General features: G+C 38.3%; 6 protein-coding genes across 10 annotated transcripts; 2 read left to right on the top strand and 4 right to left on the bottom strand.

Moving 5' to 3' along the window:
* Positions 1–1,345: 1,345 nt before the first annotated feature.
* On the top strand, positions 1,346–10,956 carry LOC116252860 (altered inheritance rate of mitochondria protein 25). The gene is made up of 14 exons (XM_031627457.2): positions 1,346–1,868; positions 2,157–2,375; positions 2,452–2,798; positions 3,922–4,008; positions 4,693–4,734; positions 4,857–4,901; positions 6,147–6,212; positions 6,303–6,359; positions 6,455–6,516; positions 7,065–7,185; positions 9,111–9,188; positions 9,297–9,403; positions 10,273–10,320; positions 10,574–10,956. Exons 2-13 carry the CDS (start codon positions 2,189–2,191, stop codon positions 10,307–10,309), a joined length of 1,236 nt encoding a protein of 411 aa, XP_031483317.1. The 5' UTR covers positions 1,346–1,868; positions 2,157–2,188; the 3' UTR covers positions 10,310–10,320; positions 10,574–10,956.
* Positions 10,957–14,857: 3,901 nt separating this feature from the next.
* LOC116252809 (uncharacterized membrane protein At1g75140-like) lies at positions 14,858–18,025 on the bottom strand. The gene has a single exon (XM_031627357.2). The coding sequence runs from the start codon at positions 16,974–16,976 to the stop codon at positions 14,994–14,996; it is 1,983 nt and encodes a 660-aa protein (XP_031483217.1). The 5' UTR covers positions 16,977–18,025; the 3' UTR covers positions 14,858–14,993.
* A 20,769-nt stretch (positions 18,026–38,794) lies between these two features.
* On the top strand, positions 38,795–41,282 carry LOC116252595 (uncharacterized). Of its 2 annotated transcripts, none has more exons than XM_031626963.2 (6): positions 38,795–39,147; positions 39,461–39,700; positions 39,926–40,092; positions 40,388–40,469; positions 40,743–40,811; positions 40,947–41,282. In XM_031626963.2, the coding sequence occupies exons 1-6, from the start codon at positions 39,028–39,030 to the stop codon at positions 41,115–41,117; spliced, it is 849 nt and encodes a 282-aa protein (XP_031482823.1). In that variant the 5' UTR covers positions 38,795–39,027; the 3' UTR covers positions 41,118–41,282. The 2 variants fall into 2 exon arrangements, with proteins under 2 accessions (XP_031482823.1, XP_031482822.1); XM_031626962.2 differs by having other exon boundaries at positions 38,797–39,147; positions 39,455–39,700.
* A 547-nt stretch (positions 41,283–41,829) lies between these two features.
* LOC116252593 (nuclear transcription factor Y subunit A-4-like) lies at positions 41,830–48,457 on the bottom strand. Of its 4 annotated transcripts, XM_031626959.2 has the most exons (7): positions 47,417–47,910; positions 47,186–47,296; positions 46,190–46,450; positions 44,816–44,925; positions 44,652–44,723; positions 43,773–43,937; positions 41,830–42,455 (listed from the first exon to the last, which is right to left on the bottom strand). In XM_031626959.2, exons 2-7 carry the CDS (start codon positions 47,187–47,189, stop codon positions 42,171–42,173), a joined length of 897 nt encoding a protein of 298 aa, XP_031482819.1. In that variant the 5' UTR covers positions 47,190–47,296; positions 47,417–47,910; the 3' UTR covers positions 41,830–42,170. The 4 variants fall into 4 exon arrangements, with proteins under 4 accessions (XP_031482819.1, XP_031482821.1, XP_031482818.1 ...); XM_031626961.2 differs by lacking the exons at positions 47,186–47,296; positions 47,417–47,910 and adding an exon at positions 48,436–48,457; XM_031626958.2 differs by lacking the exons at positions 47,186–47,296; positions 47,417–47,910 and adding an exon at positions 48,202–48,361.
* A 10,516-nt stretch (positions 48,458–58,973) lies between these two features.
* On the bottom strand, positions 58,974–61,038 carry LOC116252962 (ubiquinol oxidase 2, mitochondrial-like). The gene is made up of 3 exons (XM_031627622.2): positions 60,694–61,038; positions 59,554–60,171; positions 58,974–59,398 (listed from the first exon to the last, which is right to left on the bottom strand). Exons 1-3 carry the CDS (start codon positions 61,024–61,026, stop codon positions 59,339–59,341), a joined length of 1,011 nt encoding a protein of 336 aa, XP_031483482.1. The 5' UTR covers positions 61,027–61,038; the 3' UTR covers positions 58,974–59,338.
* A 6,223-nt stretch (positions 61,039–67,261) lies between these two features.
* On the bottom strand, positions 67,262–70,591 carry LOC116252166 (acyl-CoA-binding protein). Its single transcript, XM_031626270.2, has 4 exons — positions 70,430–70,591; positions 69,053–69,170; positions 67,769–67,831; positions 67,262–67,451 (listed from the first exon to the last, which is right to left on the bottom strand). Exons 1-4 carry the CDS (start codon positions 70,439–70,441, stop codon positions 67,372–67,374), a joined length of 273 nt encoding a protein of 90 aa, XP_031482130.1. The 5' UTR covers positions 70,442–70,591; the 3' UTR covers positions 67,262–67,371.
* Between the last annotated feature and the right edge of the window lie 209 nt (positions 70,592–70,800).

Genomic DNA, 70,800 nt, shown 5'->3' with positions numbered 1-70,800 from the left:
TGAATAATCCAAACCAAAATTAAATGAGCTCTGGCTATGTTTGGCTGAATTCAGATCTAAAAATATATCCAATGAGTAATTAGAAGCCACAGGGTGCTTATAAAAATTGAACCAGGAACTTATAAAAATTGTACCAGGTCGTTAGCCCGATCAGTTATGCTAAACCCATTATTAAAAGTGAATCCTAGAAATATGCCAATCACTCAATAAATTACAAAAATTTCGTTCACTCTCTAAAATGAAAACATAGCATTAAAAGGTAGTTCTGTGAACAAATTTGAGCCGCATTTGTGCGCGGCGTTTATATAGGGGTGAGAGTAGCTCGACTCATTAAAGCTTGCTTGTGAACAAGTTCGAGCCGCATCATTTGCTTAACGAGTCGAGCTTGAGCCATATTCGAGTTTGTCTAGCCTTCATCAAATCGATATATTTAAACAAGTTTACGAGTTTGTTGAGTCTTAATTGAGTCAAGCTCGAGTTCAACACGTAATGATAAATATCAATTCTATTCAAACAAGTTTGTCGAGCTTAATCGAGTCGAGCTCAACACGTAACTGCTGAGGGTTGAGCTTGAGCTGCTTCTGTCGAGCTATTCTCGAACTCGAGCTGAGTCGAGTTCGATGTTTCTGTCGAGTCAAGCTGACTGAACTTGGGCTCGTGTTCACTCCTAGTTTATAATGTCTAAAATTTTAAAAAAATATCAATTTTTTGAACATAAAACGGTTTTTTTTATCACATTCTTTCCTTTTTCTTTTATAGAAAAGTGAATATCTCAAGCACTAAACTTTACAGGGGGTGACGTGCAAGAGTTTAAATAACAGAATGACATAGTTGAAAGTTGAAACTTAATTCAGAATAGTCATCTCGATAAAATTTAACAATTGACTTTTTCGTATTAGAATTCGTCAATTTTTTTGAGCGTTATTTATTGTGTAGATAAATAAAACCTATATCTATATATATGTACACATCAAATTATCCAAAAGAAACACAGAAATGCTGGATGAAATTGGTGACACTTAACACAGATAAAGTAGATTGTTGAATGAAAAGGGTGTTGATACAATGCAAAGGAAACCGAGCAATTTTTTTTTTCAAAATTTTCACATTATTTGAATGGTAAAGAAACATGGAAGTGTTTTTAACGATGATCGGCCATACAACTTTATAAGGATGCTACCATGAAAAAAGCTCAGCCAAGAACAAGATTTGATATAGGATTTTCAATTTAATATGTTTCACAAACTTTCCTCCCATGGGCACTGGGCAGCCATGTTGCTTCGCATTTCTCTGAGCTCTTCATCTAGAAATTTTCATCTGGACACGCCAGATGTATGGTCAATTGCTGGGCAAGACGCATGAAATGACTTGATATCGATTTTATCAATTCCCATCCCTGTTAAGAGAGAAAATGTTGGTCATGGTGTCCATACTCGAACATTTGCTATTCCTGTCGAAATGTTTCAGATTTGATTTTTTTTTTTGTTTGCTTTGTTGTTAAAAAAGAAGAATGTCGAGTGGCAAAACTTATTCGAGAGAAGCCGAGATGAAGAACGTGTTCAGAGAGTCCTTCACAGGAGACGGGGCGCGTAGGTTCCGTTCAGCGGTCTCTGAGTATGCCAAACCAAGTGTTGGCATCCGATCTGAGCTAAGCATGTAAAAGGCCTTCCAGAAGTCGCCCACATTGTGATCTCCCTTTTTCCTTATTTTACGACCGGAACTCGTGGAGCGACTCGGACTCCCTTCTCTTTCTTACCACTGTTTGGCTGAACCTGCAATTAGTGACACACCGAAACTTCTTTGCGGCGATTTGGGCGGCTACCAATGTGATGGAACCCTAAATTCGCGCGCTTTCGCCTTTGAAACAGGTTTACGCCCTCTCCGCTTTAGATTCTTGTTTACTTCTCGGTCTGCTTTTCTTTCCCGACTTCCAGTTCACGACTTTAATTTATAATTTCACCCAAAATCTTGATTTGTCTTGGGTATGTTTGTGGACTGTTGCATTAAATCTTTGATTCTCGATTGGGGTCACTGTCTACGGTTTGGAGGTTGATTAGGCAATTTGGATGATCGGTAGAAATGTGAAATGTCCACTTCCGCTGTAGCTTGAGCGATACTAAAATCTAACTCGTCGTTATTCGAAATTTCGCTGCAAGGTATCTGTCACGTTTGATCGTTATCGGCTGATATGAAGCCCACTAGGACGCTTATTTGTTTCAACCAGTGGCGCATGCACAGAGTTGCGAGGTCTACATTTGGTTCGCTGTTGCGTCCTACAGCAAGTCTCCACGTAGACGCTGCTCAGAACCTTGGAGAATTTAAGGGAACAACTAGTACTAGTTTGTTTAAATCATGGTTTCATACTTTCTTGAAAGGTGAGGTGTTGCGTTATGTGGTGGGTTTTCACTGATTATGGGCATTTGAATTGTATTGTTAATATTGTATTGGCAGAAAAATTTGGTAGTTTGGAGCAGAAATCTCAAGTTGGTATCCGTGAATTTTCAAAGTTTGCTAAATGGGAGAGCCCTCTGACTAGAGACCGACTCGTGCAACTTTGGCTCATGGACGAGAGAGAGGAACGCGATAGGAAGAAAAGAAAGCAGAGGGTGCTTGGTTCTGGCCCGGTCGAAGGAAACGTGTTCAGAAGCCCTTCTACCTTTGGATTTCCTTTTAAAAGGCTCTTTCCTGGTATACGAGGTGTAGTGGATGATTCTCTGTCAAAAGAGAGCACTCCCCCTGTGCAGCCACCTCTCAGCCAAACTGGGACATATTTTCTGGAGCCAACTTCCGCAGAGGAGGTAATAGGAGATTGTGTCGTCCAAAATGTTTTTGTCATTTAAATTGCTAACGGCGGTTGAGTTGTAGAAAATGCTGTCAACGCTACGTTTTTACTTTATTCCGTTTTTATCTGTGATGGGCTTCTCAAAGTGCTATTTGTTGGAAGGGCGAGAATGAAACTGTTTGAAGTGGTCAGGGCTCAGATTCTTGACATTGAATTCATCCAATATGCCGTTTGAAGCATAATAAGATGTTATGGTTGAATAATGACAATCTTGAATTTTTCTGTTAAACATGTTTCCTTCAGTTTGTTCTTTGTTCGTTTTGTAGTTGCCTTTGTTGCTATTTTAGGTCCAGCAACGGGTTTCTTTCAGCAATTTGACTAAGCTTTGAGATAGCGTGAATTTTTCTAATTTCATGTTTTCTTATGGGGATCCTGTGTAGAAAAGGTGCTTTAAATCATGGTTCCCCCCCAAAAAAAGTAGAAGGGAATCCTGTGCTTATATTGCGTGAATAACATCATATGCTGTAGAAGTCATATAAAAGTCACAAAGTTTTGAAAAAATAAGAGAAGCGGTTAAATTCATTATTAAAGGAACAGTAAACCTTTTCTACGAACACATTACATATCAAAGAAAGGGGAACTAAAAATAAAACATCAAACATTGAAATCCAATAATTGCAATAGTATCTACACATAGCTTACAAAAAATTTAAAAAACAAATTCTTCTAAAATTAAATCCAATCCATATATCAAGATTCTCATTTAACAATATAAACTACATAGAACGTCAAAAATCAATAGTCATGCTAATATGCTATGCTCAGAATGCATATATTAATTTTATATTCATCTTAGGTATCTATCCAAGTCTGCCATCACTTTCCTGTATTGGAATTCTTTTTTCTTTATTGTTTCTGACTAATTTTAGTAGTATATATTTATCATGTCATTACTTATAATGCTCTGTTTTCTACTTCTTATCCCAACAATAACCATTGGTATCAACGAGGAAAATTTGTTGGGTTTCAAGATAGGAATTTTCATATGCCTCCATAATGTACATTAAGAATCCTATCTTGAAACTGTTTTGCTGATTAAACTTGTACTCTGAATGGATTTTTTTTTCTCTCTTTTCTAGGTCAAGGTAGAGCGTCTCCTTGCAAGGGCAAACTTGCTTATTACAAGAGATATAGAATGGGCAAATCTTATGCTTGGTTTTGAGCAGGTAATTTGCAAATTGCAAGTAGTTTTCTATGTGCATTAAAAGAAAGCTAGTACACGAGGTGAAATATAGGGTACTAAGAATAGTTATTTTTTATATGTGGCGTTTCATAATTTTGAATGCAGGTAATTTTCAAGTAGCTTTTTATGATAAAAGGAAAAGTAGTACACGAAATGAAATTTTAATACAGGCCGTTATTTGTGGACTTATCTATTTTTTGTGGTCATGTTGCAAATATGTGTTTTACAAAATCTTGAATGCAATATATGTATGTCTTCAAGAATTTCAATAAATGAAAATATTAATGGTTGATTTCTCAAATAAAAATTATGACATTGACACATAAATATTGAAATTATTCCTACCGCCAAAGAACTGAGGTCTGGCATTTGTAGATTGCATGTTGGTGAAACTATTGTTTGAAGAACCATGTTGGGCATTAGAAGGTGAAACTCTTGTTGTTTTTAAGTTCTCTGGCAAGACAATACTTTTAGCATTAGAAGATTCCCACCTTTTAGCTATTTTAGCATTGGAAGGCGGCCATCTTTTTTGTTTCGTTTTTCCCACAATATGAAAAGTTCTAACAATTTGGTTCCGTAAAAGGGTTTTGCTCACTTCTCGTGTAGCCAGGGTTTTTAATTTTTCCACGAGCTTCATTCTTACCTGTTCCATTTTTTTGATCTACAGGAGAACCGATATGCTGTTGTTGATCCTGCTTATCCTCAATCTGTATGTAACTTCTGTACTTAAAATTCCTTCCCATTAAGTATTTCAAGTTAAGATCTAAAAGCATATGTTCACTGTCTTCTTTATGAAACTTCCGGTTGGACACAATCTACTATGCACTGCAGCCTGCAGGTTATATACGTGAGCAGAGCAATATTATCTTTAGGCAGGTGAGTTCCTCACACTTTTTTCCCTTTGATATTTTTCTTCTCCTTCTTTATCTGATTTAGTGTGTAAATTGTAGTAATATCACCTTTTTTCACCTTTAGCTTTCATTAAGGTAAAAAATTTATGAGATTTATATTAGTATTAGTTTGCTTAGGTAAGCTATAAGTTTGTCCCAGTCAGTCCTAGATGGGCTTCCAAAACAAATTTTAATTACATTTTTTTCCTCACTTCTTTTAACTATTTGTAGGGGGATCAATGCCTTTCAATTTTTGTTGGAGTTGAGAACATATATTTATGCGTCTAATTTTGTGCACCATTTTTTTCTTTATATTCCTCCTGGCGAACAGATAAGTTGCTCGAATTTTTTGTTTGAATGTGTTATTTGTCTTCCAAACTTTTTTGGACTCAAAGGAATTGATTGATTTCTATATTTTTCAGTTCATCACAGGAATTGAGTCTCTAAAATCTTCTGTTCATTATGTTGTACACTATCTATGTGCCATCTTTGTATTAAAAAACCTGACTAGCCTGATGACTTGTTCATTGAGTTGGCTGTCAAACAACCTATGTTGTCAAACTAGTGACTAGTTGGTCAGCCTAGGCAATATGTTTGGCTTAGTTGTTGGTCAGCTGAGTTATCCTTGACCTATATGCATATGTGGATTCTTTGAATAGATGTATATGTTTTTGTATGTATTTCTGTATATATTTATTTCTTTTGGTAATCCAACTTGGATCAACTTGAACTGACTAGCCTAATCATACTAGTCCTGACAAGTCCTTTTAGGGTCTTGACCAACTTCTGTGTCCGTCTTCCAATTTTAAAAACTTAGTGAACCTCCCCATGATCATGGAGAACTCGTGAAGGATGCTTGTGTATGAACATATATGTTTTATGCTGCCTATTTTTGGTAAACTCTTTGATGGACATGGACGCAGACATGGGCTTGGCCATGGGATGTTTGTGTATAAGTACATATATCTGGGATCAATAGAAATGAGAGCAAGTATAGAATGTTTGATGAACATCAATTTTGAGAGTTTGTTGCTCCAATGTGGTTGCTCTGTTTTGGAGTTATATGTTCCACTTCCAGCCATGTCACAATTGGTTTCTTGTTTTATAGCTTACTTGTCTGACAGAGGCGGTTGTGTTCTTTTAAAATGTTGTATAGGCCATGGTACACCAAATTTTCTTTTATCCTCATGTCTTTGGGGCATATAATTGAATTGTTGTGTACATTTTTTAGTTGTTGCGTACAAGGCGACCTTTTATTGCTTACATAATGGATGCCCAAGGGAATGAGTTATTCCGAGTAAGACATTTCACATGTTCTAGTTTCTGGTTACAGTTGATTTTTGTCTTAAACAACTTGCATAAATGTTATACATTTTACCTAGTTTAGGTGCGCAGGCCTCCTTGGTTGATAAATAGCACCATCTATGCAGAGATAAATGGAAAGGTATAATAGTCTTTATTAATGTTTTGGTATTTAATTTGTTTTGTTATAAATATTATTACCTAGTAGGTTTATGGAACTCATGTACGTTTCAACAGGAAATTGGTGTTGTTCACAGGCGATGGCATCTTTGGAGGAGGATATATGATCTATACCTGGGGTAATGTTTTTATAAAGACTTTAAACATTTTCATGAACTGTACAATTGTTTCTTCCCTTATTAAGCTCCACAGTGTTGATTTTTGTATTCAATTGTCTCTGTAGAAAATCCATAATATATTGTTTTAGTTTTATTTGACGAGATGGTTGGAAGTAACCTTTGCCAAATATCACATGGTTTTAGTTTGAGAGAATTTGTGGGTTCTTTCTGGTAATGCAAAAGCATCCTCATTGTGGGGAATATAAGGTGCTTGTGTGGAGTCAACCTCTCTTTAATCAAAGTTGGAAATATATTTGACTTATCACTGTCCTGTATAAAAACCTTGAAAACTAGACATCCGCTCCTACTCTTTCTCTCTCTCTCCCTCACATGTGCATGCACACAACCTTCCCTTCAAGTGATTATTTTTTTTTCCTTCTTATTCTTTAGTCTTCCTTTAGTTTTTTTTTCTTCTTATTCTTCTGTCATTTTTTTCCCTTGGATTTTTGATGCAAATCGCTTCTATGAGTCAACACTCTGTTATATATACATTTTTCATTTGTATATAGGAAGGAGCAGTTTGCAGTTGTAGAAAATCCTGGCTTTTGGAATTGGACATTTACCTTAAAGGACAATGAAGGGAATGTACTTGCTGAAATTGATCGTGACTGGAGGGGTATTGGTCTTGAGGTATTAAATTCAGCATTATCCTGACATGTTAGGAGTTTCATATTTTAGATTAATGTTTGTTTGTGCGATATGCCGTGATTTTTCCCCCTTTATTCAATTTTAGATTAGTGTTTGTTTGTGCGATATGCCGTGATTTTTTCCCCCTTTATTTCCATGCAAAAATTGTTCCTTTCGTTGCTCTTTAAGTAATTCAAGCTCAACGGGTTTTGAAAATATGCCCAGTTCCAAGATTGGGCCATGCATGACGTACATATACAAAAGTCATGGCATTGAGTAGTAAGTGAAAGTCATGATTTTGAGTGGTAACTTTATAAGTTATATTTCTGATGGCTTTTATTTTTGTAGGTTCATGTCAATTGGTTTTAATTTGTGCTAAATCAGTGTTAAGGTTTTTAAAATAAGACAAAACCCTGTGTGAAAATGTTATTCAGTGTTAACTGTTATCACAATCTATTCAATTCTGCACATATTTTCCAGTCTTGTTTTCTATGTCTGACTCGATGAAGCCATTGATCCTCAGAAACGTAAGTGGCACATATCATCAACAGAAGCTCCTTTTGCAAAGTGAATTGAAGGAAAAACCCAGATGCAAACCCCATTGGAAGCACCGACAAAGCTCTTTTGTGTACTTTCCCAACCGCAGCATGTACAACTACAACTTAGGCTTCCATAAGAAGTGATCATTACGGAAATGAAAAAGTGACTGTCTACCCCTTTTGATCTATCCACACATGCTCTTTGAGATCCAATAATGATGACAATGTTTCCAGAAAATTTAGTGTAAACTGTAGGTGTTGGTGTGGTGTATCTAACCAAACCAACTATAGGATACGATAAACAAAGAAAAGATATGTATGTCAGTAACCAAAAAGAATTATACAGCAATATGTAAAGATTTTAGTATAATTTTTTATATTTGAAATTCAAAACAATGGCATATAAAGACATAGGAAAAAAATGACACATAATCATCATGCTAGTAACTTGTACCTAATTCTCCACTTTATAGACTTCATGGTTCATCTTATTGTTCCCAAGTTAAATATGTTCCTAAGGCATTTTTTTTCCATGGAAGGTTCATTCATATATGATGCCCTTACCCTGCAATGACAAAATTAGTGCATATGGTTATACAATATCTCCACATCCTTGGTAGAATCAGTGTGCATATTGTCTTGGCACCTATGAATAAAGATTAGCACGAGTTTGTTTACAGCAGTCTCCTTGGGTGGATTCATCAGGTGTCCTTGCAATATTCCACTACACTGTCCAACTCAATACCTTTCTCATTGGTGACAAACTTAGGGTTGTATAATCCTGTGTCACAAATATCGTGAGATTTTGGAAATATCGCAATATTTACGAGAAAATCAAATAAAACAAAAAACAGGGAAAAAGCCACGAGATTTTGAAAATCTTGCCAAAAATGAAAATCTCGTGAATTTATCTCAATTTTTTGCGATTGTCCCCAAGATTTAATATTTTAACATTTTTGAATTCTTAAAGGTTTTTTTATGATTTTTATTTTTTTTAAATTTAAAAATTGTCAGGATTTTCCTGAGATTTGCCCGAGAAGAACTTCGCTGAAAAATACCTGAGAAAAACGTCACTGAGATTTTCCCGAGAACGATGTTTGTGACAATGGTATAATCTAACCAAGTCTGATTGATCCTAAGCTGATTTGTTAATTTTGTTTTCATTCTCGAGAGTTCTCATTAAGAATTTTCGTGGTACTTCAATCAAATATGTATTTATTTTCTGAGTGAAACTTATGTCTTAAAGTTGACGCTTTCATATCTACCAAAAAGCCTGTGAGTAAACTTTCTTCATGTATGGCTTTAACTGAACACATATCCCCAATAGTAACTGGGTGATATATTCTGTTGTATATATGGGCTTGAGATCATAAAATATGTGCTTTGCAGCTGTTTACTGATGCAGGGCAATATGTAATAAGATTTGGACATTCCAATGAAAATGTCAAGGCCGGTCCAGTTTCTCAGGTATCTCAGTTCCCCTATTGTGGAGTTTTTGACAAAAAACAGCTAATAAATGAAAGAAAAGGACTGTGATGTTTCGGCTTGTATTTGATATGGCTTTATATGATTCAGATCCATGAGCTGGAAATTTCTCGTCCATTAACTCTATCAGAGAGAGCTGTGGCAGTTGCATTGGCTGTGTCATTGGACAATGATTACTTCTCTAGGCACAGTGGCTGGTAATCTTGTTATGTTGTGAACTTTTCTACTTGATTAGTTCTACACATCAAACTGATTAAATGAATCATAATTACGAAATGAAGATGCTAATGTTAAAAGTCACTCCTTATTTAATTCGAAATGGCAATAAAAGAGGTTAAACACCACCTAGTTGAGTTTGTGAGGACTTGGATGCTTGCTTAAGCAATAATGGAAAAGATATAGCATCTGAAGTTGCAATCATGCTGTGAGTTTTGGAAAAATCATTCAGATCTGCATTATACCACGAGTTCCAAGTGTTTAAAGAAAATCTACCAACAACATTAGTTTACAAACCTGATCTTCAGGATGATGTAACTTTGCAGTTTGTACAAGTAATTATGTACTCATCTTTGTGTAGTTTGAAACTTCAAGATACAGATATGCCTTACGTGGTTCCATAACTCAAAGGAACACACTCGGTACTGTTCTAACAAGAGTTTGCAGGGCTTATGGAAGGTTGGGCTCGCCTAACTAACCTTAGAGGCATGCTCAAGTTCTGAGCAATTTATTTTCTTTTCTTTTTAATAATATGCCATGGCGAATGGGTGGCATCTAACCCACGGCTCCTTTAACATATAATTTGTATTGATCACATATGCTGGTATTACACTTAAATGAGCTTATGCTGGTGTTGACCCAAGTATCATTCACCTAAAGCATGATCTTGACTCGTTTTACAGATAAAAACTTTAGTTGAACCTAGGCCCCTAACCCAACCGGGCTTGAGTTTTCTCAGCTCATTATGCGCCTAATTGGTTATGTTAAAATTGTGTCATTTCCTATCTGACTGCACATATTTGATTGAAAAAAAAAAATTAATAAGTTTTACCACGTTATCCTTTTTCAGGGGAATCCCTTTTATTCCAATTGCCGGAGGTGAATAGGAAACTTCCAGGTACTATATGATTTTCTCTTCATGTTTCAGTAATGCTTTTTGTGCTATTTGGTTTGATGACAGAGATAGAAGCTTGTTATCTGCTTTATTTGTGTATATCTTCTACTCCAAATGTTGGGGACTTGCGAGTAATACTTTAGGGGCCACTTAGCAATGGGAAGAGTAACAAACTGTTCGATGAATCAAAATGATGCCATTTGCATGTCTTAAGGGCTAACTTTCTCCTCTGATTCTGTGGCTTCATTTATTACAGTGATTGAACCAGTTGGCAAACATGATTTTGATTTACAAAGGCTCCAGAGTTGATGTATGTCTCTGAAAACATTATGAATGGAATAATGATCTCGAGAAGCTGTATTGGAGCAACACATCAGTAACCAAGGAATGAGCTAATGCTCATGAACATTTTAAGGAGAGTTTTACCCCATCTGATAGTTCTTGGTGGAAACACCTTAGAAGGTCACTTCATTTTCATTTCTTGTAGTGCCAATCTAGCACAAGGCCTTATCTTATTTATATTTAGTTTATTTTATATTTAGTTTATTTATTGTATTTTGTTTGATTTGATTTCCCAATATTTCGTTTGTATTGACAATGGTCTCTCAAACGAATAGAATACAATAGAATTCGATCGTCGATCTATTCTTGCGGTTTCATAGGTTTGGTTTTTTACTTCATTCATAGGATTGGTTTAAGGGATCGGCTGTGACACAGGAAGTATTTTTTTTATTTACTAAAGCTATACTTATCTGTGAATCTGCTCTTCTTTATTGTATAGATTTTTTAGAATAATAATTTCTTTATTCTTATGCTTATGTTAGTTCAATGTTTTGACTTGACTGGTTCCGGTAATCAAATCTCTTGATTTTTATTTCGATCGTAATTAGATCCTTACTGGATTGCTAACTCAACGGTAGAGTACTCGGCTTTTAAGTGTGGCTATGATCTTTATGTAATTGTTGTTCTTTGGGCCTTTGGCCATCTTAATCCATCTGATGATTGTCTTTGAGATAAAAGATTCATGATCCCAATACTCTCTCTCTCTCTCTCTCTCTCTCTCTCTCTTTTATACACACACACACATACACACAAAGCAACATGGTGAGTTCTGGAAGATCGAACCCTGGCCATCATCCAAGAGGACATAGTTTCTTTGGTGTCTTCTTGGCTACTTGGGGAGATTAATGAAGGGGCTCGCTTTGACCGTAAGGGTACACTTTCCATGATTTGTTTCAATTTGCGTCCACCGAAGATGAATTGATTCTGTTGCATAGCTTTCGTTCGGTCTAAACTGCAGGTGGGCATAAAACGATTGATGCAGACAAAAAAAGAAAAAAAGAAAAAAGCCACAATATAGACGAACTCGCGATGTGTAAAATACAACCGAGGGCCTTATACTCTTCATGTCTTGGGAATTCAAAATTCTCTTAGAACATTGGTTCTGCAGGTGTAACGATTCGGCTCGAAACCATGACCTTGGCACCTAAAGTCGGTAAGAAGATATTGGGGTTATTATCAGTAAACTTGAAGACGAATCTGGAATTAAATTTGTGGATTCTAACGACAGTATTGAACGAGCAGAAATAACTAAAAGCTTGGCGCCCTGGAGAAACCCTCACATAAGGCAAGAATCCTTTTAAAGAAGAGCCGGAACTGGTTCGAAAATGCTCAAATGTAAATATTAGCTTGCTACCGCTAGCTGAAACTTTGGTCGAGTACGACCGAAGATCATTAAAGCATTCAGACCAAGGCGGTCGTTCATAAATGAAATTGTCATCCACGGACCACCCACAATCAGCAGCATCTTCTGATCGACGAACAAGGATCGACATGCCACAACCGATTCTGGATCAATATGGTACTTTGTTGCAGCACATTGATGAAGCCTTCGAAACGTCAACCCACCTTGAAGAGACAATGCTGTTTCTTGAGGCTGCTGTTGACAGCTTGAGCTGTACACTTTCCAAATAATGCTGACAATAAAACCAACTCAAACCATTTTTTTTTTGCTATTTTGCATTTATTTTTAATTTTTTGTTTTCAATTTTTTCAACTTTTGTTTGATTGGCTTGTTTATTACTTGTATCATTCTTCTTCTTAGTTTCTCATTGATTTTAATGTTATCTAGTATATTGAACTTTTTTATTGAAATTTTCGAAAAAAAAAACTTCGTCGAAAAAGCCCTCATTGATAAAAAACCCGAAAGTCATAAATGGCACATTTCACTTTGGAAATAAGAGAAGTGAGAAAACACACCATTTGCTTCAGAGGAAAGGTTGTTTCCTAGCCGGTAAAGGTTTTTCAAATGTTGGTTTCAAAACACTAAAATTTCCAGGAGGGAAAAATTGTATCAGTATCAGCTATGAGAAACACATAAAACACAACAAAAGGTAAGAATAAATTGAAACTTACCGCCCCGCACATCAGCAAGATGAGTTGGTGGTTTACAAAAGATAATTCATACCTGTCATCTTATACTATTGATATTTGCAAATGGTCCCTGTGGTTTGCTTCAGGATTCCCAAATACATTCTAAAATCTTAAAGTTTCATCACCCGCTCCGGAATCAGATGCTACTGTACACCCATCGGGACACTGAAATTTTTTTGAAAGTTTTCATCATTCACTTTTTTTTGGCGCTTCTTCTTTGTTTTTCCTTCGTTTATTTGTTTGTTGTTAATATGTTGCTGTAATATGTCTAAGCATGTTGCATCTCTGTAACTGATTGTGACTAATATATGTTGAATTTCTGGGTGCTGGTTGAATTGAGGTTAGTGATTGATTACTTTCATGTGCTGGTAGTTGTTTATCTGTTGTTTTTTCCAATTAAGGTGCTGGATCTCCCTATGCAAAATTCATTATATTTTGGAAACAACAGAAATGAAATATTTTGGGTTCTTATTGAATGACAAGATAATTGGCTCAACAGCTCATTCACTCTGCAAAATAGTCCTCAAGAGTGGTTAGGTTGAGTGTTATTTTTTGGGCTGTGGCTCTGATAGGTTGAGTATTTTTTTTTTTCTTTTAGAGTTTGCAATCAGAAGCGTAGACAAACAACAATTACCAAATTGATTGAAACAGTTCTATCGAGTCGTTCCATCATTGTAATTCAGCATGCCATAAGTCTTTATATTTAGTTAACAATTTAGAGAGATTTTCTTGAATTTTGTACTTTCTCTTTCCGCTACAGATGGTATTATCTATCCTCGAATCTACTTCACTGTTTAAGTTTTGACACGTTTAACTAAGGAATCTGGTTATTGAATGCTCACCCATTTGTCGTTATTTCTGGTCTGTTTTCTCGTAGTCCAGAATGTTGATTCATCCATCGGAAGTCTGCTTTCTCATACTTGCTATGGTGATCTACTAATCTGCCCCAGATTCATGGGACAGTAAGAGAAACATCTCGTATGTTTAGGACAGTCTCTCTAGCTTTATTTTGAGTGTCTCACCCGTATACAAAAAACCAGGTTTTAAAAACTGATTAAAAAACTGAGCTTTAAGACGATTTAATTTTTATGCAAAACTATTTTTTCTTGGAGGTTCCTTACACACGCTGCTTTCCATTTTTTTGCATGAAACATAAAAAGTATAGCCTGTTCCACGAAAAGTAAAATGTTAGCTTTTCAATTTTTTTCATTTGACCACCCAAATTGGATAAAGAGCAATTGGTTGAAAGAAAAAGACTAAAGTTTGTTCTTCGTTTTGTCGCAAAAAGAAGAGTTTGTTTTATAAAAGGTTCTTTTCTCGATCCTTTTTGTGCTTCTACCTGGACAAGCTAGTTTTGACATCTTTCATCTGTGTGCGTACAAGCTCCTAAGCTCCTAGAGACCCAGAAAGTGTGCGCTTACCATGTCATTTCATCTCCGTGCTTTGGCGTAAAGCCCCTCCGAGTTCAAACTTCAAACCCTTTATAAAGTAAACCAAGCCAATTGAAGGTGAAGAACGGCTGATTAGTCAAATATAACCATGTTAGCTAGCAATTCATTACATGTCAGGCATACCATTAACACATGTCAGGCATACCATTAACTGTTTTAGAACAAACACTACAGGGATCTGAATTTGTGAACTTTTAACCACAAAAAATGGTTCATGCCGTCTGCCGAACTGCTGAAATTCGAACGCCGGCAGCTTTTTTTTCTCCCTGTCGACCTTCGAAGAAAAAAGGGTCGTGAAGTTCAAACGACTTTTCCTGAGAATTCAGCAATCCCACGACTGAAAAGGCTCAGCACGAAATTCATTTCAGGCTATCAAACGCCTTAAGATAAGAAAAATGTTCGGCAGGGAATGGTCATAAGCTTTGATCACGGTGCCGCGGTTGCCAATTATAGGCATTTCAAATCTATCCATCGGTTTAGCGCAGTCATTGCTCTGAAACAAATGTTGCCAATGTCTGGGAACTATCTAAGGATTGATCTTCATGAAAAGTTTATATGCAGCTCTAGTTAGCGTCGCCACTGCTGAGTTGTTCACTTTCAGCAGAACTTCGGGGGGGGCAAACGAAAGCAGAAAATTTTTATAGAGAAATTCAAACTACCGCAAACCTTAAAGCACATAGACCAAATTAGTTTTTACACAAACAAGGAAAAGAAACACTCTGTCAGATCCTGCTGCTGTAAGCGCGATCTGCTTCAAGCAAAACCCCAAAGGCCAGGGGCCAAAACCGCGGATCAGCGAATGGTATCCTCCACAACTTGAGTGTGAGCAAATAAAGGCTCCCTTCTTTGGTGGAAACCTGCTGCTTCGACTTTCGGAGCTCTGTAATTCAAGTCTGCAGTTGCTCTGAATGCAGAAACTGTAGAACTTGACCTGAATGCCATGGCACTGCCACTAGTGAAGCTCGTGTTTTCCGGAGGGTATCGGGACGGAGAACCATATCTTCTTGCTCTGCCCCTAAAGGGATCTCGCAGATCTCTACCATCAGTTCTGGAGGCATCCTCGAAAGTTCTGTCTGCATGGCCAGGACCTAATAAAGTGCTAGAAGAACCTGCAACTCCCATGTTAAATGTATCATCAGGGCCCCAAAGTGCAAGAGCATCTCTTCTCTTCCCCAAGAATTGCCAAACCACAACTAGGAACAGAATAAATAGAAGAACCGGTCCACTCCACAGTATACTATTGAACTCTGCCTTAAGAACAGGAAGATTAGAACGGTAGATCCCGACATACCCATTTCCTAGGCCAAGAACCACAAGCCTTTCGCGGTTGCCTGTGATGGACGGCTTTCTAATATCTTCAAGACGAGCTGGCGAATCTGAAAATGAAGACACAATCTCATCGACGGTTGCTGAGAAAAGTGGCCTCAGACTTCCACCCCTAACGTAAATCTGAGAAGAAATATTATACACGAAGACCTTATCAGAATTCACAGCCAGAAGGTATCCTTTGATGGAGTGAGCTCCCAAAGGCCCGTCCAATTCAGATTTCTTCTTGGCCCTCACTCTGCACTTGAAATTGATAACGTCACCCAGAAGAACTACGTGCACAATATCACCATCCGAAGTAAATCCATATGCTTTTGAGCGCTCAGATACATCAAATGCGTAATTCTTTACCAGCGACCCATTAAGCCCATCACACTCACCCTCCCTGATGACCATGTTTCTCAAGTCCAAAGATCCTGCTCCACTCTCAGTAAGAAACAGTAACCGCTGCCTGAAAAAGGCAAGAGGCCGACTGGACGAAACCGCAGTTCCATACAGAGTACCATTCTCCTTAAAAACCTGAATTCTGCCCCTTGCATTGCATCCTAATACGTATCTCATCCTACCAATCTGATGAACTTCCAAAAGAACCACAGCAGAATCCTCATCTGAGACAGGGCCATCTGCCACCCTTTCGCCTTTAGGCGGCAGAACAAGAGTCCGCAAATGTTCGATCGACAAATATGACCCGTCCTCTCCATTGCTTCCTCCTCCGTTACTTCCTTCCCATATCCTGTGCACCAGGATGGATCCATCGCTGTGTCCTGTCACCAGGACACCCTCATTCCTTTCGAAGTACATGTACGAGAGCATTGAAGTCACCCCCGCACTCGACAATGTAGGGAACTCCGCTATGACGTCGCCATTAGACAGTAAAAGATACACTCTTCCCCTCCGATCCCCTACTGCGATGTACTTGCTAGTCCCCTCGACATCTTCAAAGGGCAAGACATTTATGCAAGTCACCTCGAAATCGAGCTTAACAGCCGAAAGAAATTGAAATCGCTCTTGCCAAGTTGGTCTATACTTGGTCACTGAAATTCCACCCTTCAACCTGTCACCATCTTTTTTGCGTGACACCCGATTCTCCGATGGTGCCGTTGCTTTTTCTTGTACTTCAACACTGGCCACCACCTCCCGCTCTTTGCTAATCCTCTGATCTTCCACGCTCTCCTCCTGAATTTTGGGAGGAGAACTCGCCTTACTATTGGAATCTGAACGCTGTAATTCCATCCTACTTATGGATTCTCTCAGGTTTTCAACCAGCGATTCCAGTTTCTTTAATTGGGCTTCTTGTCTAATCAAGAGGTTTTGGTAACACTGGAGGCATTTCAATTCCAAGGGCTCAACAGGGCATGTTTCCTCAGAAAGGAGGAAACCGCCTCTTACGTGAACATTACAAATCAAAGCGATAAGAAGCACCAACAATCTCGTCAAGCATTCCCCCATTTATGCAGACCGGAAGAAACAGAACCAACCAAAGCTCAAAACAACTAAAAGCAGAGGATAACAGGAAAATAAGGAGGATAAGTTTCCGAGATTCACCAATCACACCAAGGGCCCGCAACAGAGAAAATTCACGCTATGGGCCTCTACACGATACCTCTCGGCTTTGAAACTGGGAGCTCCAGAAATCACCAGGGCATCCTTTGCATGACCCAGAATGAATCCTAAGGCAGAGTCAGACCATAAACACAAAGGGACACACAAATCCCACATAATATATCTCAAACCCCCTTTTGGATCCTTCTCCAACACCAGAGGCTCCTGCAAATATCTACTCGGATTCGCCCGAGTTCAATAAAGGGACAAAGCATAAACTTCCCGGACTCTCTGCCGTCCCCAATCACAGAACGCTCGGTTCCCCGAAACAAGGACCCTCCCACCACCAACACTTAACCCACAAAATCTCCTCCTCCTCCTCCTGGTGGAATAAACAATATCGGCTATACCTACTATAACCTCCTAGAACACAAACCAACGTCAAAAGCTCACGACTTAAGAGTCAACGGACGTCGCCGGAGCTCGAAGAAATGGGTGGGGGACGCTCCCAAGAGTTTGCTTCGCTCCACAGGTCAACTCCATGGCCTCCGGTGGTTGACAACCATGGAAAGACACATATCGCAGCGACGGAGGAGGACCACAGAGGCCTCCGATTGGACCACTGAGAGATCGACCGAAAGGGACGTCGAAAGGGAGAGAGAGGAAGGATTCCGGTGCCGCCTTGGTAGAGAAAAAGGACAGAGGGGCGGGGGTTAAAGAGGCGAGAGTAGAGAGGGAGTGCCGTACTTGGGTAGAATCGAGAGGAAGGGGAGAGATCGGGAGACATGGAGAAGGAGAAGAGAAAGAGAGAGAGAAAGCATGGAAGGATCGAGAAAGAGAAAGAGATAGAGAAAGCACGGAAGGATCGAGAAAGAGAAAGAGAAAGGAAGGAAAGATCGAGAGAGATCCAGAGGGGGAAAAGCACGTGCCCTCTCCCCTGCACGCCGTCTCTCCCTTACTGTGGATTCGTAATCGTAAGGACGTCCACAATTTCTCTTGTCTTTTCTAGACTGCCGCGTCATCCCGTGCGGCATCTTCCACCGATGCTTCTCCCGAGAGAGTGTCTTCCGTTCATCCCAGAGATGGACAGCTCTCATCACTCCGCCACTAGAATCTCCCTCTTACTACGGAGACTCAGCACATGGAATTCCATGTACGGTGGACCGTGGGTCTTGGGTTATGATCCGCCACCTCGTTCCGAGCCCCGATCCGCTCGCCAATGAGCATCAAAATTGACCTGCCACGATCAAGCTGGAATCTCTAGACCAACGGATTCATTTCCGGCCAGACGGGTCTCTTCTTTTTCCGGCAAATTTCAGTTCCCGATGAGCTATTTAGGAAGAGCGTCTGATTTTACAATCAGCCATGAGAGAGACGTCTGATATCGAGTAAATTCTTACAGTACACTGGTGGTAAACATCCATGTCTACGGGTTCTTTGAATCTTCCGGTCTTTATTTTAAAATACGTAGAATCCAGGATGTGGTGCAATTGCAGTTGACGTAAGGAGAGGGAGGGGTCCATCAGCAGCTTTCAAATTGCGATGAACTGTCCTTTGAGGAAGGGACAGGAGCGCGTGGAAGAGCGGGGGGAAGACGAAAAGCAGTGGTGAGAAGGGCTCCAACGTAGCGGCCCTGTGAATCGATCGTTGCAGCGTCGAACTCCTCCCCAGGCCAGCCAACAACAAGCCAAAGGCAACTAACTGCTAATAAAGCGGAGATCCTAACGCCACCACCACCATTGCTCCGCCACCCACCAGGTCCACCACTACTGAACACAACAAAAAACACAAAAAAATCCCGACGGTAAAATACCGTTGGGCCTCTAAAGCGTCGGGAATGGCTTCAACGCTCCATAACATGGGCATACGCGAGATTTTTCACGACGGCCGACTAGCCGCCGGCAAATTGCCGAGGGCTAAGGCGGTCAATGTGGCCACCACCAATCACGAGTTTTGAAAGACGTGAAAGCAGAGGACAAAGCCATCACATCACGAATACTATAAAATTTGCGCCTGTGGTTTAGTTTGCTCTCCGCCCACAGTTGCCGTACATGATTGTCTGCTCTCGCTGGATATTTCCAGGCTCACACCGTACGCAGTAAATGAAGAAAAATATTTTGATAATTTATTTAGAAGAAATGCTTTTCGTAAAATTTTCAATTTTAAATTTTGTCTTTACAACAACAAAAAGTTTTTTTTAATGAACTACAATTATTTTAATTATTGGTGCAAAAAAATCGTACACCAGATGTATCTGGTTGGTTCCAGATATTCTTCTTCCTCCATTCTTTCCGCAACTAAAAGTTGAGCCCACTGTTTTCCTTTTTCTCGTTTCTAGATCGTCAAAAGCGTACTTGAGCGGTTAAAGGGAGCATGCATTTAATTTTTAACATAAAGTCAGCGTTAATTATATAAAAGTTTTGCATCAAAAATTGAGTTACCGTTAGATTACATAAAAGTTTTACACCTCCCTCTTACAACACTCAGTTAAAGTTTTGATTTTCAATACTCTAATGGGTAGGTATCCTACTTTCCACATAAAATCTCAAAACAGAGCAAAGGAACTTCAGCCGCTTTTTCCTAAAAAGAGATTCTAACATTATTAAAAGGGCGTCTCATGACTTAATTCAAGAGTAGCTAAAAAAAAAGTACATACATATGTAGATAAGTATGCTGTCGTAGTCTCGAGCATAATAGAAAAGCTGATGGACAATCATGAAAGTGAAGACAACTTATCTTGATGGCATTTTGCTTAATCTAATGTTTTACCTCAAATCGGTCAATAATGGCTATATTAAACGGGAAGAAGTTACAGATCTTCTAATTCAAGCAAAACAAGGTTAGTGCATTTTCAACAATAATAAAAGCTTAATCGTGTCATTTGCTATTAAAAACATCTCACGAAATCATTCCAAAACACGTAACCGGAAAATAGAAAAACGAGTACATATGTATATCAAATGCATCAAGAAAGACTAGAATTGGCCCAGTTCAATCAGAAATTTTCAATTCATGAACTTAGATCGCCTCCGAAAACCATTTGGGGAGGATCCAATTTTGAAGAGACCCATTCGGATTGATTCTTACGCATGTTGATTATGTAAAAACCGAAAACAAAAAAGTAAAAAGGTTACACCCATTTCGAATGAATTGGGCATTAATCAGCACAAGCGTTTGGTTGTTTGTCTCAATCATATAAGGATTAAAAAAGTTGAAAAGTATTTCAAGTTTAATCAAACAGTTTAAGGAATAGATCATCCCAAACTTGTATCCAAGCATTGTCCAATAGACTAAAAATAATTTATATGTTGCCTTGAGATCAAATTACTCTTTTGAGTTCTAGAAGTTTGATACGGTGAAGGACCAATTCCATGCATTTGTCTCCCCATATTCTTGATGATCATTGTCTTCTGAAAACATAACCCTCAGCCGAATACCTTGTATCCCTCGAGTTCATCGTCTTCCTGAAAGGAAAAAATAGAAGGAAGTTGATGAAACAATGACAAATGAATAAAAAACATATACCAAAATAATTTGTGGATATCAAACCTATGGAACACATATATATACAAGTGCCTCACTAAGGGAGTAGGCACAATAATAATTTAATCAACCATAAGTTTTATCAAAAAAAGAAAGAAAAAGAAAAGCCTATTAATTGAGAAAATTAGTGCATAAATCGGTAGGAAGGATCCTAGAAACAGGTTCGAATATCATATAAGTTCCTTCATCTGAATTAGAGAGATCTTTGCTTCCTTTTAGGTTATATTGGTTTTTCAAAAGGACAAACTTATGGTATCCAACACACGTTGAAAAGACATTATTGGTTTAAATATGATAAAGTTGATTAACAAATTCATTTAGGGGAATATCTGTGTACTATTGTCATGCACATTTTGCAAAACATGTTTTCAATTGACATAGAACATAATTGTAGGCACACTATATCGAACAATTTTTCAACATAAAAGTTTATCTTTTCATCAGCAGCAATAAAATTAATTTACAACATCTATGGATTTCAAGTTACATGCAAAAAAAATTATACTATTTCTATGGAAATATGCAGTCAAATACTTCATTTTGCAAATTCAGTATATCTTGTTCTTGAACATGAAACGAAGAAGTGCATCTTTTTTTAATTATTTTAGTTCAGCTGGTTGTAGAACATACCACGGGTCTCTTCGTCCCTCCCTCCCTCTCCAATAAGTTTTTTTCTACGTACCTCAAAGAAAAATGACTGGATGCTGACTGCATGGCCATTCCCGTATGGGCAGTCTTGAATCATCAACTTTACAGCTTGATTTGAACTGCAATTTTGGACAAAGGATATTTGATGATAATATAACATAAGATCATTACATGTTTCAGTTGAACATAAGCTCTTTTATGATTGAAAACTGGAAAAAAGAACAACTGCACTCAATTTTTAGAGGATAGCTAGTAATTTATTTAGTGACAAAATGGTTATGAACAAACTCTAGTTAGCTAGCTAGATGTCATCGATTTACAGGTTAAAGGTAGGATTTTCTCGTGGCATATTTTATATTAGGTCTGATACCTAACCTTGGTGGTAAACTGAAATAACAAATAAATAGCACAATTCTGAAATTCCTTTTCCTTTTAAATTTTGAAAGAAGTCGTATCAACAGAGAAAGAAATTTCTGACAAAGTTTTGTGCTAAAATCAAAATGCAATTGTCACCATAAAGCAAGATCAGCATATTTAGTGAAGTTATGAATGAAGATAATCTGAACAAACATGGAAGATTAACTGAGATGAAGGGTCGAATGCGTACCTTTCATTTGAATTATTTCTGAGGTTTCCAGTAAAACTTCCTGTGTCATCAATCCTAACTGCCAAAATAATTGGAAATAACAAATACAACGGGTTATATATAGTTCAATAAAATACTTAGGAAGCTAAACAGCTTCAACATACATTCACGTGCAAAATATGCAATAAAAGACAACTTATATGTAGATAAGAGAGAGAGAGCGAGAGAGAGAGAGAGAGAGAGAGAGAGAGAGAGAGAGACTCACCAAATCCCAAACCCTCTCCCAACTCTTCTGAACTTGGGAGATAATCATTTTGTTGTTCATGAGTGCAAACAACATAACCAAGTGTTTCTCCCAATTCTTCTACGCTTGGTAGTTCAGCCATCTCCATTCTATAGTAATGTATGTCATTGCAGATACCATTATCTTGTTCCTCTGACCTTGATAAGTGGAAATGAGATGTTTGTGTTGCATGTTGTGGTAGGAAAGGAGCAACAGCTATTGAGTTATCCATGTAGTAACTGTTGTCGCCCACTTGATTTCCGAAGCTGCTAGAATCAATTGCTTCAAGCAATTGGTCTTCAGATAAGCTTGTCATAGGCTGCGCAATGAAAGATAGCAAGCCAAATTCATGTTGATGGGTATGATGCTGAGAGCCGTAAAATTCATCTCTTATATCTTCAAGTCTTGGAACATGGTCATGACCCATTCTTGATTCATGTAGTTGAACCCCTTGAAAGCCATATCTTACGTAATCTGAGTTTGGAATTTGGCAATACGTATTTGTCGGGTTATTCTGAGAGCTAATAACATCAGAATAGAAGTTTTGTTGGCCTGGAACCTTCTCATTGTATGTTCTTAGCGTGGGCCATATTGAGCTAAAATTGTTCGATTCATTCAGCGCATGGGCTTGATTATGATGTGGTAATGCCTCATAATCTGGTATATTAACACCAAACATTGATTCTCCTGTATTTTGTGTTTGGTTGTTGAATACCCTTTGCTGGTAATTGGGATCACTGAAACTAAATTCATGTTGATTTGCAGCATGTGTCATGTTAGTTCTCTGCAATAAAGCAATTTTGACGTCATATTGTCGTGCAAAATTTCACAATTCTATGCAACCAATAATACGCTAACTAGATAAATACTTAGAGAAATGCATATAAACTTATTGCTCATGGTTCTCATGACGAACTTAATTCATTTCTTTTGTAATGAAGAATAATGGATAACAATTTAATCTGCATTTCACATTCTATTTGTTTTATAGACATGGTTAAAGTAAATATATGAAACAATACATGAAGATACTGGGCATGCATGCATTCTGTGAAATTTACATTAATTGGAAGAAGCACAAAGTTAGGATGCTATATTCAATTTTTTAATAGGGGACTTGAACCTATTGTTTATATAGGATCCATTTAGTTTAACATACATGGTACTTTTATGTTCAACATACGTGAAAAAAAAGAAAAAATGGCTTGCAAGTTACTAACTTTATGAAATAAATTATGAGAGAACTATGTGTATTATTTTATTATAAGACATTATATATAGTTGACGTCTTAATATTAGTGAGAAAAATATATAAGATAAATGAACATGAACTGATCGCTTAATTCTTTTGAAAGAAGCATTTAAATGCTAACAAAAGTAATTGTATAAGACAAATGAATAAGAACCCAACTCATAGCTATTTTTAAAGAACAACTCAATTGTTTACGCATGAAACAGGAAGGACTTAGGATTTCTGTAGGATTTTTTGAGAGGTAGAAGATCATCTATTGTCATACATAGTCTTTATAATAAAGAATAAAATTAGTATGAACTATCACCTAGGTAATGTTTTCAAGTTGTTAGCCTTATAAAGTGTAATAAATAAAATGAGAGAGCATGAAAATTTGTGGAGATGTTGTACCATGACATTCTCACCGTCATTTCTGTTCCCAAGCCATGGAATATTCTCTCCAGTAGCAGCTGCAAAACAAAGAGAGTTATCTAATCTAGGTCTGAATTGAAATGATCATTTGAATTTAAACACAAGAAGCAACAAAGTGAGTCACCTTTCTTTTGGGCAGATGTCACGATGGTTATAATTCATCAATTCTAGAATTTTAATTCATGTTATGGAATCAAAATTCTAGACTATCAAACACAAAGGCAAACCATAAATGGAATTTTCATTCCAATTTCAGTTTGAGGTGGAATTTTGTTTTTAAAATTTTAATTCTAGAATGATAATTCAAGGCCGTCAAACGGCCATTTAGGGTCCATGAGGTACATTTTGAGGGCTTTAATACTGCTTTTGAGAGTGTCCAAAATTGGGTTCTCCTACACTTTGTCTAACAAAAGAGTACAAAAGGTAAATAAGATGCCAATTAAGTGGTCTGCTTGATGCTAAATGAAAAGAACTACGCTAAACAAAATCAATATAGGCAAGATGGTAGATGCACAAAAGACAATGTAAACAAGACTCATTCTAGTCAGACTTTAGAAGAAAGAAAAATCCAAGAAGTCTTTGGGTTTATAACTTCAAAATAGATCATAATGCCATTCATCGTAGGGGCATGCCATTGAACATACTAATTTATCCACGCTTGACATGGCTTAGAAGAGAAATTTATCCACACCTACAAACTATACTAATTTTCCTTCTTGATGCCAAAATTACGAAGGGCATCATTAATAAAGTTCGATATCATTGAGGGGAACAAAAAGTTCAATGCCTTCTGGTATTTTGTATGTAAATGTCATGTTTGAGGTGTGATATAAACATGATGTTGAAGGTGCTAAAATTGGAAAAGGCATTCATAGCATCTCTTGGTAGCTATTTCCCCACTTATAGGATGACTGCATATATATAAGAGAAAGAACCCTTACAAAGGGTCTTGATCATTAAAACTTGTCAAAAGCCTTGGATATATATTGAGGATTGGAAGATGACATCATGTCAAGAAAGAAAGGATTTGGATCAGCTCCTATCTTGAACTAGTTTGAAAAATTTTTTCGAATCATGTACAGGTTAGAGATTGACCATTGTTTTCCATGTTTTATATAATCCGAAAGTATAAAGACATCAATTCTAAAGACAACATTATGAAAGGCAACAATTTTAAGCCCACTGGATGTTTAAAGCCCTAATAACCATTAAATAAGTATAATACAGCTAAATTCTCTACACATGATAAAATTGTATGAATGCCATATAGGGCATTAATAAGGTCAAACCCAACAATCTAATTCCCTACCAGTAAGTCATGCCACATTCTTAAGCTTATTTGTATGGATTTGTGTTTTTAAATGTGAATAAAAGAAAAAAAATTCCAAGAAAGTTCCAAAAATGAAGGTGATGAAAGGAGCAAAATCATTGAAAGGAGGTAGTAGACAAAGGTAAAAAGTGTCTCAATTTTCATTATGGTTAAGAAATTGAACTTTGTACAGCTAAAAGCATTGAAAAGTCAAGGCACTTTTGTGAGGCTCATTCTTCAAGTTAAAACTGAAAAAGAAATGAGTGTCTTCAATAACTTCTGTACCTGTATAGAATTAAGTATGTTAATTAAGAAAATGTTTTGATGATCGAGTAATCTTTTAGAAGTGAGACCTATCAATTCTTAATGCCTAATATCTAAGACTAAGGATTCACTACTATCAAGTAATATTTAAGAGGGTCGCTAAATATGATTATACATATAGACATTTTTTTTAGCTGAAAGAAAGTCTGTGCTCTACTAAATCTTCTTACAAGAGCATGATTTATCACCACTAAATGGATATGCTTATGTAGAGTGGAGATTAACTATTTAGGTCACTCACTACTAGAAGAAGTCACTTGGCCTATTTATTTAGTTGTTAGTGTACCAAATATGATCAATAGGTGGAGTAGAAAGTTGAAGTTTGATGCAGATATTTTGTAAAAGATAATTGATCCATCAGTTTGGCGGTGGATCAGAAAATCCAAGGTTGCTTTAAGAAAATTTTGTTTAAAACGAGATCAAATCTTCAATTTAGTGAAGAAGGCAACAATCTCTTTTATCATTTGCAGGCCATCTTCAGACTTAGACCCTTTTCAATGAGCATCTCGCTCTGGGAGAGAGTTCTGTATGCCATTTCGTGTATGTAACGAGCGTATGCTAAACGTGGACCCTAACATGCACATTTACTTTCATGCTCGAACATCACATATGCATGTGCGAGAGATAACAAAAAAGGTATGAAATAATAAATAAGTATGAGATAATATTTATGACATAACAAAAGATTTATGAGATAATGAGATGACAAACAAATGAATATAAGCGATAACTCCAAACATAAGTATGACATAGTATTTATGAGATAACAAAAAATTTATGAAATAGTGAGATAACAGACAGATATATGAGATAATGCTAAACAAAAGTATGAGATAATGGACAAATGTATGAGATAACACTTTTATGAGATAATAAAATATTTGTGAGATAATGAGACAACGCTATAAGCAGGAAAAAAAAAACGAAAACACTTTTTTTATTGGTTAAATGAGTATATTGGTTATAATGATATGATATATGGACTGACAAATTTTACCTTTATCGAATCTCAAATCTTCTTTTTGCACTTTTGTTTTTATCTTTACAAAAAGTTTCTTTTATTCGTAATCATGGTTTTTTTCTGTCATACTTAAAATGGCAGTCAAAATTACATACATGGAGGCAGTGTATATAACTAGCTTTGTTTTGCTCTAACACCATTGAAAAAAAACAACAAAGAAAATGACTTTAACGTGTTTTTTACAATAGATAATGACACTAACCTTAGAACTAGTGGTGTTCAATTATGTTACTTATAGAGTTGCAACATGTAGGCCACCTAAAATCAAAACCTCAATATTAGGTCTATGAGCCCAGCTATGTTTACAATTATATCAGATTCAGTTTTGCACAATCTCTTTCAATTTTTCTAATACACCAGTTTTATTTTCTATGTAACAATCTCATGCACAATAAGTGTTGGATGCTCATAATTATCTTCTAAAGTTCAGTTTGTGCATAAGGGCTAAACTTGCAATTGTACAATATCTCAATATACATGACATAAACTTCCCTTTTAATGATTATATTTCTAAAAAAAAAAAAAAACAAAACTAAATTTTTAGTCACATTGATTTTTAACTTAAACTAGAACCAATAACTACTTCCAAAATTTTAGTATGAATTTACAAATGGTTCTTTCAACCCTCAACAATTTTAGGAAAAATCATTTCATGTGGGTGTGGCCCCTTATCTTAATTTACAATGAAATAAGAACTATATATAGAAACGTTTGGAAGAACAATAGTGGACACATGATTTTATGTGGCTACAACATGTTTGGGCCCATATCTACGATAGAAAACCATGCTAATGCCATCTCTCTCAAGAACAATGATCATTAATGATAGTTATTACTTAAGTATTTTTGAGTAGGAGGAGGTTAATAATCCACTACCTAAAAAAGATGCCTGAAGACTTCTCCATTTCCCCTGGCCGCATTGGGACTTGGGTGGGATATAGCACACATGCCAATTAGAGTATTGTGATCCCACCATTTATTATCTAAGAAAGTAGCATCCACGAGAATCGAATCAATGATGTACCTTTTACATTACCGCTTGCCTGACCAACTATGTTAGGTTTCTTAGGACAATCAATTAAGTATTTAAATATGATCATTTACATCAATATTTTTGAGGCAGTTTCTTTTGATTTTCATTAGCACAACTGCTTGATTTCCTTTCTGCAATGGATTTTAGATCTTTCTTCAAATGCACGTTAGATTTATATGTTGATTTCCTTTGTCATTATCCCTTCTTTCCCTAGCATCTTTATTATGTTTGGCATTCCCATATTTGGATGGGGATAAAGATAGAGCTCCATGATCTTTGGCTTCATTGGCGAGCACCTTGCTTTCTCGAGCCACTTTCCACATTCCCCCCTTAAGCGGAAAGGAAGGGGACGAACATTCAGCTTCCAGTAAAACTATGTAAAAGCCGCTTTAGACATCCTCTGGAAAGGCTTGCTAGCATTCTTTAATTACATGATAATATGTGTTGCTTTTTGAAAAATACTAATTCATGGATAGGCTCCAAAGCACCTCCGACCTTAAGGGATAGATAAGACATCGCAGAAGCTTTAGGTTTTAGATTTGATGTTTGAGATTAACCAAGCAAGCACGAAAATGAGTGGCATAGGCATTCGCAAGGGCTTTCTATATATCAAACAATGTATCAAGTCGACAACTTCTCTGGGGAAGATAGAATCCATCCAACAAGCAATTGATCACAACGACGCCAACTATGTATGCCATAAAGAATCATTGAAGTCGTCTTTCTCAAGAACAATGATCATCAATGAGGGTCATTGATTAAGTATTTAAACGTGATCATGTACACTAATAGTTTGGGGGTAGTTTCTTTTGGCTTTCATGAACACTAGAGCCCTGTTTTCTTTCTGCAGTGGACTTATAGTTTTCCCTAGTGTAGGCTAGATTTGGGAATTAAATTTCCTATATCTTAATCTCTTCCTTTCTTGGCATCTTTATCATGTTTGGCATCTTTACATTTGGATATGGATAATGATGGATCTCCACAATCTATGACTTCAGTTAATGCTCTTTCTTTTGGGTAAGCAGAAAGAGTATGTCATCCTACTGTCCAGAGAAAGCCGAAGCTACTACCCAACCCCTCATCCTCGTAGGATACAAGACTTACTTTTGATGTCTAGGGGTACTTACTTTTGATGTCTCGGGGTGCTGTTCCCGTTGTGCTTTAACTTGCAACACAAAGAGCTCATGCCCTATAGATTCAAAACAGGAACTGTCTACTTACTAGCCCCCACCCAGACCATTGTGTCAACCCCTCAGGGATCATTTAATGTTGCTTCCTTGCTCGAGTCACTTTCCTTAACATATATAACAAATGTTAAAATGCCTACAACATGGATAATGACATGGTAATAAGATTTACATTTATGATGAACATATCTTGTGGTTACATCTTAGAGGCCAGCTCTTTCAGACTCATTTGGATTCTCCACTTGAAATTGTTGGTGGAATATGCTGAACTAAAGCTTCTTTTCTTCCAAAATCTTGTCATCCACTTTCTTAATCATCTCTATTGTTAGATTGGATTAGGATGGCATTCCTGTGAGGGTGGTTCCTTGCAGCTAAGCATTTGTTAAGGCCCAGACTTCAAAGTTGTCTTCTTCACTTTCTCTCCATGATACCATTGTTCTGCTCATTGCCCAATGCAGCAATTGAAGAAAAACATAAAACAAAGATAAGAAATTACTTAACATGCACTCAAACCTTTTCTAGTCCACACAAGGCCATCATCGACCTTAGAATTGGTAGTGAACAATCTCATGCATTTATAAGCCTTTACACATTTGGGATAGCTCCTTGTTTTAAGGAGTAGTTAGAACACATCGATTATCCACATTAGCAAAACAATAGTTCCTTGATCATCTTTAACGGTTCGCTAATTAAATCATTGTAATTATCCTAGTTGTCACCGAATTTGCTAGAGATGCTTTCCAAAATGATGATATCATTATCATATGTGCTCCCATGGTTGCCATTCTTAACTACTATTGCTTTGATCTTCAACGCATTTTCTTCTTTCATTCTCCTTCAAACTAGACAACGATTTACTTAGTCTTGGTTTGCCATGGAGACTTTGCTTGTTTAAAAACTGGATCGAGTCCTTGTATTGGTGAAGAAGTCGGCGAATCTTTTTTGGTCGTTCCAAAGATCTTTATTGGGCCATAAGTCTTCTTCAACAAGCACTGCTCCGATACCATGAAGAAAAACATAAAACAAAGTAAAGAAATTATTTGACGTTGCTGACTGAAAGGCCAACCTTGGAACCAATGGCGAGTAATTTCATTCATATATAAGCTTTTGCTAAACTAGAATAGCTCCTTGTTTAAGGAGAAGCTGGAATGCATTTATTATATACATTAATAACACAATAATTCCGTGATTATCTTTAATTGTTCCCTTGAAGCGTTTGAATGCTACAGACAAACATCCGTGGATCCACGGATTAAAATTCATGGACAACAATCCACAGACCATAAAATTATAGTCACGTGTAATTTACATAGATGTTTGTTTGTGTCAAGCTTCTCCACCATTTGATAAATCACGAATAACATGAGAGAGAGAAAGAAAGCGATGAACAACTGCCACCATAACCAGACTCATGTTTATCAGTAGAAAGACGGGCATCATTAAAAAACAACAGCCTCCATAACGGGAAAGGGCAAAAACAACGGTGATGTTTCACTAGAAGATGGACATGGCCTCGGGGGGAGAGAGAGAGAGAGACGGCTTCTGTTCCCGATGCCAAGAAATTGATGTTGAAGCACCGAAACTGGAAGTAGGATTACGACGACTTGGTTCGTGTAAGATCCCCATGAGTTTTTTTCCTCGACTTTTTTTTTTTCACTATTTCTTTTCTTGCTTATCTTTTTCTTCGTTTCTGCTGGTTGCGGAGGTTTGGAGTGGGCTTGTAGGTAAACCACAGGTGTTTTCTCTGGCCGTCTCCAATTTTCAAAGAAAAGACGGAGATCTTTCCCCTTTTGCTTAGAATTGGTTTGGGGTTTCTTCTTGATCCTAGAAAGAGACCTTTTTCATGGTTTTGTTCATCTCTAACCCAAAGGCCACCTAACCAGTTGTTCCTGCTGCGCGAGAGACACAAATTGCAAGAGATGAAATGAAGCCCTAACAGGCAATTTTTTTGTCCACGGACAAATGTCAGACCTCTTTAGGTCCGAGAGATTTTCGTCGTCTGCCTTCTCACCATCAAGAGCACGGACAATGGTACCGCATGTGATGGTGTGTGGACGAAACTAGCTAGAACATGAGGATCTCTATCCCTTGTCTATAATAACTCCCACATCCATCAAACGCCCCCCAATTATATCATTGTAATGATTTTAGTTGCTACTAAATTTACTAGAGATGCTTTCCATAATTATGATAGATGTCATTATCAGATGCGCTCCCATGATAGTTATTGTTAACTATTATTGCCTTCATCTTCAACGCACTATCTTACTTCATTTCCCTTTCAAACTAGACAACGATTCACTGAGTCTCAATTTGTCGTGGAGATCTTGCTTCTTGTTTAAAAGCTAGATTGAACCCTTACTTTGGTGAAGAAGTCGGTGACCTGTTTTGGTCGTTCCAAAGGCCTTCATTGAGGCGCAAGTTTTTTTTTCATCAAACCTTGTTCTCATACCATGAACAAAAACATAGTACAAAAAATAAGAAATTATTTAATGTGGCTTAAATATTTTTTAGTCCATGGAAGGCCACCATCGACTTTGAAGTCGGTAATGAGCAATCCATTTCATATATAAGCCTTTAGGATAACTTCTTGTTTTTTAAGGTGCAGTTACATTTATTATCCACATTAACGTATAGCACAATAATTCCTTGATTTTCTTTAAGTGTTCATCAGTTAGATTAAATTAATGATCCTAATGAATTTGCTAGAGAGGCTTCCCATAACGATGATATCATTATCATATGTCCTTCCATGATTGTTGCTATTAACTACTATTGCTTTCATCCTCAATGCATTATCTTCTTTGAGCAATCAACCTTTCCCTCTCCCATATGTCAATATGGTTGTCGCAGGAAGCATCAGTAGGAAATAACCATCCTCTTGCATGTATATCTATTATAGCCCAAATGAAAAATGCACACTTGGTTAAAGGATTAGATTGATCCTTAAAATGTGCTTGAGACAATGCCACCCTAGTACTTGAGAGTTGTCTTCAGAAATTATTCTATTTGAATTATGTTTGCAATCATTCGTGAGTTTCCAAATTCATCATTTGGAAACAAACTTTCAACTGTTAGATAGAGTTTTGATGGAAAATATGTCATCCATCTTTTGAACCCTTGTGTGATGCTAGTAGATGAGATTCTTTTGACTGCAACTACTTTATATTAATATAACAAGAAAAGAATAAATCAAAGAATTCCACAGGTCACGAGCAATTACTGACATATATAGTATCGATTTCTTTTTTCTTTTATTTTCTTTTTAATATTCAACAACCATTAAGAAGGAAGTCACATTAGCATTCAGTACTCTAATGCTTCCAAGGTGTAAGTTGCTGTAGATATACTTTGTTAAAGGTTGATATGTTTATGAAGGCAGTGATGACATGGTAAATTCTAGCAACTGTCACCTTGGAAATAAGCAAGTTCTTAGAAAACTGGTGAGAGCCACACCATGGAAGAACTGTATAGAAATAATTAATTTATTCCATTAGCCTATCCCTGTAATGGTGTTGTCTGGCCTTGATAAACCACATACATGACTGGTGTGACAATAGTGTTACAAGCCTTAGATCAGTGGTCTGCCCTCTTGGCTAGTGTGACTAGTTAGGTTATGAAATTCAGAAGATCAAAACCTACAAAGAGAGATATTCCATTCAAAATTGAAGAATGTGGAATCAAGTCCTCGGACCTAACTTAAGTTGTAAATGTGATTGGCAGCTACCAAAAGGAAAAAGACAATTTGTGACCATTAGAAGTCCTAAATCAGTCAGTCTCCAATTTATGCTCGTTTCCATGCTTAACTTGAGAAAATTCTACCATATATGAATACAAGGCTAAAAACATTAGAAGTCCTAAATTCTTCTCACAACTGGATTTTGTTGTTGTCCAGTTGCTGTAGCATCCCACCTCATTCTCTTTCATTTCTTTCATTAATTTGAGTTGAATCCTCAAACTATAACCCCCTTAAGAATGCCAATAATAAGAATCATGTGCATAGCACCACATTCATTTCTAATGACGACTATGGAGAAGAAACTTTCGAGACCAATTCCTAATGGGCGCTCACCTCAACCTTCATATGAAAAATAACTGTCTTTCACCTATCCTCATTGCTTATGCAAGCAAATCTCTCACATTTTTCAAGATTGTCATCGGCTTTCTTAGGAGAGAGAGGGAAACAAAAGCACATATCCATGTCTGTATTCTTCATTGTAGTCGATCTATCGCTTTTCCCCTTGAATGCTCAATCTTATAAAGTGCTTGCTCAGTGTCAGCTTCCTGACCGTTACTATAAGAATTTTAATGCGTACAACCAAGAAATGGATCCTATACTGGGGATATTATAAGCATTACAGTTAGGACATTAACAGATCCAATATAGATCCCCAGTAAGATATAGCAGCAAAAAACCCACCTCAGCTCCTACTGGGGAAAGATTGCCAGATTGAGGACGTAAGCTACCATGCATCATGAACTGCATCCACCATCACCCTTTTGTTTGCTCTGTTTTGGCATCTCTTCAGTGCCTCATCTTATTTCTAATCCTGAATCATCAGCTAGGGATATGAGGACCTCATTGTCAACATGAGGGGCTATTCCTAAGCCCATCTTTGCACTTTCTTTTCACCAATATCTGAATATTTCCCAGTTCTACTAGGACTCCCTTTTCTGCTTGTCGATTTCACTACTCTTCTGTTGAAAGAGCCGACTTCTTTGCATTTCAAAGCTCTCGTTCTATTTCATTTTCTTCTCTGGCTGTCGACTGGAGCTCCAGCTATGTCCTCACTCACCATGCCCCGTTCGAAACTTGGTCCCTTAGCTTCTTTAGAGCCAACAAGGAACACAAGGCTGGAACGTCTAGGAATCGGCGTCCTTCAAATCAATCGACCTTCCGGTTTGTTAATTCTCAACAGTGAGCTACAATTGTCATAATTCTCAATCATCTCACATGAGACAAAACAGCATCTTTATATTAATACCTATGCATAGTTTAATTGGTCGCCCACCTCCCTTTAACTGCACCAAATTGCAGCTCTTTCTTGAACTTGGGCTTTTAGATCAACATGTTACTTTTAACTTGTGATTCACTTATGTAGTCTGATCTTCCGCCCAACATGTAACCAAGCCGGCCTTGAACCAACGATGAATTTTTTGTCTAAGGACTAAGTGGCACTATTTCAAAAAATCCATTCCTTGTGGGCAGCCATCAAATATTTAATGGCGCCTGTATGAAAATAAAAAATAAAAATAAAAATTGTAGGTTTGGTGTGGGCAATTGTCCGCACCAACCAATATGTAGATCAACTGACCATCCGTGTCTGGTCATGCTACTACAAAGTATGAAGAGGGATGAAAACCAACCCACTTTGGAAGCAATTTCAGCCAGACAATGGAAATTGTATAAGCGTTGGGATTAATAAAAACCCTGCGAGACCAAAGACTAACTACCAGAATCAAGGACTTGGCTACACCCTCTGACTGCTTTGTACATTAAGCAGTGACTATTTCTGAAAGATCAAGGGGATTCTTTTGTTACCTAGTATCTTCTCATTTCTTTTTGATGCATTGACATATGCTCATTAAGCCTAGGCATCGGGCCGGCCTGGCCCTGCTCCTCCCAGACCGACCCGATAAAGGGCCGGGCTGCAACACATGGTCGCGTTTCGGGCCCAGCCCAACTACCCAAAACCTGGGACCAGATCAGGCCCGGCCCAGTCCAGTTAAAATGTATTTAATATAAAATAATATATAAATATACTTAATCAATAATAATAAAAGTAAATTATTGCATTGAGTCGGGGCCCTCCATTGCCAATTTTAGGGCCCGAGACTGAGTCGAGCAGGGTACTGGATACCTGTCAGGTATTCGGCCCAGTGCCCACCCATTTTCATATTTTGCTTGAGAAGAAAGAACCCTGCCAAGAGGCAAAGTCAAGAAGGAGCCATGCTAGCTAAGAAGAGGCAAACTCCACACATTCACACACACACACACACACAATTTATTAAGTCATCACCACATGACAGATGCTCATGATCAGCTGGTTCTAGTAATACATTGAACTTCATGAAAATCAGCATGCAGACTCGATAACAGCACATGTTATCATAATTAAGCAGCTTTAATTTAATGCACGAAATTGCAAACGAAAAGTAGTCAAATATGACAACATGCACCATATGTAATAGATATGCATCCATAAGAATAAGATAAGCAGGGAAGAGAGAGAGAGATTACATGGTGTTCTTCCTAAGCGTGACGTATCCACAAACCAAGCTTGGAGCTGTGGTATCCAAACTAACGGGAGAACCGTGTTAATCACGGGAACAGCAGGATCGACCTCAGCAATACAAGGCTGATCAGTTTCAATGATGCGGACCATGTTTTCTTCCATTACTGCCTTTCCTTCCACGAAATCTGATTACAGCCTCCAAAAAAATTGTATGGTTGAAATAGAGAAATCTGTCGTAAGCCTAAGAATTCAAATGATATGTATATATGTGAAAACATATTTTATTTGGCCAAAAATCCCAGGTCAGCCGACAAAATTTGCAAAAAAACTGTTTTTTAATTTGAAAAGACTTCAACATGAAAAAGAAACCTCTAAAAATGAAAAAAAGCCGTATTTTTTTTGCGTTTTATGGTTTTGTTTCACATTTTTTTATTACTGAATTTTTATGTTTTTGCATTTTTTCAATACTATTTTTAGGATTTAATTAAATTTTTTAAATTTGCTGAGATATTTCAAAGAAAAACAGTTTTACCTTATTATACCAAAGAAAAACCATGCATTTAAAAATCCATAGGCAATATTTATGATGATAGTATATATTAAAAAGATAGAAGACACCAACAAATTGTGTTGAAAATCCCAGACAGCAGCAGAAACCGGTCTTCTAAACAATAGCTAAAAGAAATCACGGAAAGTATGGGCCGGGGTCATATATATGTACTGTTCCACTCAGTCGCATCCAAGATCAATGGAGGCTGGAGCACCAAGGGCGATAGTGGGGCATAGGCCCACCCAAGATTTTTGGGAAAAAAAGTGATAATTTTAAAAAAATTTAATTCGGCCCTGATAATAAAAATTGAAAATTATCATTCTGCCCTTGTAAGAAAACATTTGAAAAATATACTTCAGCCCACTGTCGCAGTCCAAGATCGCCTTACGAATAGCTATGCTAATGTTTCTTCCATCATTTGAATCAAGTTTGCAGCCGTCCAATCGAATCCAAAAGGAAGCACTAATACATCCATCGCTTAATGGAACTACTGATGTGAGAGAGAGAGAGAGAGAGAGAGAGAGAGGGAGGTCAGGAAATGGCGTTACCAAGGTAATGATTTTTCTTCCTTCCGCAGAGCCCGAAATAGATGATTCAAACTCAAAGAGTTATCATTGCCCACAGTGATCAGAAAAACTTCCTACGCACACACACAAATGGGCGCATCAGAGACAAAAAGGCAGATATAGAGAAGGACCAATTGAAATGCATAGAAAAACTTTACTTTGAAGCAACAGGAATTCCTTTTACTTGCCACACTCTGTGTACCCAATACCCAAGAAATAAAGCTGCAAAGAATGAAGAGAAAATGTATCAGAGAGTAAGAACATGGAAACTCAGAATTTCTCTAGGAAGAAATCAACAACAACAACACTTCTCTTACGGAAATCAGAAGAAAACAGCTTCCTTCACTCCTTCCATCCCCTCCTCCTCTTCCAACTTTCTCCCCTTGTAAAATAATATACAGGAACAGCAAATCTTTCTCACAGGAAGCGAAGAAGCGCGAAGAAGATTCTCCATCTCTCATCTGCCACTGTTTTATATTGCCCTCAAACTTTTCCTTATACGGCGGTCATCTGGAATGCAGAAGTGAGGAATCTTGTGCCCATGTTTCGGTCATACCTAAATAAGGGATGCAACTTTTCCAGCATCAGAGGTCACACTTGTACCGTCCCTGCCCAGGCGTTTCTTTCCTTCTCTTTTTCCTGTCAGAGAAGGTCGTTCATCAACATGCAGCTAAGTTCGACACCTGCTTCCTATATTTTGGTTCCTTCGAGGAAATCATTATATTCCTAAACTGTTCTTGCCATTTTTGGGGCCTAAACTTTTCTGGTTCAAGGGTGGTCAACCCAAGTTAATACCTGTGAAGATGCAAGGGATCCGATTGAAATGAGATTTTTCCTTTTACTGTATCTTTATTTATCTGATCTTTATATATTTGGGTTGGGATTGAGATTCCAATACAAATGAAGCAAAGTCTACATAATATTTGAATCTGATTCTTAAATCTACAATTAAGACTCAATCTCAAGCAACTTTAATTTTCACACCTGAATCTGAATCCGATTTTTAGATGTACGACTGAATTGCAGATTCAGAACTACATGCTCAAAAACTGACTTTCATAGGGTATAGATGTTGGATGTAAGATATGTATTTGAAACTGAATCGGAATTCAAGTTTGAATAGGCATTTGTCTAAAATTGAATCTGAATAAGAATGCAATTGAATGTTACCTTTTAAATTGAAACTAATCTGATTTCTTAGCTGGATGTTAAATTTTTTTCCATATCTATTTTCTTTGAATCAAGTCTGAATCATTGACACTCGTAATTGATCTCGTCGCTGGCCCAGACGTAGTTCCCGAATCACAAATAATGAAGTAGCTAGTTCTCCCCTTTATGAAAAAATTACTGCTCAATGCAGCTCACGACCCAAAAGCAGGTGAAATGGATAAACGAACATTCTACATGAAACGTACCAAATTAACCAGCCCGTGAGGTTAATTGATTGTTATCAACCGTAACTCTTACCCTTGAAGCTCATAAAAAAAAAACCCTTTTGCATTTACTTCCTAAACAATCACTTTCTCACAAAAAAAAATTAGAACAACAAAGAAAAATATATCAAACACCCTTCTCATTTTTTTTTTTTCAAAAAACTTGAAAAAAGAAAAGAGTCCCTTAACGGCTGATGGCTGAGAAAGCCGGCGGCGACTCTCAACCCACTGGTGGCACGCTGAGTTCATCTATTTTTTAAAAAAAAGTTAATTCTTCTTATTCAAAACTTCGTTTTCACGTTAGATTAATTACTATATTCCGTTCGTATGGAAAATATGACTAGAATAGATTTCCATAGTTGAAATCGGATCTAAGCTCGTTGTTTTGTTTTCATGTCACAGATCTACTTCCGCCGGAACTTCACGCATTTCAGAAGGGACAGCATTTTCATGTTTTGAATGGTTAGCTTTGATCGTTAATTAGTTCGATGTAATAGGAACTAAATCGATGGTTTTCATCTCTCTCTATAGACATCCCATCAAATTAGAATGATATGAGAAGATTAGCATGATCCTGTCTATGGCTTTATTATTATTATTATTATTATTATTAACATGACATGGGTACATTAGAAAGAAAAGAAAAAAAGAAGAAACCCAATGAATATAAGATGTATGGCAAAGGAACAGTCTGTGAATGTCCAACTAATCTGATTTTACGGAGAACTAGAACCTAGTGTTCTATTCTGCAATCAAACACTTACAAAGTTTTCTTTTGTCCAAATGCGCTACATAAAGTATCTGTCAAGTGACTTGTTTTTTAAAACTTAACTATTCGTCGGTGTCCATTAACCGTGGTTAAAGCAACGAATTCATTTGCATAAACTTAAACATGGGCACGAGTTAGGTCCAAATTCAACAAAAACTCAAAAAAAGAAGGAAAAGAAAGCTAGTATAATTGAGCATGATGATCCCAACTCAAAATCCATTCAATTTGGTTATGTTAAATTTCGGACACTAGAATTTTTTTTTTCAAAATCCATTAAAACACCACCGGAAGAGCAGGTTGTGGTTCTTAACAAGGATAATGTGTTATGGAATGGAAATAATTAAAATACCCTCCGAATTAAATGAAAGACTCCCCCCTCTTATGAATTTGATTTTTACACTGTAAATTACCAAAATTTAATTACGTTAGAACGTGGCAACATGCAATCCCATGTTACATGACATGGAGAGTGCCACCACTGGCCCAAATATGAATTGTTCTCTATTGTAAGGAGGATAATGTAAATTCGTGGCTTGGATTTTTTGCGGCCGAGAGAGAGGGGGCGCGAGAAGGATGCGTGGTCGACAGGCGTTGGATTATCCTTTCTCTGCCCTGCTTCCTAAATCTTCACATTCCACTCTGAATCAGTGAGGCGTTGTTTCTTTTCCTCCACAGAAGCGTCTCCCCCATAAAAACACTTGGAAATCATTAATAAGTATAAAGGAAACGAGAACAATCACCTCTTCTTCTCTTCATCCCATTGAAGGGAAAGGAGGCAGAGGCAGCATTTTCGAGTGCATCAGAAAGATGGCCACAGCAGTGATCTCTCCCGCTGCAACCCTTCCCTCATCCTCCTCTTCTTCCTCAAGAAGAACGCGAGCAAACAGCGGGCTCAGTTCTGCACCTTTCTATCCTACATTTCATGAGGTACATTTCCCTGTTATTCAAAATCTCGTCATTCTTTGTTTGAATTTCTAGTTTCTTTTCGATGCCCTTCAGAATTTGTATAAATATGTATCTTCCAGTGGTTCAATGAAAATAGAAAGAGGAGGAGCATAGATAATGTTCTCTCAACGACAGTAAACGCATATGTATATTATATATACCATCTTTCATTCACTTTTCTTCTGCCACCTTTATTTTTCAATCATTCAATCTGTTTTACATATTTTTTGGAGTTCTTATGTTGCCAGATTTCAAGTTTCTGATGAAATTGTTTGATAATGAGTTGAAGGGACAGAAGGAGGGCAGAAGCAGAAGCAGCTTCTACGGGCGTGGGTTGTCCATCAATGGCGATGGGCAGATGAGGGTAGTGTTGCTGCGGAAGGAGGGGAAAGGTTTGGGGAGGAGAAACGGATCGGGTGGCGGCCTGGAGGTAAGGGCGAGGACGGCAGGGGCGTCCAAGAACATAGAGGTGGAGGTCGACAAGCCCCTCGGCCTCACCCTCGGCCAGAAGCCCGGCGGTGGCGTCGTCATCACGGTGCGCCTTTCCCCCACGAATCATGAAGATCGGCTTCAGCTTAACTGAGTAGATACAGTTTTATAAATTTTTACTTAGAAAACTTGTCGAAACTCTGACAGTAAAAGAAAATTAGAAACCAATTTCGTTTTCTTTTCCAACGAAAAGACGGTGCCGATTCAAATTTTTGTGTTAATTGTTGGTGGTTTTTACTTTTCTTCTTGGTCGGTGGGGACTTGACGGCAGGCGGTGGATGGCGGGGGAAACGCGGCGAAGGCAGGGCTGAAGGCCGGTGATCAGGTGCTTTACACGAGCAGCTTTTTCGGCGACGAACTCTGGCCTGCCGACAAGCTGGGATTTACCAAAACGGCCATCCAGGCCAAGCCAGACTCCGTCTACTTCGTGATCAGCAGGTCTGCGATTACGAATTCTATGTTCCTTTCCGCACAAACAGCTTAAGTCGAGGCGGCACGTCTTTTAGAAATGATTTTTACTGAGAAGTGCTCAACTTTTGGCGGTAATAAAAGCAACAGATTTAAATTGCTTTTCAACGAGATCTTTTGTGGAAATTGAAACTTTAATCCTTTCAAAAGTTGAGCACGTTTTTTTGTGAAACTTTTGCTTTTCACACTCCATCTGCGAGTGCGGAGCAAGACCATGAATTTCATTCTGCTCACGCGGTGAAGTTCGTGCATGGGAAAATGGCAGGGGCGCGGAGGTAGACGTGAAGCGATTGCCCAAGAGGCCAGCTCCTCCCAGGTTCGGACGGAAGTTAACAGAAGCGCAAAAGGTGATCCTTCCTCCTCCTCCCCCTTGCTTTTGTTTCTCAGCTCTGTTTGTTGAGAGTTCATGGGATTTGAAAATCATATGCCATCAGCTCAAATGGGTCCTCGCGTTTTTGTTCATAGAAAGCCGACATCGTCTATGACGTCTAAACTAAACTTTTTAGATTTTCATTCTGTCTTTTCCTTCACATATATCGTCACATTGCGTAAATAAATGGAAAAAGATTAGACTTGGTGTCATTCTGTTATAGACAAGCTAAATAGGAATCATATTGCAGGCTCGAGCCACACACATCTGTCTGGACTGCGGTTTCATCTACACGCTGCAGAAACCTTTTGACGAACAGGCAAGTTGCTTTCTGCATGGAAATGCTTTTAACCGACCACTGAATTTTTGCTCTTTCTGCCTCAAATTCCTAACTATTTCTGATGCAAGTGAGTATATTCCCAAGTACTTCACTTCCTTTTCTTCATGATGGCAGCCGGAAAACTACATTTGCCCTCAGTGCTCAGCTCCTAAGAAACGGTTCGCTCGGTATGATGTCAACACTGGAAGGGCGATCGGCGGTGGACTGCCTCCTATCGGAGTGATTGTTGGTCTTGTTGCTGGCATTGCTGGTGTTGGAGCTTTGCTTGTTTATGGACTTCAATAGGAGCTAGAATCGTGTCAATCTCTTCCACGAGATTGTTAATATGTTTCCAATCGTTTCTTGCCAGAGGCCTGCTGGCAACCAGTCGCCTGAGCTTGTTTCTGGCTCTCTCAATTTATTAACAGGGCTCGAAATTGTGAGATTATGAAAATGATCTATTTACATGTAGATGAGAATTCTCATCTCCCCTCTTTTTGAAGCTTGGTTTGGTATTCAAATGATGCGCCCTTGCTGTTTTCCTTTTTCTACTGGCGCTACTTGTGGCAATTCATTGAGAGATAATCAATCTCCCGCACCGCAGAAACCTTGTGACTTTTGAATAAACCCTACTTGAGAAGGAACATCATCCTCTACAACACCTTGCTTGTGGCTTTTCACTAGATCACCCCAGAAGAGGAGTCAAACAATGACCAATTTGCTCGTACTTAGCCATAGCTCGTACTTACATGTACCAATTTGAGTTAGCCAATTAGTAGCTCTTAAACAAATTTTATCTTAATAACCAGAAAGGGTACTCAATCGGAGTAGCGAAGCTAGTCCCCTCAATAATCACCTCCTCCACTGTTCATAGATCTTTGGTTGAACCCGTTTTCACCGGGCTCTGTTCAAATTCACAATGGAAAGAAACCAACGGTCAACAGCATCCACCTGCCGAATCAACGAGCTAAGGGAGCCTCTGAGAGGACAATTAAAAGGAGGAAAACAAAGAGAGCAATTAAAGAGCAAGCAAGCAAAACAAATATGAACATATGAAATCAGAACTCAAATATGTCGTTTGACAAAGACTGATGCTTACCAGTTAATTTTTCTAACAGCATCATTTGATGTTTGAAACAGAAAACAGAGGTTGACCTAAATAAACCGAGTGGCAGAGAAAGGAAGAAAGAAAAAAAAAAAGCCAAGGATGATTTGCCAACCACCATACTTCTTGGAAACGAAGTCAAGCGGTTTTTCAGGCAAGACATTGACCGCCACAGTCCCCACGATTACCGGTAAGTTAACCAGTCACCGGATTTGTCCATGAAAAGCATCTTGCCAGGAAAGACGGGCTGAAGGCTAGAAATGCTGTTGAAGACCGTGTGTATAGTCAACCGAATTGTAATACCGGCCGAACATTCCAGAGCACAGTTCCAGATTACTGCTCACCTCTGAACTATTTCTTGCACCATCTAAACAACTTGCATTTCCATTTTCCGACTGCACAACATCAGAAGATGAGCTGCCAGGCTCGGGAGGAGCGGCATCTGAAATTTCAGGGTTCTTCTTAGTGTTCAGAAATCGGCCTCCACAGCCACGAGCTCGCTTCAGTGCATGAAGATGACGAGATTCGTGAAGATAAGGCTGATGGGATACCCATCACCACAGCAGAAGGAATTGGTTAGGAGAAGCAAATACAGTAAATGCCACAAATAGAAAAGACGGGCTTATAGGTTCAGGTAGAATTGACAGGTATCAGAAAAGATGGAAGATACAGCTTACAAGCTCATAGACAGATTGCATAGAAAGCATCTTACCCTCAAAATATCATATCAAATACGGATAAATCAATCACAAAGACTATATCATGTTCTAATAATTCCATGGACATACGAATATCCATTTTGAGGTAGACTTGTAGTGAAACCAATATATGAACCAAAAACGTGAAAGATGAACGTCAAGACGTACTTTAAGTTGGGTGCATTTAGCACGTCTCAAACAGAAGAAGATATGGGAGGGCATAAGACCAGAACAGTCTGTCGGCAATAATTACAAGTACACCTGAAGTCTATCGGTGAGCAGCTGTTTGCCGACCAACATCCACGACAGAGAATGAATGACTCCCATTGAAAAGAAACAGAAAGAAAGGGGAGAAAGATAAAATCCAAATTAAGACTTTTGAATGTTGAACATGTTTCAGAGAGTAAACACGACCAGGAAACTCATCGTAATCCAATATAATCCAAGACCAGACACATCCACAAGTTGAGCTCAAAGACTGTAGAAAATATGTAATAAGAAATGTGGTCTAAAGAGCCACTTTCTGTAACCGCATTTCTCACTCATCTGGTCACATATGATCACCACCGACATGGTTGTATTTCAGTATAGATGTAGGAGATAACCATGGCCATTTCAGTAAAGCAAATAAACAGGTTGCCATGTTCTAAACTTCTATATCTAACTTCTGACCCCATGACTGCTTCCGCTTACTAACAAAACTTTGATGCTAGCATAGAAAGATAAAAAGAAAAGCAAGGTGGTAAAAGTAAATTACATACAAACAAAGAGCAAGTGGATGGGTTCTATCATATACAGCCTCACAACACACGCACACATGACACACCCCAACCAAAAAAAAAACCCTTCTTCCTCTCTCTCTCTCTCTCTCTCTCTCTCTCTCTCTCTCTCTCTTTCTTATTCATCGACTTCTTGAACGGGTCCAGATCCGGACCTGTAATGCAAACTGCATCGCACCATGTCATACAGGTGTGCTGCACCTAGTTACATAACTATACTGATATGCAAAACAAACTCAATTCACTTTGACCAACTAATGAAGATGAGAACTAATGATAGCCGTGACCTAGTTCCAGAAAGCAGCCAGCCAAATATTCTACTAGACATAACAAGAATATAAATATGGAGAGCTTAAAAACAAATATTAGAAAAGAATACCTTTCTGGACTTCACTAGTTTGTTCTCAGCTTCTAACTTGGCACGAAACTGTCTGCGCCTAAGTATTGCTCGATATTGTTTTGCATTAACATAAACTGGTTCTTCCGTCAAATCTAGAGGCAAAAGCACCCGTCCATGTTGAAGTGCCAGTGTTTGCGAATGAAACTGGAAAAATCAACAGGCATATATTAGACATGCAACCACAAGTTTAAGTGAATAAAAACGAACTATAGTTTTGATGCAATCCCCTTTAACAATTGAGATGCTTTATGCACAAGTGATATGAAGAGAGTCAACTGCATCCTAGACCACTATCAACTTTGGGATGAGAATCATGAGACAGTGCAAACAGATTCTAGGAGGTACACCTGATGAAAAATTTCAACTTGTATTTGAAAGGTGGATCAAAGGCCAGCACATGAGAATGCAGTTATTTTGTTTGTTGCATGTGCATACTCATACACGCTTTTTATAAGCAAATTAAAATAAAAATAACATAAAATATATAAAAATACTATTATATATGTGTATTTCTATTAAGAATATGCAGTCTATTTGGATATTTTCATTATTATGCAAGCAATTTGCACAAAAATCATGCAGTCATCTTCCTCTGCCTGCAAGGAAAATAGTTTATGGCCCTAAAATTGGAACATTTCCACAAACCTAGCTTAATGTTCTGCTGGTCTCCAAGAGAAAAGCAATGTTATCAGCTATAGTTTTGGCAGTGAAAACCACCAAAGATCAACTTATAACAGATGAGAAATGTATTCTTAAGATTTTATAACATGTTGGAACTGCTAGCATCTCTGAGTTGCTTTGCAAGTTCAAGCTTGAAAGTTGAAACCTGAAATGCAGATAGAAGAGAAGTTGATGTACCATAACTTGAGGTGTACATGGCGTCAGCATACTGCCAAAGTATGGATTGGAACAGGACTGAGATACTTGCACCTAAGAGAGCACATGATAGCGCAGAAAGTCAAATTTTGGAGCAAAGAAACTATTGCAGCCAATCTTCCCATAGTTCTAAGTTTCTAACTTACAACTGAATGCATATATTCCCCACATGAAGGTGGATAAGCTTCAGAATTCTCCAAAGAAATTCCCATACTGATTGGACAAGGGATAACCTTCATATGCGTTAGAGAATCACCTGGATCATAGGAACAGTATGATTAAGGAGTAGGCAAACAAGATCCACAGTTTGCCTTTATTAGTGACTGTCGAGAAAACCATAACTTTCATCACAATGTACAAATAACAAATTTCATAATTTGGGTAAAAGGGCTGCATCATCAACATGTGAAAAGGAAAAGGCATGCAAGGAATGCTTCACGTTATGGGGCTCCACCCCAAGACTAGTCCAGCCCCAGCAGGCTATTTGCCACACGTTGATGCCTACAAGATACAATAGCACAAACCAAAAGAAAAAAATTGATCCTCAATGTTTAACTAAGTAGAGTTTGGTTCTTTTTTTTTAAAAAAAAAAAAAAACTATGGGCAAGATTACAAAATCATCATGTGGTTCACTAGGTGTGAACAAATATCTGCAGAGATATGTAGAGCAATTAAATAATATTGTGAAAACAGAGAAAACGCCTTCTGATCATTGGAGATTCAACTGCAGAAGTGCATTGCTCGTTATTGCACTCAACATAAGCAAGTAAGATGCTGCTGTTCCTATAATTAACAACCTAATTGTAATTGGAAGGGCTACATAAGGACATGCCTAGCTCAAGTTCATTCAGCTCAAGTCATGTGACTGGCAAATGATGAAGATAACTCAAAAAATTTAACGCAAAAGTGAAACATATTGACATCTATAAAACCTACAAAAAGGTGAAGTACAAGCAAATTGAAACTCACAACAACGCCCTTCCCGTTTGGGCCAAGCTAACTGGAGGTCCTTGCACATGAATTAGCTAACAATACTATGTCCAACGAGGTAAAGATAGTACGGCCTAGCATTTATTATCATCAAAAAGCATACAAAGGCCTACCCGACCTTCTACAATATATGTAGTATCAATCAACCTGGACAAGCAGACACACAAAATTGGAAATGGTAAATTTCCTGCATTTTTGAGGTAGATTAACATAAAGTTGCTCAAATCATAGCAATAAAGAACAAGAAGGCATTGGAGAAGGACAAAACATTTAAAGCACAATAAAAACAAAAAATAGAAACATGGAGAAAACGGAAAGTGAAAGGAAAACATCAACCAGGATGGCATGGTTTAATATCAGAAAAAATGGTCCAAGAAAACAGCGACCACAAATAGATTGTGCAGAGCGATAAATATTGATGAAAGACATCAACTTGTTAATTTCTCATATGCAGCTACTCATGTGAAACAAATATAAAGAAATCAACAGCACCAAGTTCAAGGATAGTGCCTGTTTTACTCGAGTAGTACCAGATTCGGTCGTAGCAGCTGCCTCAGGAGAATGACAGAAAGACAGAATCGAAGACGCTTTAGTTCCTGCTTTCTCCTGAGGACTTTGAAGGAAGGACAGGGAGTCAGTATTTAAGTTCAAGTTCTTGGAGCATGCAGGCTGTAGAGATGAGGACGGGGCAGAGCTCCACCAAGGTCGACTGCTCAATCTGCTACCAGAACTGAAGTCAGAGCTACTGCAACCATGTTCCGCATCTTTTGTTGACTTCATGCGCTCAGAGACTGCATTTTTTTGGAGGAATGCAGAAACTTTCATCAGAAGTAGGTTATTCCAAGATTTTTAACATGAAATTTCCATCTACCTACACAGGAAAACTAAATGATCCCATGATAATTCACATGTTTTTGCATCCGCATCGGAGCTAGTTGAAGCACAATAGTATAGAGTTTTAGAAAACACTGCTAAGAAGGTACATCCCTATGATTAAATCAGGAAAGGAAGAACTATAAGAAGAAAGTAATAACTGCAACAAGCACACAAGTTAAGCTGCAAAAGCTTATAAAGAGTAATAACTGAAGATAGCCGAAGTCGGATGCTAGACCAATAGCTGACACTTGCAATCAGTAAGGGCCTTTTTCTTCCAGTTATTACCATCCGAAGAAAGGGTAAAGCAGCCAGGACGATGCTAAATCTACAGATTGCGGATTGGCTGTTCAATACACAAACATGCAAGAACAGGCTCCTCCTCCCCTCATCACTTACGCACGCGAGGGCGTGCACACGCTTCATTTCTCTCCTCTTCTTCTCCGTTTCTCCTTTCCATTCATGGACGAGGTATTCAGCAGTTTATTGAATAACCCATTAAAACAACTTCGACGACCTTTTTCGAGTGCATGTAAAGAGTAGCCATATGAAAAGTGAAGCATGTTCTACCTAACTAACCGAAGCAAAAATCATAAGAAGAAACAACAGCAGACAAACGCGACATCAACAATCAGGGTGAAAACAGACTTCACCCATATGAGCAGACGAGGAGAAACCATCAAGCTAGCACAAACCCAAATTCCCGAGTCTGACAACCAGCACGGAAAACGAATTCCATAAAGTTAACAGAAATCCACCAAATCCTGAGGACCAGCAGGGAAAAATTGAGCCAAATCTCTTCTTACCGACGCCCAAAACAAGAAGAAGGAACAAACTCAAAAAGAAAGAAAGGAAAAGGGAATAAGCGAGAGCAACGAACCAACCTCAAAGAAGAACAAGGCAGGCAGGTGCAGAAGGAGGAAAAAAGAAGAGAAGGAGATTCAGAGCGGGAGGAAGAGAGACAGAAAGAGGGGCTGTCTGGCTATGGCTTTTGATTCTCTCTCTTTTGATTCTCTGTGTTTGCTTCTTTCTTCCCGTCGGTCTGCCAGAAACGGACGACCCGAGACGAGAAAGACGATCACTGATGTGACTTCAACTTATACTCTCTCTCTCTCTCTCTCTAAACTCCCTCTTTCTCTTTTCAATCGGCACGCCAAAGATAAACAAATTGCAGCAATGGGTATTTTCTAGTTACTTTATCAAAGCAACCCCACCATGATTTGCTTTAATAATTTATGATTACTTCCTATGAGGAAAAAAATAAAAATACATCGCTCTTCCCTGCAACTCTCCACAAGCACAACCCATCAAGAGGAAGGAGTCAATTCCGAGTAACACACTGCTTCTGCACGAAATCCGTTCAACCGATCCCCCAAAACTCAGGTCCGAGCAGAACAGACTCAAATCTAAGACCGTGACACTCCTCAGACTATGTCGGCGAATCTAAGCTTCGAATAATCCGGCTTATCATACACAACTCCGACGACTTTTTGATTCTTGGGTAAGTCCTTTCTGGACCCAAAAAAACTTTTCAATTTTGATTCTGATTAGATATTTAAGAAATGCGAGGCGTACATCTCAATTAGGAGCAAATTGTTCTGCTCCCCACGTGAAATAACGCCATAAAATTTACTCAAATGAAATCTCATGGATATCCAAACGTGATTACCTGTGAGCATCATCCCATTGGATAAGCTCTTATTCCTTCGAGTCTAAACTAATCTTCACATTTAAATAAACGCTACTCCGTTGGGTAGGTATGGCACCACAGAAGCCCATTCAGATCTCTTTCAAGGGTTGTTTGTTTCCGGCTCTGCTTGCTGCCTCCTCCCTCCCTCTCTCTCTCTCTCTGATATTTCAAACAAAGAAAACCAAGGCAGAAAGAAAGAAAGAAAGATCTTACAGCTAAATGCCTGAAGATGTTGCAGTAAACCGTGCTCTTAAACCGAGGTTGGAGAAGGTAAGGCGTCAGTAACTAAAGCAGACACCTCCTCCTAGGCATCATAAAAAATAAAACGTCTAGGTGAGTACGTGTCGACCAACAGCAGCGGTGCACGTAACTCAGCGGGTGACTCATGGGGCACCTGTCACGACCACCACCTTTCCTTTCCTGTAGATCGTTTGGACTGTTATGTGTTTCATCTCAGTTGTCGGTCAACTCAACGGCCAAACTTTATTCAGTACGTCGTAAGTTGCTTCGTTCCAGTGCTGTGTATACATGAATATAAAATGAAGAAAGAACCTTCGCCCTTACTGAGCTAAGGTTCTGCCGAGTCTTCCATATAATTTTTAATTTTCCTTTAACCCTTTGGGTCTGTAAGTTGTGTTGGAGGATGGTTTTAGGCGACGGTTTTGAAGAAATGATTTAATTTTTTGTTTACTTAAAGGATTTTTGGACATGAAGATTGGATCTGTATAGTTTATGTGATCCCAAAAAAGAAAACGGAGTTGTGATGAACAGAGTTGCCGCTGAAAAAAGCATGGTTTTTCCACCATTGGCATATTCGTATGTTGGTAATATGTGTTCATATTACGTGGATAGTGCTGGAAGAATCATGGGTGGGCATATATATTAAAGTAAAAGGTTGATGAATATGACAAATTAGATCATGTACGAATTCTAGCATATTGTTGCAGAAACTTGGATATGTTGTCTTTTGAGCCTTTTTCTTCATCGTGCTGTCCTTCTAAGACTTGGTGGCGCGTACATTCCAATTGATAGGAAAAAAAAAAAGAGAAAAATTTTGAAGAGAGGATTATGACCCACCTCTTTGGAGCCCGACATGCTCCTTCGCCTTAGAGTTGTGCAGGTGCTCACTGTTTTTTACTGTTTAGGATAGAATCGCCGCACCTTCTGACTGTTTGTGGCATTCTACCTTCAGAAGAATAGCACCCATAGGAATGAAACTAAGGACGTATTGTTAATGCACCACCAACCCCATCGGGTAAGCCGATGTAGAGGGTTGATACAGCAGTCTGCCTATGTTTTAACTACTTAGTCAATTCGACACTTAATTTTTATATATTTAGCTCTCCGAATTGGACTTAAGTAGGAACTTGTTGTCATGTTCACAAAATTTAAAGCTCATTAATCCTATTTCAAATTTTAATTTTCATGATTCTTGAAAATTCTGTTTTCACCTTTGTCTTGGGCCTCCTATATTTTCTGAATATCTTGAAATACAACAGCTTTTACTAGCAACCACCAAAAAAAAAGTACCTACCCTTACTGCCGACCAGAAACCCAACCAGTGGCGGAGCCAAGACTTTTCATCCATGGGGCACTTGCATTGATGACACAACTTTGGTGTGGGCATTGCATAAAATTTCAGAGTCATAACAACTTGAAGTTAACACAATATAATGAAATTTTTTATGGACTGGCGTGGGCAGGGGCCCACCCCAGCCAACAAGTAGCTCCGCTACTGAACCCAACTGATTACGTTTGTAAAAAAACGAGGGACAAAGGGAAGGAGGAGACTTTGCCTCTTGTCTCTCGCTCAAGTGGTGGGATTAATCTTCCTGCACACCCGAAATCACCAGACTTTCCATTTCCATGAAAGAGCGACTATGATAACAATTCAAAATTTGGGTTTAACTTTAATTCTCATTTTGAAGTACTCTCTGGTTTAACACCAAACTGATTTCTCATGTGTTTATCTGATCCAAATCCAAGCATTAATTTGCAACCTTATCTGATCAACAAAGTGTAACTTCTATTAAAAAATATAGAGTACTGATCAAGCTCATTTTTACAATTAATTCCAACCAGCCACTCCTAACCGAGCGTTTTCCTTTAAAATGAAAAAGGCCTAGTTCCAACCCATTAAAAGTGGGTCCTCATAATATTTTATGACTCCATATTGACTTAGTCTTCCTTACAGGCCCCCCCTACCAGATGAGAAGAATCCTTGTGACCCACCCAACATTAATATATACATGTATAGATGCAAGTTGGGTAAGTTGGATTACTTGAAATTTGATGATTGGCCAATGGTGTGAGAGTTGCAGCACCATCCAATTGCGCAATGCAAAATATAATAAGCATGCAACAACATGTTCTTCTCTAATGATCACATGAACTTTGGATGCTCAATAATGTGCAGTTCAGTGCTTCCTCAATTTATGACTGTTTATCATTGAGATGAAGGGTCTGCATGAGGCTATGGGGTTGTTGATGGTGGTTGGGCCTGAGGTACTGACCCATGTGGCTCATTATATATCTTTTGTTGCTCAGTGGTGGCATCAATGTGGAATATGTAAATATGAAAGCCTGGGCAGTAGGCAATAATTTCAATGAACAACATTAACATTATCAAAGAAAATTATTTTTACGTCCTGACACTTTGGCACCTTACTTAGGCCAAGAATTTCTTCTCTTTATTTATTAATTTATTTATTAGCGAAGACGAGTGCAGGAGGAATGGCGTGACGGGCGGTGGGCATCACCCGACGGCAAGAGGAGAATGTGAAGGGTGTCAAGTTAAAGACGCGGGGTTGGTCAAGTCTCAACCTTGTTATTCTGCTCGCCGATCCGTTATTCTTTTATTGTGTACTTGTTCTGATAGGTATGTTTTTCCTGTCATGGCAAAAGATTTATAGTAAAAGTCATATTTCATCAAACTAAAGATCTTGGTTCTGACCTAAGATCCAAGAGATCCTTATTTTACTTCTTTGCACTAAAAGAAGGGCATATTGAAGATCGGAGCTGGGAGGGTATGACTTTAAGTTCATGGCTCTCAAGAAATCTTAAGGATCTTAAATTTGAGACTATCAAATGCCCCTTAAGGGTTGTTGAATCCATTTCTCTCAAATAGCACATCTATCAGACAAGGAATTTAAGATCATGTACTTGAAATTCAGAGATCTTGACTTGTCGAACCAACTTGGATCTGACATTGAAGCGTGTAAAATTATTGAGGACTAAGTTGGTCTAGCCTTTGGGGAGTTCCTCCTTCACCAAAAAAGATGGTAGAAGATCAAAATGAAAAATTTTTATTTAAGTACCAAGTGTTGCTTCTAATGGCAAAAACGGCTTGGCTTTTTATGGGCCATGTTTCAACATTTTTGGCATATTAATTTTGTTCTTCAAGTCAGCTTGATCCCAGCCCCTATTGTCAGCATTGCGTTGGCTTTTGGAAAAATCTCATGCGTCAAAATCTTGAGTTTCAAAACATACAAGTAAACCACACTAAATGGGGCCAAGAGAAGAGCAAAAAATTCATGAATTTCACCATCACTCAAAATGTCGCAAGGCCGAATCATTATTAATAATTATATTTCCGTAAGGCTGATAGCTTCATATCTTAAATCCGATGCTGCATTAAAAGGTGTGCTTTGAGAGGCCCTCATTTTAAACAAATTGATGATCTTAGTAACTAACATGAATATAAGATCTACTTAAATGTTAAAAACCATGGATTTAAAGTTGGAATTTTCTTTTTTTTTTAGTTGGGTGGGGGGGAGGTGGTTTCCATCTCAAATCTGTGGTGTCGAGGTCCTAGTGATTACCAGCATAAGGTTACAAGCATCTTAGTTCTGTTCCATGTCCACATATTTCAGGACCAGTGGCCGAGATACTTGTGGCCGATGTAAGCCCCACTTCGTACCAACCATCAAAAGTATTTTTAAATTTTAATAACTTAAAAATTATATGGGGTGCCCACGTCAAACTTGAGCTAACGATTCGATAACGATTCGATTGCTCCTCGGCAAAAAAAAATCCTGACTCCACCACTGTAGAGGACAGAAGTTCCTGGAAACTTCATGCCTATTCTACATTTTCAAAGGATCAAAAGGTTAACAATTCCGAACCACTCGTCACTGTTTAAACCAGTTGCGTTATTGTTCTCTGTGATGATGACAAGTCTCCCAAACAGTAGACCCTACGAAGACCTTTTTTTTGAGAAAATGAAATATAAAGGTAGGAGTATCACATTAAAAGTTATTTTGAGTGAGTTATTAAATGCCTGCATTTCACTTTTCTTTCTTTAGAAGAGGGAAAATTCTTTTGGGATGTGCTCAAAGCCTTTGGTGGTTGTCTATAGTGTCTATTTGTGTTTCTCCTTTGTTTCACATGGAAAGGTGTCGGCAAAGAGAAATTTGTGTTCGTGAAACACAAGCAATGTTTGTGGAATACATATTTCAAAGTAAGATGTTCTTGCTTCATAAAACATTGTGTCAGTGTATCTGATGTTTAATTATTAGATATAAAAATAACATTCATAATCATCCTTGGTTTTGGTGTAAGAACGTGGTGTTCAAGAAATCTTTGTTTTAGGGACATGAATTTCAATAACACAATGTTTTTTTCATTAATCACTTTTATAATGTTCTTTAATAAGGGGTTGTTTAGAAAAGTAATAGTATGTTACTGTTTCATACATATGTCCAAAAAAGTAAAGCAGATAAGTAAGGCATATAACAATAATAGTATGTTACTGTTCCCAAACAGTGCACGTTTTAGGATGCCCTTAAACACGGCTTTAGACAACAATTAAAATGTGTTCGGATGATTGCCAAAACTGACTTTGTAAAAAAGTAAGTTTTGACAAAATGACATTTTTAAAATGGTGTGGATAACCTAAAAGAGCCTTAGTTTGATGAATCGTGAATTTGATTATAGATCGCAAAAGTATGTCATGTCATATCCACATCAAACCCGTAGATTTTAAATTTGAAGTGGTCAAATGCTCCAAGTTTTTCATAGAAACCATTGTTTTTATTTTGTTATCCAAACGTACAAATCAAGTTGTCAACCTAAATTTTTAGAAAACCTTTTCTTTTAAGGGCGTCATTTAAACACAACTTTATTATTATCATTTTTTTTTCAGAAAAATAATGTTGTTCAACTTAAAAGAGATATAGGGAGTTCCATCGAATGAGGACTTCATGTTATTGGGAGATCCATGGGGTTTTTTGTGATTAATTGCGGAGCACTATTTTTGAAGCAAAAAGTACATGTTTGCCTTCTAATACCAATTGGGTGTAAATCACATCTACCGGTGTATATGAATATTGAAATTAGGTAAATGATTAGCTTTAAATTAAAATCTCACGTACGTTAAGGACTGAGTAAGGACCACTTCTTCTATTTTCTTGTATTTAGATACTTTAGGTAATTTATAAGTATACAAAAGACAAAAACATTCAATTCAGATTCCTCTTCACACGCAAATTAGGGTTCATATTTATTCATACTTTATCGAGAGAGCACCCTTTTGGTTATAATGTTAATGTTACGAACAAGCTGCTTCACTTTTCTAAACATTTTAACCAAAACTTTTACCTAACAGCCGCAGAGGCACAAAAGACCAAGGGCGAAGACAAGGTTTTTTTTAGGGGAGGGCCAAACAGTTCAACTCTTAGACTCAAGTGAGGCCAAACTCAACCTGAATCTAAACAATACATGATGCAACTAAAAATGTTCAATTTTTGTGCTCCCTGTAAAAGCGCCAACTTCAAGCAGGTCGGTTGCAAATGTTAAGTTTTATATTTTTTCAACTTGCCTTATTTAGTTATAAATATTTATTCTTTCTCTTAAAATGAAGAAACACATTAATGTTCAGTTCCTTTGGCTGGGTTGTTTTTAACTTTAATTTTAAGGGGCAACAAATCATATGAATAATTGGGGTCACAAAACCTGTTTTGTAACGTTACAAATAGAAAGTGTCCTCGTATACGTCACCTCACGTTTCGATGCAATTCAAAACCCTGAAAAGGTAAGGTGAATGTAGGGGCAATCGAGCCTTCTTTAAAGAATCAAGTGGTAGGTTGTTAACTTCCTGTTCGCGGTTTAATTTAAAAAAATATTTTTTTCCTCTACTTTATTTAATTGGCCAACATGACTTTTCACAGCCGCCTTCTCTCAACTTGAATGAGAGATTGTAATAAAGAAAAACTTAGTAAGATAAGGTTTGCCTTATGGGCATAAAATATTATTACCCTTGTGGGCTTCGAACTCATGATGGAAAGCTTTTTTTTATGTTTCGATTACATTGGTGTTCTAGAAAAAAGTTATATTATACAATTGTGACCCCCACTTTTGACCAATTAAAGGAACTTTAGGGGGCGTTTGATGGAGAAATGGTACGGGTTACCCTTCTTGAACTTTTTCAAGTTCATCAAACACCCTTTACAAAGCGGGTGAGTGAAATTTCACCTCTTTTTCAAGTTCATCAAACGCCGTGGGCGAGTGAAATTTCACCTCCAAATCAAGGGAAATAAACAAGCTGTTGGAAATATATGTACCAAATTTCTGGATATAAGAACATGGCGTTGTTTGAACAATCATTTTGAGGAACTCATGTTTGAAGTTCTTATCAAATGCACACTCCCCTCACGTCTTCAATGCTGGACATGTCGGAAGCGCCAAGCCTGTTTCGTCGTATTTGACTTGAATATATAGGAAATCTATGTGCGAGCAAAGGAAGGTGTGAGCTACGTGTCGGCAGTTGACCACACAAAACCCAAAATTTTTTAAAATTTTGTATTGATTTTTTTGATATTTTTTTATTTATATGTTAGTGCTCCTTGAAATTTTAAATTTTATATTTGGTGTCTTTTAACCAAAATTATCTGGCCCCTGCTTTCATGCTATTAGAGTAGGTGCATGACAATCTTCTTACATACAAAAAAGTGAAAAGGGTGACAAATTGTCTCAACTAACTTGAAAAATGTGATAAATTGTCTGTAGGTGGGTTGTGTGGGTGGTGGCGGATACTGCGATTCTTTTTAAAAGGTAGTTCGGCGAATAAAACAACTTTGTGATTGTTTTATGAGTCTATTTTAAAAATTGAGATAGATTCATAGATACATAGTTCTAGTGTTTCACAAATTCATTTCATTTTGACTGTTCCAATTTTTAAAACAGATTCATAAAACACTCATAAATTATTCTAACTACCAAAGATCCCGAAAGTAACCAGCTTCGACCGATCATGATAATATTGAAAAAATTGAGGCATTATTTTGCAGATACGCATAACTTGAATGTTTTACTGTGAATCATGGGGTCCCATACATACACTGATAGAGGAGAAACAGTCCCGGAAGGTGGAATTCTAGGGGCACGCAGCTTTAAAATGACGTCTTTAATATTGACTGACAACTTACGTCGTTTGAGGTGGTGGAGAATTAAATAGTGAGGGAGAAGAAACAGCGTGGAATCTCGAGAGGGATCTGCCGGAATCCCAAGTTGCGTTCTTTCATTCTAAGCCACGATCGACGCCTACACAGCACTAATTATTTTGATGCACTAGTTTAAGGTGACAGGATGGTTTAAAAGAGGTCCGGCATATTTTGACTACTTAGGTTATCAATAAAAGCCAAACCAGTATTTAAAACTCTTGTTAAACAATATTTCAAATAAAATATGAACATGAACATGTAGACATGCATATGGATACTAATTTAATGTAAAACATACTTTAGTTCAAGTTGATTTCATAAAAATTGTTGCTTTTTTTTTTTTCAAAATTTAAGTTACCCAAGCCTCTATTTTTTTTTTATGATTAACAATTAAACTCATAAAATTTATAGAGGGTGTTTGAGTGACACTTTAAAAAAAGAAGGTTTTGTATTGTTTGGGTGCCATCAAAACTGGGTTTGAAGAGAACTCCGGGTTTTGTAAAAGGAAGTGAAAAACACGGTCTCTTTTAGGTTATTCAACAACCAGGTATTGGATGTGCCGTCCCACCAAAAGATAAAAGTTTTTAAAACTCATTAACATACTTGGTTTTCGTAAAACTTAATTTTTACAAAATTGAGTTAGAGGAGGGTGTCACCTAAATGCCTCATAGACTTGAAAGATATTTTCCATCAAGTCAATTTTATTAAAAATTTTTAAGATGATCACGCTTATAGTGTTAAATTACATTAAAAAAAAATTGAATACACTATTTGGATGATATAGTTTTTGCCCTTGATGGAAGTGATATGGAATATACCGGTACACCACTTAGTTCAAAGAAAGAAAAAATAGGCCAGACCCCGTAAAACAAATTATCAAAGTAGTATTATTTGTTCCTTTTAGCTTTAGAGGTATGGTCTTGTGAGTGCTTGGATGAGAAACACATACAAATATTCAATCACTTATTGAGTTTAGATGTGTTTCTTAATCTTCAAAAAAAAAGTAAGGACTCAAACGTCAAAATCGGGACAATAGAAAGTCTCAACTCGAATTAAAATGTCTTTTATATTTAATTATTATTTATAAACGTATTACCATATTCTAATTTTGTTTAAAATATTTTTTTTAACAACAATTTAAGTGGTTTGGTTTCGGTCCCTCATTACTTAAGTATTTTTTATTCAACTTAATCTCACATGTCTTGTCTCCTTAGAAGCTATACAAGGTTTAGTAGCTATATATATATAATCTATGACCTGCAATTAGATGAATATAATTAACATTCATTACATGAAGATTTTGTTTAACAAACGTAGTAATCACATTTTGAATTGGGCTCTCGGAGGATTAAAATTCGAAAGCCTAAATCTTTTGGGTTACAAGATCTGGTTTTAAACTATAGGATTAAGTATCATTTATAGGTTTTTGGGCATCGAGATCTATTCATAAAGTTCCACTCTTCAAAAAAAAAAAAAGTAGGACTCCCAGATAAAAGTAGTCGAAGTTCCATACTTGATTTAGGAAGCATAGGATCTTCAAAAACTATGCTCGAAATAGTAAGGCTTCATGCTTTAAATATTCAGATCGTTCCTAACCTTTCGGAGGACTATTATATTTGATGTCCCAAATAATAGTACTGGGACCGTTGCCTCACATAATTGTCCAAAGTTAATGGTTGTGGCAAGATACTGTATTTTTCCAAATACACGATTCTTTCTAGTGGAATCAGCCATTGACCTATACCTATACATCCACATCAACAAAAAATTATGTTAGTTAAACCAGTATTGGCAACCGCTAATCTTATTCTACGTTGTAAACTAGTTAACTATATCATATTGAGTTTGATTTATTTTTTATCTGTCAGCAGCAAATCTGAGTGTTTCCCTCGTTGGATCAATCGATGTATCATACTGCAAGGACAAGCTCATTAAATGTGGTTAACATTATCAAAGGCTTTGTGGCCAGCCATTCATGAAAGCAACCTCGGTGGGAATCTCGAAAATTTTAAAAGTTACTCTCCCGACCTTTTTATATGTGTGTGTGTGTGTGCGTAGTTTCTTATCCATCACTAGAACCAGGGCTTCATGAATACAGGAGAAGGTGAACAAATCAATCGATCATGGTTCAAGTAGAATATATGGACAGTCACAAATCTTAAAGGTTAGAACTAAGAGCCCAATCACCACAGGTCACACCCCACCTTGGGGAAGATCAGTCTCACTAGAATTTAGGGGACGCAAGACCCAAAATGTATGAATTACAAGCCAAATTTGTCAATCGCTAGCTATTTCAAGTTGTGATTTATAGAGATTGCTTGATAAGAGCAACAGTGCGATATTGAAACATCTGTTCCCAGCTCTCATTCTTTTCTACTTGTATGGAGTAACCTGCATGATGCTCCAACTTTGTCCATTCTGGTTCAGGCATAATTCTATACGTTCGAATTCCAAGAGAAACCAGAGGTGGGGAAGTCGGCTTTCTAGCGAGTGCTTGCTCTGCCATTCACATGAAGAATCTACTTACAGTCTGTTTTGGAGGGTAATGTATCCCCAACTCCGCTGCAACTTGCTTGGAGGACATCGGCGCCTTTAGTAAGAGAGATTTCTTCGGTTGTCTAAGGATCTCATTATGGCAGTGTCATCGACTTATTTCAGCAACAAGTGCACCTTTGTCTGAAGATTGATCGTCTCTGCTACTAGATGATGAGAGGGAGGTCACGAAGAGAGCTAGAAACGACTGCATCTACCGTGAAAAAGCAGCTTTTGTTATAGAAATCTTGGCCAAAAGATATCTTTTTAGAAGTTGGCTCCGTTTGAAACTAAGTTGAGGAAGTTCAGAAATTAAGCTTCTATTCGCTGTGCCTGACCTCCCGCCCTCCTGTTTTTCCGTTTTTCATTTAGAGACTGATTCCTTATTTCTCAGTTCCGACAATCACTGGACTGAGCTCCTCTTTGCTACTGTTTCCTGGCTATGGTAACTTGGTTCAGCCAACCTATTTAGTAACGATATGCATTCTGTCTCGCTCTTTTGCTGATTGATTCCGATGCCAATCCAAGTTCGGGGTTTAGACCGAGAAAGCAAGCATACTAATCCAACTAAATCTGAATTTGGTATGAGATTTTTGTATTACTGATTTTGGCGGACATCAACATCCAGTCACTTGCAAATCATCGAATGCAGTTTTTATAGACCTGAATCTTAATCTGTTTCTGAGTTGAGTGAAAGTGTTTTCTGATTAAACAGATATTGCGATCGCCCCTGCACTTTTTCTTTTCTACTGCAATATTGCACCTGAAGGAGTGCTCAAGTAACTACAAGGAATTATTAGATTATCATTTCCCTTATACAGAAGAAACACACTGAACTCACATATGAAAGCAAGCTGAAAAGGAACTTATACAAGGCAGTGGAAAGCAGTCGAAGGAAAACCGACGCCAAGTATTGATGAGAAAAGTATACTCGCATCACCACCTACTTAACAGAAGCACCAGCTAGCCCCTCAAAGAGCCGACTTACTGCCATCTAGATCTTCTATTCTCCACCAACATATATTGTGAAACACGCTAGGGGAAATTCACCATAGAGTTATTGCTTTTCCTTTCTTGTGTTCTAATTTTCTTCCCATTTTCCTGTATTCCCTTTTCTGCAAAACTATGGAGGTCGATCGATCTGATCAATGGTACCCAATGGGAGCAGGAGTTTGTCTCAATTCATGTCCTTCGAAATGTATGTCCTGCAATACAAACGAAAACAGAGGAAGAAGAGCAAAATCAGTATCACGAAAGCAGAATGGTTGGGAAACAAGCAACCCACTGAGGGCAGGGGGGGAGGATTAAATTAGGAAGAAGGAAGAAAATTGATGAAGGGGAGGAGGAAAGAGGAACGGACGGAGGCAAAATGGTTGACGTCACGGTGGTGAGCCTCGTCGGCGCGGACGGCCAAGACGACGTCGCGGAGGGTGGAGCCCTGGGGGAGCTGCCAGTAGTCGAGGGCGATGGCGGGGGCGGGGACGTTGGGGATGTTGCCGGCGTCGATCTCCTTGAGGAACTCGGTGTACGAGTGGATGGCCTCCTCCTCCAGGTAGCCGACGACGCGGTGGGCGAGCTTGGGGGAGACGAGGTAGAGGAGGAAGTAGGCGTTGAAGAAGACGACCTGGACGGCGACGACGAGGGCCCGCTCGTACCACCGGGGCTGGGACACCTCCATGAAGGTCATCAGGTGCATGCGCTCGTTCTCCGCCTCTTCGAGCAGCGCCTTGATCCACCCGCCGCTGTGTTCGAACCTCCTCAGAGACCGGCAGTGCAGCAGCATCCCCCCCACCATCCCCGGCACCGCCGCCACCGTCTCCAGCATCATCGCCCTGCACCCGAACCTCCTCCGGAAGAACACGTCCGTCGGCGCCCTCATCGCCTTCACCGTCCAGTACGCCACCCTGTCTAGCACGTTCGACGGCGAGTGGTGCTTCCCCAAGTCGATAGACAGGTCAGCCTTGTACGTTTCCCACGGCTGCAGCCACACACCCACAGGACCGTATCAAACACGAGAAGTGTAGTGGACGAACCGATTCGGGCAGTAGGCTCAAGGCAACGTATTTCTTTTTCAAATCTTAGCCACATGGATATCAAGTAGTCAAATGTAATTTATAATATACGGAATGCGATTACCACATTCTAGAGCTTAAAAAAATGCAACTTTTTGGAGAAGTTCACTTTAGATGCGTGAATACCAAACTGTAATCTATAAAATTTTTCAAATTGAAGATCGACATACGAAGAATATATGCGTAAACATGTCTGTTTGTAAAAAAGTAACACTGAGTTAATGTTGAATTTTGATCTATTTGTGAATATAAACTTCACCGTTCAAATTAATTTCTTCAGATTTTCTTCTAGGTAAAAAGTTTTAGTGAGATAAAAAATGTTTTCACGGGCCACGTAATCGTAAAAACCATGAAGAAGCGTGAATATGGTGCAGGAAAGAAAGCAGAACGAGAAGCGGAAGGGAATTAGCCAGAGAAGATGAGCTCACTCTGAAGGAATTCCACTTCCACTCGGTGCCGTCTTCCTTCACGACCTTCGGCTTCTCTATCTCCCAATAACTCGTTATCATCCCCTTCTCCCCGCCGCTCTCCGGCGTTTCGCCGCCACCGGCAAGCTTGACCGGAGCAGCAGCACCACTGTTCGCTCGCGCCGGTAAGAGCCTCGCCGCGAACCACGCGTGGTCCGTGCCACCGTCAAGAAGAAAAGCGCCGGGGGAGCGGGGAGCAAGGTTGGCAGCCCCGCCGGCGGCCAACGTCGACAAGTGTCGGGAGCCATGCTGGCCCTTGCAGAGCAGCTGTCTCAGCACCAACCTGGACGCCATGAGAGATCAGAGGATGACGAAGAGTGGCGGGGGATTTGGCCTTCATTTTATAGAGAGGGAGTGAACCTGAGGTTACTTAACCCGTGATACTAGTTTATGAAGGGTTCAGCTAACTTCAACAACACCATCACTTTCCTCTCCTCCAGAAAGTTCGGTGACTCTCTCTTCTCTTCCCCTGCTTCCTAGGACAAAAGAATTCTTACTTTCTTACGGCATCAAAAGACTCGAACCAGTTTCCATTTGCCCAAAAATTTTACAATTTTCATCTAACATTTTGAAGATAATGAAAATCCGAGTCTCGTGTTTGGCGTGTGGCTTCCTGGTATTAAAAATAAGAAAAATATTACAAAACCTGTGAGTATGTCTTTAACTATCACCAAATACTTCGATGTGTTCCGAATTTTATTTTTATGTTTTTGCAAATTTCTGAAGAAAACGTAGCGTAAGAAGCCAGTTTCCAAGGGCATCAAAAGCATCAAAAGATTTTTCTTTTCTCCTTCCTCGCAGGTGTCGAGATGAAAACCACACGTTAAGTTCCCAAAATGCCCAGATACGCTGTTTGGGGCTTGTCAGTTGAGTGTCCCCCTCCACAATGACATGTCAAAAACGATAACTGTTCATAAAATAGGAAAATATTTGTAAATTTTCCTTCAGGTGAGAAATAAGTTAAAGTTTTTAAACTTTTTTTTCTTATTCTTATTAATGTATCATCTAAGCACAATGCTGTAAAAAAATTACCATTTTTTTTATGTCTTTTAGAATCGGACGCAACTACCGAAGAGGCGAAAGCCCCTCTCTTCATCTCCTACTCCGATAGTTTAAAGCTGCTTCAAAATTTGGGTGGTCATGCAATACACCTTTCAACTCTTTTATCCTACATGTCATTATTTGTAGTACTGATTATGGGAGATGATAAATTTAAACGTACGTATTCCGTAGCTGGTTAGAGGAGTTTTCATCGTTTTATATATATATATATATAGTGTGTGTGTGGGCGGGGTTCCGCCCACCATTGTGGTTCCATTTCGTGGACTCCAAGTATCTGTGGCCCATAACTCGTCTCCCGAGCGAACCTCCTCCCAACTTGGGAAAGCAAAATATTAATTTGACTTCATGCATTGAGTAAACAAAATTTTGGCAAGTTTGAACTGAGTATGAGCTTATTGTGCTTTGGATTTGGTTTGTGGGTTTTGTCAATTTTTAGTATACTAGACTCAATTTGAATCTGACATTTAAGTTATGTTCGTTTCACTGCGGGTCTATGATCCCCTACATAGATTTAAAGATCAGACCATCCTCCATTTAACCTTAAATCTATGGTACTTAACATGTGGCCTACGTTTAAAATCCACTCTACTGAGTTTAAATGAAGACCTCCTAAAAGACATCTTTTGATGCAACCTTAGATGTAAAATCCGAGACTATCAATCACAACCTTAATGCATTTTTCCTTCTTGGATTTTTTATCTCTTTGCAGTCCTATTTGTCGCAGGGAGAAATAGGTTCAGTATCTGGAATTGATTATGTAGGCAGGGAGAAGCATTTGGATTCAGGTTTGGATCGCACATTAGATCCGATGTTAAATCTGCTGGAATTGGGTTAGAGGGTGATCGATCCAACTTGACTCCTATCCTATGGGTGTAAACTGCGAGAACAGTACAATAATTAATCATCTCGAAAGAAGGATCTGAGGTACTTTATGAGGATGGAAACTAGAAACTTCAGCAATCTTATGTGGATTGATCCAAGTAAATTGCAACTACCGCACGAAAACATGTTTATGAGATTCGGTCTTCGGAACGTCATGATCGCATCTCCGTGGTTTGAGTTCGGAAGGAAGAAATTCAGACCGCTGTATAAAATTTATGTGACAGTCTGATCCATTTTTTTGCAGATATGAAGGGACAATCCCAAAGGCAACAAATGGGAGTAACTTTTCCGTTCCATTCTAATGATCTGTTTGGTTTTTGTCAAATTTAGCCAAACTTTCCGGCGACCTAACTGGTTCTATTCACAGAAAAAAAAAAAATAGAATCATGTTTGCACGATTGTCAACAAGAGAGAGAGCGAGAGAGAGAGAGAGAGATGGTATAAAAATTTTCACTTTCAATCGTATTCAGAAGTATAGATCAAGAAAAGAAAGTTTCGTTTCATCATCTGCGTCTTCAATGCACTTATGTAACAACAACAGATAGATATGTTCACAGCAAGTAATTATATGTTCGGCCCCTAACGCAAGATTGTATACTCATGGATGCAAATATTTTTCGAGCATACTCATGGATGCAAATATTTTTCGAGCTTCGCTTCGGCTCTCTTGTTGGGTGGTAGGATGCAATACTCTTTTAATTCATCCAAAAATGTTAAACCAAAAAAACATTTAAACCACGAAAACATGAAGGAATTTAGTCTCAAGACTGTGTGAACTGATTACGAACATATGACTGCACAGATATGATATGCATGTACCAAATAATGCATGTTCATAATTCATTGGTCAAGCTGGATTACATTGCCTGCGGTGACAATGGCCACAAAAAATCAAGAGATATTTTATCCTTCATTTCTTGAACTCTTTAAACTTCTAAGTTTCTCCAATTGAGTGCGATGCGATGGAAATCACACTTGTCACTTGCTTGTCTTTCCAGCATCGGATTCGGGCACATTAATTAAGTAAAGAAAATTATATGTAATAGAGAGGGAGAGCTACTGAAATTGAATACTGCTAAATATTAGCAAGCATGCACATATTTTATCCATCTTATTATAAATTAGATCGGATGGTTATAAAGGCGGTCCACTAACGATTCCAAAAGGAAAAACGTATATCATATGATTTTTTTGAAAAATATTTGCATGCTATTCGATCACATGGGTCACATCGTTCATGTTATGCTGCTTATGCACACATATGATCAGCCTTTAAGAAGCCTATATAAATATACTACGCATTTTACTATATACAAATATTATACGTGTGTACATGATAACGTACATATTATTATCATAATTTAAATAAAAATGTACCTATAACATGAGGGAAATGAGTGCCAGTTGACTCCATCGACAAGTTTTCCAGCCATTCATATTTTCTTCTATTCATTTTTTTGTTATAAATAAATCAGTATCCACAATTGTAAACGCCGATCAACTGCTTTAACTAATTCAGTGTTTTTTACACTTTTTTTCTGCAAATGAGTTCATACCAACAAGTCTTACCTCTACAACAGCATAATCAAGAGCCTCAAGCAACAAGATGACGAAGTTCAGAAGAACACAATTAATCGCTTCGAAACTAATTAACATCGCGATTATAAGCTTTAAAAAAAAAAAAAAAAAAAAAAAAAAAAAAAAAAAAACTCCTTACTATGCATTTTATTTTTGTCAAAACTCTGTAAGTCTTTTGTACCAACCGATGATGTACATGCCACCAATCTCATCCATGTGAAAGCTATTGACCTTGCGCTTGTTTAGTTTGTCAACTTGGTGGTATTCAGAAGATGAGCTTTCTGAATAAATAAAGCTATCGTAGGCGACAAAATAGCGTTTGATTTTTGGAATGAGTTCAAAAGCCTATAGGGAGCAGCGCTAAAACTATTTCTTTGTGTTTTTTCAATCTCAGTTATTAACCAACGTTAGTAAATGAGATGCGTTCACTCTCTAATTGAAAAGCTCAACAACATGAATATTCACGCATTCTTAAAAATATTGCCTCAACTGCTGATGTATTGATGTAAAGGGTGCTGAAAATCAAATGAAGAACTCGCACAGCGGGGTGATCTTCTTTACCTGTTAAAATGAATTTCATGCTGCACTTATACGACCGAATAACAAAATGCAGCATGAGTGCCATGATATTAAGGGGCCATTTAGTAACAATAACATTTGTTACTGTCCTATGAACCTGCCCAAAAAATGGGGCAGACTCATAGCACACTGTAACAAGTATTCTATAAACTCGGTCCATTTTTTGTGAGAAGATTCATGAGACAGTAAAAATATGTTTCTACTGCCAAACAGGATTGTTTGACAGCAGGAACACTGCATGAATGTCTCAAGAATATGTTTTAAAGATTAAAACAGATTTATAGAACACTAGAACTAGTGTTACATGAACCTGCATTAATCTTTGGAGCAAATTCATATAACACTCGGCATGGTGTCCCTACTACCAACCAACCACTAAGGTAATCTTGAATAACAAAAACTAAAAAAGAAGACTGAAAGGCATGGTGGAGTTGACCGCTTTTCTTTTTCTTTTTTTTTCGGTTCATCAGCTCTGAGCTCAGTTCAGCTGTCTTCATATCTGTTTTTTGTGGTGGTCTATCGTCTGGGCAGCAGGGTTTTTTGCTTGCCTGTTCCTGTTGTCTGATGTTTAGATGCTAAGTATCCTGTCCATAGTTTTTTGCCTCTAAATTAATATTCATTTCTTGTTAATATATGGTGGGCAACCAATCTCCCAGCAGCCTTTTATTGGCACTGATCAATGAGAATCACTCAGATGAAAACAACTTTTGCAAACAATACTAAACAAATGACAAGAGCTAGTGAGTGCTCATATCACATCCTTCATTCGAAAGATTGAATCATAATGCTGCATATATAGAATGATGGGAACTTGGGTAGGACATTTCTTCGCAGTCATTGCAGTATACGAGATAAAAGCAAAGGTACCCTCTAGTTTGTGCTTCCACAAATGCACGAATGATCATTGTTGATTGAACTTGAGTAGCCATCCAAGTTACTTTGCAGATTCATTGAAAGAAGCTTAACTTTCCTAAGAGCCTCGTCATGTTTCAATTTGGTTGGGGTTCTAACGTGAAAGATGGATCTCAACACGATGTAGTCTGTCATTTATTCTCTAGACCACAGTTGGGAGATATTTTCAGTTCGATCAAGCATCTGCTTATTCAGTTTCGACGAAGCATGAATTGGTTAGATAGAAATGTGCATTGGACCATCGTCCATATTCAAAAATCTTGCTCTCGGAAAGTGATCTGGTGCATGGGTAGATCTGGTTTCCCCATGATCCAACCCTATCTATTTTGTTATATTCCGTTTTAAGCACTATCCACATGTTTGCTTGGACTATACCAATTTAATTGACAACCCTAATCATATCCCAATGCAAAACTACAGTTGAAATGAATTTGGAACGAAGTTTTTGTTTTTTACTGACAAAACGAAGTAAAATCGAGTAAATCCACCTCTATGTCATCTTAATCCGTTGAGAAGGCCTTAAGAGTTGACTTACTGGGCTTAACCCACAATGTCATCTTAATCAGCTACGGTTTGGAAAGGTTGAATCCTTAAGTTGTGTTTGGATGATACCGAAAACCAAACTTTGTTAATTTGAACCAGTTTTTAAAATCTTCTGTGGGATTGGGTGACAAGAACAAAACGACGCCTTCTATGGAAATCTTTGCGGGTCATGTCATTTACACTCTTTTGGAAACATGTCTTGTCGAAATTGAGCTTTCACAAATCTACTTTTCACACTCCTCCTAATTTGGGAGGAACTGTGAGGGCTTCTGCCCTCTCTTTGGGCCGTAGACTGGAACACTCCTCTTCGTCACTCGTCGCTCAACACCCTTCCATTCTGCCTCCCAAATGCTGTTTTAAAGTCATTGTTGCTCAAACTCATCCTAAAAACCTGTTTTGGAGACAAGTTCACCCTATTCAATTTTCTGTTTTCCTGGAGCAGGAATCACTGAAGCTAGAGTTCACACAATGATGAGAAAGCAAGCCAAACGATTCCAAACTCCGGCTGCAAATCCAAAAGCCAAAAATTCCCAAATCCCAAGTACCGAGCCTTGCGAGATCAACACCGCAGGAAAGCTCAGGCAACAGAACGATAAGGTTGAGCCTTAGACCAGGGTCTTCAACCCACAGGACTCCCTTAACCTTTCTGGTGAAGGCGCCGGAGGACGGTGGATCACGACCCTGCAAGGATGTTGCATGCAGCTTTTATGAAATAAATATGGTTGGTTAAAGGGCGCACAAAAGCCCACAGCCTCAACCCATTCAAGATTAGAAGAAAGGCCTTCTCTTCGTGGCACGACAAACATGCCCATTCATGCAGTTTCTCCGTCATGTAGGCAGATTAGAGCAAGTCAGGTATCAAGATTTGACATGAGATTCTATAAGAATCTTCATACCATTGGCTTTTTCTAATATGCACGGAAGCATGCACAGCGGAGAGGAAGGGGAGGGGGCAGAGAGAGAGAGAGCGAGAGAACAGTAATAGGCGAGTAGATACCAATGTCATGAAACCAAATACTGATACTTAAAAGTTCGGCGGCAGATAGATTCTCATAATTCAGCCCCAATAAAAGGATCGATAAATTATGCAGACGCAGCAGCCTCTTCCAGCAGCTGCTTAACCTTGGTGATGTAGTCAGTCATGGCTTCTTCCTTCGATTTCCCTGCATCATAAACATATTTTCAACCGCCCGGTGGCTCATTTCCGAAATAATTATAAAAATGAGCAGAGCAGCATTGTGTTGTCACTGAATGTCCAACGTTCCCATTCAAGACTTGGGACAAAAAATGTTGCTTCATTTATGAGTTCTGTAAGGAACTTGTAGCAACTAAAAAACAGCCATTAGAAGGTGCGAACTTCTTGCCAATACACAGGCAAAGATGAACTTTCAGGAGATGTTCGAAGAAAAGGAAGATCAATTTGTTCACTAAATGCAAAACTGTCCACAATTGAGAGAGAGAGAGAGATAGAGAGAGTTACCTTCAACAGCCTTCCAAGCATCCCACTTTGCCCTATCCCGGAGGTTAAAGATCCCCGGCCGGCCTGCACCAAGATTGACTAAATTAAGACCTAATCTAGCAACGCAACGGATCAAAGCTCTCCTTTTCTACTGAAGCTCATGTGGTGCTCAAACAAGGGAGCACTGAAACACCTATAGGAATTTGGAACACCAAAAAGACACTCCAGAATAAACCTTTTCTCAAGCTAACATAAGCACTACGATGAACCTTCCTTTCCTAGTAATGTCTAGGCGACCGATTCCACCCCAAAGGTTATGTCACAAGAGGGACCAAAGCTTCACCAGCCATAGGTTCCTTACTTCCCTGATTATGCACCTTTCAGAGGGGTATCTCTGTCGCCAACCACTCAATCAGAGCTCGCTGATAGAGTTAGTCGTCAATGAGATCTGTCCAGTCACAGTACTTAACAACCCAACTAGATAACTAGAGATTCAGTGTGACAACGAAAACTAATATCAGAGGAATTATGCAATTACTGATGCACTAGAGTGAAGGTAGAGCATTGTCTAAATATGAATGCACTGGTTAGGCATGAATGGGACCCCACCTGATCTCCCATTCATATATACGGAATGAAGAACAGGTCCAGTTTTCTCAACTCAAACTTCTACAAAGCGCACAAAGATGCAATTTGACGCTAAGCCAAAACCAGATCTGCCTAACGACACAATGAAACCAATGATACTAAGCGTCATGGACAAACTTTATCCATTCAAATAACAAGCTCTAAAAATGGCATTCCCTGAAGTCATGCTAGACCCCTTAGTAACCTATACTGGACATGTACCATGTCTTATTCCGATAAACATTTCTTCTACGGACCTGAGATTATGCTGAAGCTATAAGATTATCATATAAGAGAAAACAGAGGAAAACAGATACATGTACATGCCCATCTGTATGGAAGGCGCACACACACACACACAAGTAATGCTAGGTCCTGACCAAGTCGGCTATCTTTCTTAACTGAATAACCAACTTGGCACCTACTGTATCCCACTAGTTGCCTCAGTTTCAATCCCTCAGATAAAAAAGGTGCACATGGTTCAACTGACTATGAGGGAAAAAATTTCAAAAATGTGAATCGTTGTTGAATTGACTATAAAATAATTGTTTTACAATGGAACAAGCTTTCTGAAAGACCATCCACAGCTCGCATAGATAAGCAAAAAGTACCTATATCGAAGCATTGAGAGGAACAAAAGAGTATGCAGTAAAATAGTAGTTTGGACCAAAAACTTACTAGTATTCACTGGCCCAACTGTCGCTTGCTTATAAAGTCCATAAAGAATAAGTTTGCTCTGATCTGTTGTCGTTTCTGGTAGAGTTTTGGCTTTTTCAGCATATTCCAAGAACTCTTCCTGCAAGAAAAGCAAACCTCAGTGACTGCAATGCATAGGTAGCTGCACCATCCGTGTAAGCTAATACAAACTTCAATTCTTTCTTTGGTTAGACCAACAAATCATGAAGGGTATCTCCACAATAAGCTTTTTGGAACGATGAATCGGTAAAAATATGTCGTTACAAAAATAAAAATGATTCGGTAAAAATAAAAAAAAAAAGACCCAGTTTGTGGGAAGGATAAAAGACATCGAAAAGGATGGCGGTTACGATGTGAATCAACAGTCACGTCGGAAAAAGGCCGCATGCTAGGCAGAGGTAAAAGAACAGTCTACGTGAATATTTTTGATAAAATCCTATCATAAACCTGGAAGATCATTTCAGCATTACTTCTTGTCAATCTAAATCCTATTTAATAATCATCAGATCCAGAGTTTAAGAACATTTCCACTAGCTGATGAACAAATTGACCCAAAGGGATCTCTGTAATTCATCAAGTCTTTATAGATCTAAAAATTCAAGTTTGCAAGGACCACTTACATTCAGATCGTTATATAACTTGGGTCTGAACTTCACAGATCAAACCAAATACGATACACGATTTTAATACGTCTAATCCAACCAAACCTATAAACAGACAAACATTAACTTTCCCGACACCATCCACCATTCATCATTTAGATCTAGCCGCAGTGTCCATTGGCATGAGTTTCTCATAAAACCCACCGCTCAATAACCTCCTGGAACCACATAGTTTGATCGTCACAAGGCTTCAGTAAGAAATCTCTCCCATATTTCCCAAACAAGGCATCTTTCCCAGTCTCTTTACAGCATGATCTGAACATACCCGACCGAGGTACTAACTTAATGACGATAACATTTACTTACTGTTAGTAACGAGACTGCTACACTTAGCGGCAAACCATCGAAGTAAAACAAGCAAGCAAGCAAGCTTAAAAGACAAAAAAAGGAACAAATGGAAGTCCCCAACTTTGACAAAAACCCACAGAAAAGGGCAAAAAAAAAAAAATCAAGGCCATCTTCTCCTCGAGAGATCGGCCACATCAAGCTTTGATCACAGAAAGGTATCAAAGCCCGCACGTAAAATCGCCAAAGGCAAATCGCTCAAACGACTCAAACTGAACATGCCGAACAGTCACCCGTCCGCGAAGTTCGGACAACGGCGAAGGATCCCGATAATGAAAAGCTGGAGAAAGACGAACAGATAGACAAAAAAAAAAAGAAGAAGAAGAAGAAGAAGAAATGGAGAGAGATTCACCTCCAGACCCATCTCCTCCTCCTCCCTCTTCTCTCGACCCCCTGCGACGATGACGATGATGATGGAAGAAGCGCTGAACGGCCCCTTCCTTTATACAGGCCGATCTCTCAGTTGGAGCGTGCCGCGTACGGCGCCCCGCCCCGCATGTGTGGTCTCCCTCGTCAGATTTTTCCCGCACACTCTTGGCGATGCTGCCGAGGTGGGACTCTGTAGCCGTCTCTCACAGGGACACGCTGTTTCATTTTATCGACAGTCACATTACGTTATTAAGGCATCCCATTGCGGCGGCCACCCTGGTTTAAATCAGTTTTGTTTTGTGGGGCCGTTTGCATAACAATCCCAAATCAATTTTGGATGGTAAAAAATGATTT

Source organism: Nymphaea colorata, chromosome 4, assembly GCF_008831285.2.
Source record: "Nymphaea colorata isolate Beijing-Zhang1983 chromosome 4, ASM883128v2, whole genome shotgun sequence".
NCBI classification, from domain to species: Eukaryota; Viridiplantae; Streptophyta; class Magnoliopsida; order Nymphaeales; family Nymphaeaceae; genus Nymphaea; species Nymphaea colorata.
The sequence above is the reverse complement of the archived record's forward strand: the minus strand, read 5'-3'. Positions and strand labels throughout refer to the sequence as shown.

Bases quoted from the DNA above. Each gene is read 5' to 3' on its own strand.
- LOC116252809 (XM_031627357.2), bottom strand. From the start codon at position 16,976: ATGGGGGAATGCTTGACGAGATTGTTGGTGCTTCTTATCGCTTTGATT.
- LOC116252593 (XM_031626958.2), bottom strand. The intron at 44,926-46,189 runs GTACTACTCGAG...CCTATGATCCAG, and splicing joins AGCTGCTACGACCGAATCTG to GTGATTCTCTAACGCATATG. The intron at 44,724-44,815 runs GTAAGTTAGAAA...GTGCTCTCTTAG, and splicing joins GGGAATATATGCATTCAGTT to GTGCAAGTATCTCAGTCCTG.
- LOC116252595 (XM_031626962.2), top strand. From the start codon at position 39,028: ATGGCCACAGCAGTGATCTCTCCCGCTGCAACCCTTCCCTCATCCTCC. The intron at 39,701-39,925 runs GTGCGCCTTTCC...ACTTGACGGCAG, and splicing joins GCGGTGGCGTCGTCATCACG to GCGGTGGATGGCGGGGGAAA. The intron at 40,093-40,387 runs GTCTGCGATTAC...GGAAAATGGCAG, and splicing joins GTCTACTTCGTGATCAGCAG to GGGCGCGGAGGTAGACGTGA.
- LOC116252962 (XM_031627622.2), bottom strand. From the start codon at position 61,026: ATGGCGTCCAGGTTGGTGCTGAGACAGCTGCTCTGCAAGGGCCAGCAT. The intron at 60,172-60,693 runs GTGAGCTCATCT...GTGTGGCTGCAG, and splicing joins GGAAGTGGAATTCCTTCAGA to CCGTGGGAAACGTACAAGGC. The intron at 59,399-59,553 runs GTCCGTTCCTCT...TTTGTATTGCAG, and splicing joins ACGTCAACCATTTTGCCTCC to GACATACATTTCGAAGGACA.
- LOC116252166 (XM_031626270.2), bottom strand. The intron at 67,832-69,052 runs GTAAGTTTTTGG...ATCTTGGTGCAG, and splicing joins AGTTGGGCCAGTGAATACTA to GCCGGCCGGGGATCTTTAAC. The intron at 67,452-67,768 runs GTAACTCTCTCT...TTTATGATGCAG, and splicing joins TGCTTGGAAGGCTGTTGAAG to GGAAATCGAAGGAAGAAGCC.
- LOC116252860 (XM_031627457.2), top strand. From the start codon at position 2,189: ATGAAGCCCACTAGGACGCTTATTTGTTTCAACCAGTGGCGCATGCAC. The intron at 4,902-6,146 runs GTGAGTTCCTCA...TACATTTTTTAG, and splicing joins GCAATATTATCTTTAGGCAG to TTGTTGCGTACAAGGCGACC. The intron at 7,186-9,110 runs GTATTAAATTCA...TGTGCTTTGCAG, and splicing joins GGAGGGGTATTGGTCTTGAG to CTGTTTACTGATGCAGGGCA.